The sequence below is a fragment of the Carica papaya genome, chromosome 5, assembly GCF_054855325.1.
Source record: "Carica papaya isolate Zhongbai chromosome 5, ASM5485532v1, whole genome shotgun sequence".
NCBI classification, from domain to species: Eukaryota; Viridiplantae; Streptophyta; class Magnoliopsida; order Brassicales; family Caricaceae; genus Carica; species Carica papaya.
The window spans coordinates 38313840-38374787 of record NC_142313.1 but is presented as its reverse complement, the minus strand read 5'-3'; the positions used below and the strand labels follow the sequence as shown (position 1 = coordinate 38374787).

General features: G+C 38.1%; 1 protein-coding gene across 5 annotated transcripts; it reads left to right on the top strand.

Annotated features, from left to right (window-relative positions):
• Nucleotides 1-9072: 9072 nt before the first annotated feature.
• LOC110808004 (pentatricopeptide repeat-containing protein At3g20730-like) lies at nt 9073-47179 on the top strand. 5 transcript variants are annotated; one of them, XM_088220760.1, is made up of 4 exons: nt 9073-9893; nt 24317-26062; nt 26212-26461; nt 47162-47179. In XM_088220760.1, exons 1-2 carry the CDS (start codon nt 9260-9262, stop codon nt 25408-25410), a joined length of 1728 nt encoding a protein of 575 aa, XP_088076886.1. In that variant the 5' UTR covers nt 9073-9259; the 3' UTR covers nt 25411-26062; nt 26212-26461; nt 47162-47179. The 5 variants fall into 5 exon arrangements, with proteins under 5 accessions (XP_088076886.1, XP_088076888.1, XP_088076885.1 ...); XM_088220762.1 differs by lacking the exon at nt 47162-47179 and having other exon boundaries at nt 9073-9359; nt 9451-9893; nt 26212-26597; XM_088220759.1 differs by lacking the exon at nt 47162-47179 and having other exon boundaries at nt 24317-25826; nt 25936-26062; nt 26212-26597.
• Nucleotides 47180-60948: the final 13769 nt, after the last annotated feature.

Below are 60948 nucleotides of genomic sequence, written 5' to 3'. Positions count from 1 at the left end.
AATTAATCCATTTTGATATTTGCAAGCCTTTAAATATCAAAACATGTCATGGTGCCATATATTTTCTCACTTTTATAGATGGTTATTCACGATATGGGTACGTGTATCTAATATCTCATCTCTATGAAGCACTACATATATTCAAACATTTTGTAGTAGAAGTGAAAAATCAAATGAATCAAAGAGTAAAGACTCTTCGAATCGATTGTGGTCGTAAATATCTTTCTAATATGTTCAAAGAATATTATGAGAAAAATGGTATACGTAGGCAACTCACAATTTCCCATACTCCATAACAAAACGATGTTGCAGAGCGAAGGAATCATATATTATTAGACATTGTTAGATTGATGATGGCACATGCAAAGCTCTCTAATAATTTTTAGGGAGATTTGTTGTTTACGACAACTTACATCCTTAACTGTGTACCAAGTAATTGTGTACCCGTCACTCCATATGAGTTATAGAATGGCAAAAAGTCCATTTTGGATCATTTACATCCTTATGGGTCAGCAGGCTATGTGCATAACCCAACCCACAAGCACAGAAAACTAGGTCTAAGAGTAACTAAGATGGTGTTCATTAGATATCCCGAACATTTAAAAGGATATGTAATGTTTAGAGAACACCTGAATAGTGGCATGATCGAAATTGACTCCTGCAATATTGATTTTCTTGAGGATGAGTTCCCAAGAATTGGTGAAATAAAAGAAAATTTCGTACTGTATGAGTTATAGGAGGATATGCAACTATTTATTAGTGAGAGGAAGGTATTAAGAACTTACCGAGTCACTAAAGATAGTGATAGTCTACCAAATAAAAGAGATAATGAGAGTTATTTTATTATCCTTTATGGTGGAAACTTACCTATAAATGATAATCCACTGGAAAATGGGGTTAGTCCTCAAGATCCGAGCTTGTAACGTAATGCTAGTCCTCAAGTTCCAACTCTCACACTAATAAAAGACAGTAGGGGAGACTTATTATATAGTCAGATAGATAATGAAGGTCCTAGAATTCGAATGAGCGAATGTGAAAAAATTCCCTAACGATATTTCCAAATCGAAGGAGAAATTTTCCTTTGCTCTTCTTTAAAAATTGAGGAACCCACCTCTTTTAAGGAGGCTATAAATTCACCCAACAGTAAAGAATGGATTGATTCCATGAGGAATGAGATGGACTCAATGATGAGAAATAAGGTTTGGGAACTAGTCGATCTCCCAACTCGACATATATTAATTAGAAACAAGTGGGTTTTCAAGATAAAATATAGAGCGGATGGATCAATTGAAAAGTTTAAGGCCTGACTAGCGGCGAAAGGTTTTACCCAAATTGAGGGTATAGACTACAAAAAATATTTTTTCTCATATGGTGAGATTTGCATCTATTCACCTCCTGCTAGCCCTGGTTGCCCATTTTGACTTGAAGTTATTTCAAATGTTTTTTAAAACTTCTTTATTGGATGGTACGCTTGAAGAAGAAATATATATGGATCAATTTGTTGATTTTGTCTCAAAAGATCAAGAAAACAAAGTTTGTCATTGTTGTGATGAAAACTCACCTAGCAAGTGCACTAGTTCGAACACATAATATAGGGGTAAATTCGGATATCGTCCTATGAGGACTAATAAAACAATTACTAGAATCACAACTAATTGATATTATTTGGCCAAGGATTAAGAGAATGGGTATAAGCTAAAACTTATCAACAAAAAAAAATAATGAATTAGGATTAATTAACAATCAAGATATAATAATGGTCAAGATCTTAGAATTCACTCTAAGTTCAACTATGAATTTTTTTAATTCAATCTACAACCAGAACTTTCCCACAATTTCGTTCAATCGTGTAGTAATCTTTTTTTCAAGATCAATTACCCTACTTACTTCCTAATAACATACATATCTCTATGGATTAGTATGAATTAGTGCATTAACATTCAATCATTAAATATATAAATAATGTAAAGTATCTCTACTCACATTCAATCTATTGTGTTAACTTGCTATTCTAATGAACAATCAATCTCTTAATTCAATCATTCATCATAAATTAATAAATAGGTGATCAATCTATTTATGCATTAAGCTACAAGATGACATATAAGAATTGGGGAAAAAGCCTTTCATAGATTGAATAAGAACATCACAAAATATCCCTTAGGGTTTCATCAAAGATCCCAATAAAAGAGTTTAGTTATACATCCTAAAGAAGATTACAAGAATGAAATCTAAAAGAAACATGAAAAGAATAATCGACTAGAAGAGGTTCTTGATGTTTGCCACCATATTCTCTTTTCTCCTCCCCTTGGTCTCCTTTTCTTTTTTAGATCCTCTCATTTTATATCATTTAAGACCTAATTTTTTGATTTGGCATGTCCCACGGCTGTGTCGTATTGACATACGAATGTGTCTTCCTTGAATTATGTCAATTTCCAACTTTTAGACACAACACAACCATGTCTCCCAAACACACAGTTGTGTCTCCCAAACACACGGCCGTGTCTCTTTCACTGAGCGAAACAGAAAAGCTACCTTCTTCACAAATGGCCGTGTCTTTCAATAACATGGCCGTGTCTCACTCCTCATCAGAAACAAAAACGTTGCCTTTTTAACACATGGTCGTGTGTTAACCCAGTATAGAACACATGACCGTGTCTTTCAGGAACATGACCGAGTCTCATTCCTCCTTAGAAATAGAAACGCTGGCTCCATAACATATGGCCGTGTGTTATGGCCATGTCTCCCACATCTTCATGTTTCAACCTTTTTTTCCCCAAATCTTGTTCCGTTTATACTTCATAAGGATCTTATGGACATTGTTGATAATATTGAATTTTTTAATAAATTATTTATCTCTTAAATCTATCAGATCGTTAAGTAGATCAAATGATTTTATAAGGCGATGCTCTTCGAAGGATCTTATTCAACCAAAATTTAATCATTGCTATATAATCCAATAAAGAGCCAAAGGGTGGATGATCGAGCAACGCCAATGTGAAACTAGACAATATGATTTAGTAAGTCTCTTTTAGTTTTTTAAATTTTAAACATTAGTTTTTTGGAGCATGCATCAAGAAATAGAAAATTTTTTATACAGTTACCCATAAACATTAACAACATTTACTATTACGACCCCAGAAATCTAAAAGGAAATATATAATAATTTAAGTGCGGAAACGAAATAAAATGTTAAAGTTTACATCCCTTACACAATAACTTAAAAGTACTGAACAACATTACGGAATGAATTCTCTGAAAGAAACACAAAAAATAAGAAAAATAATGGAAAATAGAAAGTATCTAGCATCTACTCACCATCTTCTTGCGAATCAGACTCTAGAACCAAGTCCTCTTGATCTGAAATGGTTAAATAAAGGATGAGCTACACTAGCCCAGTAAAGATATCATACTATATCACCGGCATAAAAGCAAAAGTTGGTATAAAATCAAAACAATTAATGGAGCATTAAATTTAGCAAATTTATTTATCAATTATAAAATCATTTACCGTTCAATTACCATTGTAGAATTTATGAAAATAACCTATAGAGACAATAATACCATACAGATCATAATTTCATGTATAATCAACAATCATAGCACACATTATAAATCTATGTCCATAATTAATAAATCCACAATAATTATCACTCTTTTTACCAGTCTACTAGTATCGATGGGGTTTATAGGGGTGTCCTCACTACACGTGAACCCTTTCTCTTAACAATCTCAATTACAGGACCGTCCTCATATCCCGTCCGATATGAGCGCCAAGATATTAAACCTCAATACCCCGTCTGTTATGAGGGTGAAGCAGACCATCCCCATACCTCGTCCGGTATGAGCGCCAATTTGCCAAATCTCCATACCCCGTCCGGTATGAGACAATGTTTACGGTAGAGTTCCCTATGTGCCTGGTCCGTCCATCATCTATCAGGATATCTAGTGAGACTGTCATTCTATCTGTTTATTTAATCACACCCTTTTTTTGTTTTTCCTTAGTCTCCATTACTAAATCAAACATAATCACATAAATAAATAAATATGCATCCGGTAATGCAATCATGTCTCAAATCCCAAAATCAAATAGTGGTTAGGTAAGATAGTAATACATGCATTTAAATAATAAAATAGATAAACCAGATTCCATCATACTTTTAGACTGTAAAATAAATCAACAAAAATCAACAGAGAATAATGTTCGGTTCGAGCTTTACTAGCAATCCGTAATTAATTATGCAAATCTATTTAATTTCTACAAAATACCGTATTATTATTTATTCAAACTTTAATTCTATGATAAGGAATAGAGTGAGGAATCCTTACTTGATTTGACGTCGAAAAACTAAATAGTTTACTGTGCCTACGAGCAGTCCCTTGGTTCCCTGAATTTTTCTTCGGGAACTAAAACGTGCTCATGATACCTACAAATGTCCCAAATAAACTCAAAATCAGTCTCAGGGCCTCCTCGACCAATTTTGAAAATCTGGCACGGTGGCTCCATTGTGCTCCGGCGACGACACCGCTGCCCGCGGTGGCCATTTTCGACCGAATTCGGTTAATTTTACATTGATTCCTGTGAGCACACACGCTAAAGGGCCTCGGTGGGCCAAAAAAATACCAAAAATTGAAATTCACTGGCGACGGGGCTCTCCGGTGCAGCGGCTCCTTCGGCTCACATTGCAGTTGGATGTTTCGCTTCGGTTAACTTGTAGAGAAGAAAATGGTGATCACAACGGTGAAAAAATTATACGAAACGAGAATCGAGAAGGGCCTCATCGGAGGCGGTTTGTTAAATTCTCTGCGGTAGCGGCGCCGGGCTTCATCGGTGTTTTTCGGTCAATTGGCCTGCTCTTTCACTCCGATTTGATCATGAGTGGGTTTAAAATTGAATTTCATACAAAAAATTTTTTTTTTACCTTTTTTGGCAGTCGAAAAGGGTTCCGGTGCAGCGGTAGATTGTGGCGATTGGCTCCCTAGCGGCTGGGTTGTCTTTTCTGACGAGGGGTTCTGGCGGCTAGGGTTAGGGTTTGGGTGCACATGAGGTTATTTATACCCATTCGCTTTTGATATGGACCGTCCATCGCTTTTGATCTGAACCATTCGATCGCAATTAAATAGGGAGTGAATCTGGACCGTTCATCGCGATCAAATCTGGGTCGTCCGTGCGCGATTCGCTCTAGGCCGTCCATTCGCGATTCACTCTGGGTCGTTCGTGCGCACGGGAACGGACCTTAGCCGTTCGGTCGCGTGCACGCAGATCGCCCACGTGGCCTCCCGTGTCAGCACCTCTGCCACTTAGTGCGTCTTGGTTGGTCGGGGCTGCTGACCGGGCGTCTGACATAGTACAATTTTTTTAAATTGTATTTTGACCTTCGATTTTCGATTTTTCTTTCAAAATACCCCTAGAACCCAAATTTTTACCCTTTTTTTTCAAAATTGTTTTCAATTTAATCCTTTATCAATTTACTCTATTTTTTTTTATTAAATTAAAATAAAACAAAATATAATAAAATAAATTAAATAATTAAAAAATTAAAAAAATTATATTTATTAATTAAAAAAAAAGTTTTAGGTGGGTGTTACATTTACCCGATGTGGGATTACTGTATTTTATTCATAAGGAATCTCAAGGATATTTTGATCAGTTATGGAGGTGATAAATTCAATACTCAATGAAATCTACCCTAACTAGCCTACTCCCAAGCCAAGGAATAATTCTATAGTGTCGTCGAGAGAAGGGAGTACTTTAAAGTATAAGAAGGTAAATAGCTAAGGAATAATAAAGAAATTGAGGAACAAGGGAGTACTCCAACGCGGAGGAAGTTTGGTATGTGAAGGAAGGTGGTGAATAAGAACAAAGGACTTATTCTTATATTGATTTCATAAAGTATAAAATTTGACCACTCCACAATTGATTGGAAAGATCCTTTCGATCTTATGAATTAAGTATTGTAGTTTTTCATCAGGTAAATATTGTTAAGGTTTTAGGGTAACCATGTATAAAGTTTTTATTTCTAGATTCATCTTCTAAAAAAGTAATGTTTAGTTCATAAAATCAAAAGAATTTATTGAATCATATATTTTTGTTTCACGATAACATCTTTCTATTTTCTATCTTTAGGTTCTTTTCATCGGATTGTGTAGTGGTGATTAGTTTTGGGTTTAATAACATCCTTCAAAGTGTATTGCCAGTAAAAAAATTTACCTTTATTAAGATTTATATTAAATTGTTTGATCTACAAGACCATCTGAGAGATTTAAGAGATGAAAACTATATTAACAAGTTTAATGTTATCAGCATTTGCCAGAAGATCCTTAAGAAGTATACATGAAATTGTGTACCTTCCAGCTATTACACACTTATTTTGTTTTTTGTGTTTAAGTTGATCTATCTGTAAGTTAATTTTCACACTGAGTACTCCATGATTTAAAAAAATCCAGTAAAAATATATATATATATATATATATATTGTGTAAACACCACCAAAGTGGGATCAAAAGGATAGATATTTTGTTCAGTTGATCTTCTTAAAAAAATCGAGACTACTGGTTCTGCCTTTGTTGAAACATTTTTTCCTTATATCACTAATCATTATGCTTCTGCCGCTCAATTCTAAAAAAACCATTGAAACGTTCACATTCCTGTATGACAAGAAACATTATGTAGCAATAAAAAGATACTTTGTAACAATGGGAGGCTATTATGCTTATATGCTTTAATAAATGGCAAATGAATGCAAAATATTACTTTGTAGGACAGATTGTTCTAATATTTTATTGTAGATGCTTATATAACCATCAAAGAGGAACGACAGTGTTGGATTAGAAATAACTAACAAAAATTAAAAGTAGAACTCTTCATAAATATTTATGATACTTTGATTATAGCGGATACTATAAAATTACAGTTGAAAAGTGTATTGTACTTTCCTCTTTCTTTATAGAGGGTCCATATTACATTATTCAAAAAGTACTAGGATGAAATGCCAATATTTCGTTTTTATGAGAGTCCACATTTATTTATTCCATTTATAACTAATTCAAAATGGCTAGAAACAAAGTATATATTTTCGTTAATAGATGGGCTTATAGTAAAAGATTGATAAGACACTATTACAAGAGTTTTTAAGATAAAGCTCCAACAACTATTAAAACTCATTATCAACTTATAACAGTTTGGCAAAATATGCGAATGTAAGTTTGACTGATACTACAGTTTTATCCAATTTTTAAAAATTATGTTTAACTGTAGTTTAAAAAATTAATAAAAAATTAAAATAAGTAAAAATAGAATAAAATAACAGATGAAATAGTAACTTGTATGAAAATTTAAATCTTATGTATTACAAGACAATTTTAGTTCAGGATATATCCTCTAACATTTTCTTTTCCTCAATAATAAATACTTACTATTCTTAGAAAAGCTTAACACTAAACAATATTAATATTTAAATTTACTAAATTAAGTATATTTATTTTTTAATTTATATTCTCAATATTTTATTTATACAATATTTTGATCATATATTTCCTTTTATAGTGATTTATACAATAAATTTACATAGATGAAGACTACAACAAGCCCACATATTGTTGTAGGTAGATCGAAGAAACGTTACCATTAGTACCATATAATTTTAGCTGAATTCCATAAACGAAAAGATTTGAATGCCTATAATGTTGTCGCTAAGTATACGCTTCATGGTCCATACAGAGTGCCAAAGATAAATGCATCAAGTATGAAAAGTAGAATGTGCACAAAAAATTCCAAAAGAACTTCCATATAAAGACCACAATTAATGAGAATGGACATCCAATATACAACAGTAGAGACAAAGGTATTTTAGTAATAAAGAGATTAGTCAAGTTGGCAATAGATATTTCATTCCTTACAATAGATATTTTTTTTGCAAAATTTTAAGTGCTCATGAATCTTAAATGGTGGAACAAATCAAAGGCAATAAAGTATATATTCAGATATGTGAATGAAGGACTAGATCAAAGAGTTTTACTAATTGAAAGTAATATTGTTATTGACAAGAACTTGATCGTAAAGAAAATATCAAATATAGAGGAGATAAAAATATTCTTATATTGTCGGTATTTATCATACCATGTGGGGTCTCATGGTGAATATAACAATTTGATAATTTGATATTCGCTACATCAACCATAAGTGATCCACCCTCTATTTCACTATCTTAAAGAGTGAAATGTTATCAACAGAAATATTAAAAGATTGAGTAAAATTATGAGGAAAGGAGTTCATGAAACAATATTTATGGAATGGACGAAGATAAACTCCATAAATCCAATTGCTTATGTATTAATGTATACTGAGTTTCCAACAAAGTTCACATGGATTAATAGAAAGAGATCTTGGGCCATGAGAAAGTCAAGGAAATCTATTGATACAATAGCTTATACTGCTCCAACAATTAGTGAGAGATATTATTTGTGATTACTGTTGACTATTATAAAAATTGTAAAAGAAATTTATCGATACCAGACAATCAACCATATAAATTTAAAGACACAGGCTCTGCAATAGAAATGCTAAATAATGAGAAGAAATAACATGATTATTTGAGAAAGCAAGTTTGTTGGCAAGTCATCACCAACTAATTTAATAAAAAAATTTTATCCTATTCTGATTAAAAAATCTTAACTTTCTATTGTTGCTTATATATTTTAATTTAAATATATAGTAATTATCTATATATTTTTAGTTAAAATAATAATATATATAGAATATTTAAAATATAATTAAGGTGATAATATTCATAATAGTTATTTTTAAAAATTTTTAAAATATAAAAAATAACAATCAACTTTTAGTGACTAAATATATATATATATATCTATCTATAAATTTTTAGTTGATTAAAAATTTTGAGATTATACTCTAAAAAGTTATTTGTTTCTTACATATCTTTTACCATGTTGATCTCCCCTAAAAAAAATAAGATAGGGTAATATTTTATATTTTATAAGAAATTATTTTTCAATTTAAATAAAATAATATTTATTTTATTTTTTATATAATTTTTTAAAATACTAGTACAAGCTGAACCGAAATTTATTATTATCACTATTAAACAAAACTAAACTGAGAACCTCCCCTGCTTCATCACCACCAAAGAGACCGTTAATCCCATGAAACAACACGAGCCGCGAATATCATGAACATTCTCTGTAGAAAAACGGAGATTTATTTCACCGACGTAATACTCAAATCTCACATACAATCACCATGCAACCAAGGGAGCTTGCACTGATCAAATCCCAATTACACCCTTCTCTTTACATGAAACTTTTGCAACTCTGCATTGATCAAAGTGCCCAAAAACCAGGTAATTTGATTCATACCCACGTTATAACTAGTGGGTTTGGTTCAGATGTCCATTTGAACACCAAACTGATAATCTTTTATTCGAAGGTTAGCGATGTGGTTTCAGCTCGCAAAGTGTTCGATAAAATGACTGAGAGAAGTGTTGTTTCATGGACTACAATGATTTCTGGGTACTCCCAAGTTGGATGTTGCGAGAATGCTTTATCTCTGTTTCTGGAGATGCGTAGGGTGGGTGTAAAGCCCAACCAGTTTACTTACGGGAGCGCATTGAGGGCGTGTACTGCATTGAGGTGTTTGCTGGGGGGTATGCAAATACAAGGGTGTGTGCAGAAAGGTAGATTTGTTGAGGACGTGTATGTTCAGACTGCATTACTTGATTTGCATGCCAAGTGCGGGAAGATGGAAGGAGCTCGAGTTTTGTTCGACACCATGTCAAAAAAGGACGTGGTTTCTTGGAACGGGATGATTGGAGGATACGTCTTTCACGGTTTTAAGGATGATGCATTTCAATTGTTTCGATTGATGATGAGGGAAGGTATTGTGCCATCAGTTTCTATCACTTTTCTGTTTGGCCTGGTTACTTTCTTTTTTCTTTTAATCAATGGAAAACCAGTTGTGTACTTTTTATTAGATTCTGAGTTGAACAAATGTTGGAAATATTTCATCCACAAATAATAAAGTAAAAGAAGAAGCAAGAATGTGCACAAAATTGGTTCAGTCCAATCTGACTCACCTTTGAAGTAATATTCACTATATTCTAATTATTCCAGGTAAGGTGAGAAGTTGTCTAAACGTCTAAAAATCTCTCACTATCCCTTGAACCCGGTACACAGAATGTCCATGGCTCACACAGTCCTTGTCTTCCCCTTCTCTCCTTGCCATTCACCATACCTTACCTCAACCACTCATGCACATTCCTTTTATAGGCTAAACGAAAGGGCAAAATGATTGGTTGGGGTGGAAAAATCAATGGGGCCATGAAATGGGTAACTGGAAAATCAACTACAAATCCAGCATGAAATTAAATGCCAAACGTGTAACGACCCCGGAAATATTAAAATGAAATGAGTATTTAAATATATCAAATGCGGAAGCGAGATCAAAATTTCAGTTAACATCCCTTACACGAAAAACAAAAAACGTATTTAAAATATAAAAAATTAAACTAACTAAGAGAGGAACTCGAAAATAAAACTATGAGTATGACTACAGAGTCTCTAGGCATCCCCTTCGTCGTCCTCCTGCGGAACGGGCTCGGGAACCATGTCTTCCTGATCTGAAATGGTTAAATAAGGAGTGAGCTACACTAGCCCAGTAAGAACATCACGATATCTCACCGTCACGGAGGTAAAGGTGGGTAGAAAAACACAAAAGACCAATGGAGCATAATTTACAACAAACTCGTTTATTAACATGAAAACCTTTACCATCCACTTATCTCGGTGGAATTTATGAAAACAATATAAGAAAAACAATAACATTATCATAATCATTGAATAATATAAGCTGTAAAACATAACACCTATCACGCCTCTTGTAATTCAATCATTGTACAACATATCTTTTTCTCATTTACCAGCCTACTAGTATCCGTGGGGGTCCATAGGGGTTCCGCTACCCGTTAACCTTTAACATTCATAATCAGTTTCCAGGGCCGTCCCCATACCCCGTCCGGTATGGGCGCCAAAACCATGAACCTCAATACCCCGTCCGGTATGAGGGTGAAACGGGCCGTCCCCATACCCCGTCCGGTATGGGCGCCAAAACCATAAACCTCAATACCCCGTCCGGTATGAGGGTGAAACGGGTCGTCCCCATACCCCGTCCGGTATGGGCGCCAAAACCATAAGATCTCCATACCCCGTCCGGCATGTGAGACCACAATCTCGGTAGGGTTCCCTACGGACCCGGTCCGTCCACCATCTCCCAGGATATCTAGTCAGGCTGACCCCCATAATACAATTATCAGTCTACACAATCTTTCATTTTCCTTTTCCTCAGTCAGCATCATCAATTCACATACAAACAAGCAAAACAGTAATTCATGCCAAACAGACAACATACAATATCAGTTTTTCAGTCATTCAACCCATGATTAATAAAAACGTAGTATATGCACACAAATCTGTAAAATGAACACATCAAACCTCATTTTGCATTTAAAGCTGTAAACAGGCCAAATAACAGTAAATCACCAATCATACTAGACTCGGGCTCCATTAGCCACCTTAAGCAATTTCACACATTCGTTAATTCAAGAAATACCGTTTTATCATTTTGAACTTTAATACCGTGATAGGAAATAGGGTGAGGGGTCCTTACTTGTTTTCGGGATCCGAATACGATTCACAGTGCGCCTGCAGGCCGTCCCTAATTTTCCCCTGAATTTTTCTCGGGGAACTGAAACACACTAACAGTACCTGCACGTGTTCCAAAAAAAATCCAAATTAGGCCCAGGGCCTCTTTCGGCCCAAATCGCAACTCCGGCACGGCGGCTTCGCCGTGCTCCGGCGACGGCGCCGCCGCTGGCGGCGGCTAGTCGCCTCGGGTTGGCTGTTTTCGGCCGAATTCGGCCACACTCGCATTGGTCCTTGTCAGAAAACAACTCTAGGGCCCTCGGGGGGGCAAAAAAATCACGGAAAAACGGAGTTTACCGGCGGCGGCGCTCTCGGGTGCGGCGGCTCTCCGGCGAGGTTCGTGTTTTGGTGATTCAGCTCCGGTCAACCTGTAGAGAAAAGAATGGTGATCACGGTGATATAAAAATTGCATCGAACGGAGGCCAGGAAGGGCCTCGTCGGAGGCAAAAACCGAGAGGGGGCGCGGCGGCGCCGCTGGGCTTCGGCCGCGTATTCCGGCCGTTTGGCCGGGATTTCGGCCTCGATTTGGCCATAGGAGGAATCAGCGGGAAAAAATGAGTCGGGGGTATGAAATTTACCTCGATCGGCGGTCGGAAATTTTCCCGGTGCGGCGGCGGGTGGCGGCGGTCGGCCTCTGGTTCGTCTTCTCCGGCGAGCGGCGGGCGGCTAGGGTTTGTGGTCTGGTGTGGGGGTTCTATTTATAACCCCTTGCCTTTTGATCTCAGCCGTTCATTTCGTTTTAATCTGGGCCGTTCGTTTTTGATTGAATCTGGGCCGTCCGTGCGATTGAATCTGGGCCGTCCGATCGCGCGATTGATCTGGGCCGTCGGATCGCACCCACGCGGATCGCCAACGTGGCTCCTTTCGGAGTGACGCGGTCTTGCCACGTGGCAGGCCCCGGTTGGCCGGGACTGCTGACCGGGCCTGCTGACGTGGCCCCCTCTTTTTTTTTTTTTTTTTTTTTTTTTTTTTTTCTCCTCCTTTCCGGGTGCTACAACTCTCCCCCCCATAAAGAAATTTGGTCCCCAAATTTGCCTCATTACTCTTGATCAAACAGATGACGATATTGGGCCCTAAATTCTGATTCCAGCTCCCAAGTCGCCTCCCTAGGCGTGTGGTTCTGCCACAAGACTTTTACAAATGATATTTCCCGGTTACGGAGTATCTGCTTTCTCGGTCCGTGATACTGACCGGTACTTCTTCATAAGACAAGTCCTCTCGGAGTGAAAGCGGTTCATGAGCCACGACATGAGAAAGGTCCGGATTGTACTTGCGCAGCATAGATACATGAAACACATTGTGAACCCGGGAGAGCTCAGGGGGCAGTGCAAGTCTGTAGGCAGTGGTACCAATCTTGTCTAAGATTTCAAAGGGTCCAATGTATCTGGGGTTTAATTTTCCCCTTCTGCCGAACCTACTAATTCTCTTGAAGGGGGTGACTTTAAGAAATACCCGGTCACCTTTCTCAAAGGCCAGGTCTCTCCTCCGGGTATCAGCATAGCTCTTCTGCCTACTCTGAGCTGTCTGGATGTTCTTCTTGATCTTAACTATCTTGGACGTGGTTTCTTCCACCAAATCCGGGCCAAACAATCTTCTATCGCCCACTTCCTCCCAACAAATCGGTGACCTGCACGGACGCCCGTATAGCGCCTCGTATGGGGCCATGCCGATGCTTGCTTGGTAACTGTTGTTGTAGGCAAACTCTATCAGGGGTAGATGGTCGTCCCAATGGCCTCCAGAGTCAAGGACACAAGCTCGGAGCATATCCTCCAGCGTACGGATTGTCCTCTCTGATTGTCCATCGGTTTGGGGGTGGAAGGCAGTACTAAGGGACAACTTTGTTCCCATAGCTTGTTGGAAACTATTCCAAAACCGAGAAGTGAATCTGGGATCCCTGTCGGATACCACTGTTACTGGGACCCCATGCAGTCTGACTATTTCCCGGACATACATTCTTGCCAACTTGTCCAACGAATCAGTCATTCTGATGGCCAGGAAGTGGGAAGACTTAGTGAGTCGGTCCACAATTACCCATATGACATCGTGTCTCGATCGTGCCTTGGGTAGTCCCGATACGAAGTCCATGGTGATGTGTTCCCACTTCCATTCTGGAATCGGTAAAGGCTGAAGCAACCCCCCTGGGCGTTGATGTTCTGCTTTGACCTGCTGACATACCAAGCACTTAGATACAAAGTCGGCTATATCTCTCTTCATCCCATTCCACCAGAATCGGGGTCGCATAGTTTGGTACATTTTTGTACTTCCTGGATGCATGGCGAACCTTGAACTATGGGACTCTGTCATGATGTCTCTTTTTAATTCATTGTCGTCTGGGACACACATTCTGTCCTTGAAACGAATCAATCCGTCGGCAGAGATCTGAAATTCTGAGTTCACTCCCTGTTCTGCATCCTTCTTGCGGTTTACTAGGGCGGGGTCGATTGACTGGGCTTCCTTTATTCTTTGGATTAACTCGGGTTGGACTGCTAGGTGGCTCAAACATGTGGCCCTCTTCAGATCTTGCAGTCGAACCTGCTGCGTAGCCCCAATGGACCTGCATTCCGAAACCATCAGATGGGCTAGGGTGCCTGCACTCTTCCTGCTGAGGGCATCGGCTACTACGTTGCCCTTACCTGGATGGTATAGGATGTCACAATCATAGTCATTGAGGAGTTCCATCCACCTTCTCTGACGCATGTTGAGATCCTTCTGAGTGAAGATGTGCTTCAAGCTCTTATGATCGGTGTAGATCTGAAATGTCTCTCCATACAAATAATGGCGCCAGATTTTCAAGGCGTGTATGATTGCGGCAAGCTCCAAGTCATGGGTAGGATAGTTCTTCTCATGATTCTTTAGCTGTCTAGACCCATATGCTATAACCTTTCCATGCTGCATCAGGACACAACCCAGGCCCAGATAGGAGGCATCACTATAAACTGTATACCCTCCTGATCCACTCGGTAGAGCCAGTACGGGTGCAGTAGTCAGTCGCTTCTTCAATTCTGAAAAACTCCTTTCGCAGTTCTCATTCCAATCAAACTTTGCATTCTTCTTTGTGAGTCGGGTTAGAGGGGCCGCTAGACTGGAGAACCCTTCGACAAACCGGCGGTAATAACCCGCCATCCCTAGGAAACTGCGAATTTCCTTAACTGTTGTCAGCCTTTCCCAACCAAGTACCGCTTCAACCTTTTCGGGGTTCACCGACACCCCTTCCTTCGATATAACATGTCCTAGGAAGGCGGTTTGCTCGAGCCAAAATCCACACTTGCTCAACTTTGCATACAACTTCTTTTCCCTGAGTACCTGGAGGACTTGGGCAAGATGATGAGCATGTTCTTCTCTACTTTTTGAGTAGACTAAGATATCATCGATGAACACGATGACAAATTTATCCAAAAACTCTCTGAAGATTCTGTTCATTAGATCCATAAAGATGGCCGGGGCGTTGGTTAGCCCAAACGGCATAACCAGGAACTCATAGTGTCCGTACCTGGTTCGGAATGCCGTCTTGGGGATGTTTTCTGCTCTCACTTTTACCTGATGGTAACCTGATCGTAGATCTATTTTAGAAAAGACCTGTGCACCCTGCAACTGATCGAAAAGGTCATCAATCCGGGGGAGAGGGTACTTGTTTTTAATTGTTACCTTGTTTATCCTTCTATAATCAATACACAGTCTCAACGTTCCATCTCCTTTCTTTGCAAAAGTAACCCCGGCACCCCATGGGGAAATGCTGTGTCTAATGAAGCCACTGTTTTGTAGTTCAGTGATTTGTTTCCTTAGCTCTTCCATCTCGATGCGGCTCATTCGGTAAGGAGCTACCGAGATGGGTTGGGTTCCTGGCTGTAAGTCTATGGTGAACTCGACCTCTCTGTCCCCTGGTAGACCGGGCAGTTCATCCGGAAATACGTCTGGAAAGTCTCGGACTACTGGAATCTCTTGGATACAAACTTCCTTCTTGGGTTTACCTAGTTAGGGAAAATACAATATCAACGCACTGGGAATTAAGAAGAAAAGAATTTGTCATTAGGGAGAATCAGTACCGAATAATTTTATTAACTTGTAAATGGCTCCTCGTTGGGAGGATTAAATACAATCTTTTTATTAAAGCAGTCTATGGTGGCGTGATACGCCGCCAGCCAATCCATTCCTAGGATTACATCAAAATCCCCTGTGTCTAACCCTATCAGGTCTACCCTCAATTTCCTATCTGCTATCTCCACGGCACATGCCCTGTAGACAACCTCTCCTAGTAATGTCTCCCCCCCAGCGGTAGATACAAACAATAATGAATCAAGTCTATCAGGTGATACACAAATTTTGGAAGCAAGAACATGTGAAATAAAAGAATGTGATGCACCAGTATCAAACAAAATATGAGCAATGTGGCCAGAGATAGTATACATACCATGTACCACGTCCGGGTCTGCATCGGCATCCTTCTGGGTAAGGTTGTAAACTCTGCCCTGGATTGGAGGCCTCCCTTGATTCTGGTTCCTAGGGCACTCCCTCGCATAGTGCTGGGCACTGCCGCATATGCGACAGGTGTTGTTGAGGCGGTAGCAGGGTCGGTCCCCATGATCCCTGCCGCAGTACTGGCAGATCTTCCCACGAGCTGCCCCCATAGCTTGAGGAGGGCCCTGAACGGCAGGCCTGGGTCTCTTATTGGGTTGGACAGGCATGGTAGGCGCTGGCCTGCGGAGCGGGGCTGAAGGTCGGGAACTTCCCGCTAGCTGAGGGCGGGTGTCGAAGCTCCTTTCTATGATCTGCGCCTTTGCCAGGACTGCCGAATATGTCTCGAGCTCCATCACCAACAAGTGCTGTCTGATCGCCGGGCGGAGACCCCACTGGAATTTCCTGGCCTTTCGGCCCTCATCCAACAATGTCTCCGGGGCATGTCGGCCCAGCTCCAGGAACTTGCGGGCATACTCCGACACTGTCATATTACCCTGGACCAACTGAGCAAATTCCATTTCCTTTAAATGTTGGATGTGTTTAGGGAGATACTCCGCATGGAAAGCCGCTAGGAACTGCTCCCAAGTAACTGGTACAGGCAGGGTGGCCCGCTTGAGCTCCCACCAGCGTACTGCTTCCCCTACCAGCATGTAGGAGGCAATGGCAGCCCTCTGCTCAGGAATTACTCCCAAGGTCTCAAAGGCTCTCTCAGTCTCTGCCAGCCAGTATTGGGCCTCTTCGAAAGAGGATCCCCCTGAAAAAGTAGAAGGGTTCAGTCTCCTGTACCTCTCTATGAAGCCGGGGTCGATCAAGGAGGGAGCGGGGTCCCGAGGTAGAGGGACTGGGGCCGGCTGAGGGTGAACTGGGGGACCCTGTGGTGGCGCCTGCTGATGGGGTGGGGGCACTGGAATGTGCTGTGGCGGCACCTGTTGGTACTGTGGCTGTGGTACCGGGTCGTACCGCGGCTGTGGTGCCGGGTGGTACTGTGGAGGAACAGGCTCCTGCCGGGGTGGCTCGGGATCAGCCTGCTGTAACGGGGGCTCAACCTGCGCTAGCGGAGGAGGTCCGGGTAACTCCCTTCTCTCCTCTTGCCTTCGCTGGGCAGCTACGAGAGCTTCCACCATCTCATATAATCTGTCCAAATCCTCCCGAAGCGAATTATCTTGGGCCGCTCGGTTTAGTGGGGGCCTTCCTCTCCTCATTTCTGTGTACCTGCATTTACAAGGAATGGTTGAGTAACGACCAATCGGTGAGTATTTCTTTAAAGGACTATAGTGTAAGGGATGGGTCCGAGGAAATGCGGCTCTGATACCAACTGTAACGACCCCGGAAATATTAAAATGAAATGAGTATTTAAATATATCAAATGCGGAAGCGAGATCAAAATTTCAGTTAACATCCCTTACACGAAAAACAAAAAACGTATTTAAAATATAAAAGATTAAACTAACTAAGAGAGGAACTCGAAAATAAAACTATGAGTATGACTACAGAGTCTCTAGGCATCCCCTTCGTCGTCCTCCTGCGGAACGGGCTCGGGAACCATGTCTTCCTGATCTGAAATGGTTAAATAAGGAGTGAGCTACACTAGCCCAGTAAGAACATCACGATATCTCACCGTCACGGAGGTAAAGGTGGGTAGAAAAACACAAAAGACCAATGAAGCATAATTTACAACAAACTCGTTTATTAACATGAAAACCTTTACCATCCACTTATCTCGGTGGAATTTATGAAAACAATATAAGAAAAACAATAACATTATCATAATCATTGAATAATATAAGCTGTAAAACATAACACCTATCACGCCTCTTGTAATTCAATCATTGTACAACATATCTTTTTCTCATTTACCAGCCTACTAGTATCCGTGGGGGTCCATAGGGGTTCCGCTACCCGTTAACCTTTAACATTCATAATCAGTTTCCAGGGCCGTCCCCATACCCCGTCCGGTATGGGCGCCAAAACCATGAACCTCAATACCCCGTCCGGTATGAGGGTGAAACGGGCCGTCCCCATACCCCGTCCGGTATGGGCGCCAAAACCATAAACCTCAATACCCCGTCCGGTATGAGGGTGAAACGGGTCGTCCCCATACCCCGTTCGGTATGGGTGCCAAAACCATAAGATCTCCATACCCCGTCCGGCATGTGAGACCACAATCCCGGTAGGGTTCCCTACGGACCCGGTCCGTCCACCATCTCCCAGGATATCTAGTCAGGCTGACCTCCATAATACAATTATCAGTCTACACAATCTTTCATTTTCCTTTTCCTCAGTCAGCATCATCAATTCACATACAAACAAGCAAAACAGTAATTCATGCCAAACAGACAACATACAGTATCAGTTTTTCAGTCATTCAACCCATGATTAATAAAAACGTAGTATATGCACACAAATCTGTAAAATGAACACATCAAACCTCATTTTGCATTTAAAGCTGTAAACAGGCCAAATAACAGTAAATCACCAATCACACTAGACTCGGGCTCCATTAGCCACCTTAAGCAATTTCACACATTCGTTAATTCAAGAAATACCGTTTTATCATTTTGAACTTTAATACCGTGATAGGAAATAGGGTGAGGGGTCCTTACTTGTTTTCGGGATCCGAATACGATTCACAGTGCGCCTGCAGGCCGTCCCTAATTTTCTCCTGAATTTTTCTCGGGGAACTGAAACACACTAACAGTACCTGCACTTGTTCCAAAAAAAACCCAAATTAGGCCCAGGGCCTCTTTCGGCCCAAATCGCAACTCCGGCACGGCGGCTCCGCCGTGCTCCGGTGACGGCGCCGCCGCTGGCGGCGGCTAGTCGCCTCGGGTTGGCTGTTTTCGGCCGAATTCGGCCACACTCGCATTGGTCCTTGTCAGAAAACAACTCTAGGGCCCTTGAGGGGCCAAAAAAATCACGGAAAAACGGAGTTTACCGGCGGCGGCGCTCTCGGGTGCGGCGGCTCTCCGGCGAGGTTCGTGTTTTGGTGATTCGGCTCCGGTCAACCTGTAGAGAAAAGAATGGTGATCACGGTGATATAAAAATTGCATCGAACGGAGGCCGGGAAGGGCCTCGTCGGAGGCAAAAACCGAGAGGGGGCGCGGCGGCGCCGCTGGGCTTCGGCCGCGTATTCCGGCCGTTTGGCCGGGATTTCGGCCTCGATTTGGCCATAGGAGGAATCAGCGGGGAAAAACGAGTCGGGGGTATGAAATTTACCTCGATCGGCGGTCGGAAATTTTCCCGGTGCGGCGGCGGGTGGCGGCGGTCGGCCTCTGGTTCGTCTTCTCTGGCGAGCGGCGGGCGGCTAGGGTTTGTGGTCTGGTGTGGGGGTTCTATTTATAACCCCTTGCCTTTTGATCTCAGCCGTTCATTTCGTTTTAATCTGGGCCGTTCGTTTTTGATTGAATCTGGGCCGTCCGATCGCGCGATTGATCTGGGCCGTCGGATCGCACCCACGCGGATCGCCAACGTGGCTCCTTTCGGAGTGACGCGGTCTTGCCATGTGGCAGGCCCCGGTTGGTCGGGACTGCTGACCGGGCCTGCTGACGTGGCTGCTGATGTGGCCCCCCCTTTTTTTTTTTTTTTTTTTTTTTCCGGGTGCTACAAAACGTATCTAAATCCAAACACTCATGTGATGGTAACTTTAAACAACAGCAAAAGAATATGCAGACACAAACACGAACATACACCAAATCCTAGCACAATTTGTTTGGTCCTTAGGTTATATCACTCCCATGTCACACATGCTAAACTTAGGATCATCATCTTGCTTGTTCATTCCCATGCCCTTCCCAAGGTTCTGCATGAAGCTTCTCAAGTCCTCTCTGAAATTAGGGCATCTACTCTGTATATGATCCTCTCCTCTGTAGTAGTAATACACTATGTCGCTTGCATCTCTTCACCTAGATTTTCCATGAGGGCCACCTCTTCCTTGTGAATGATTCTCCTCTTTTCTTGAGTTCTCCACAACTAATGCATGCCCCCTCACTGAACATTCTTTTTCCCCATAATTTTCTCACTCTCCCTTAGTTGGGTATGACATAATCAAGCTTTTATGCTGTTATGTTAACAAACATTGATTTCCACTACTAGTTTATAAGATTTGGGTGAGGAAGCTGTTACAGAATGTACATCACGGTAATTACCTAGGATTAAATTAGGTTAAAGGGTATGGTGGTAAAATATATATCTATGTAATTAATTGTCAGTTTCCTTTTTTATTCTCAAGAACTTTTATATATAGGGTTTTGATGTTCAATAAATTATATAACAAATCATTCTTAACATGGTATTAAAGTTTTAGGAAAAATATCCCTATCTCTTTTACAAATCCTAATCGGCATTCGTTGCCGAAATAAGAAGAATTACAAAAAACCTTAAGCTGGGCCAACCTTCATAGCTGGCCACCATCACCACCAGCACTGCTGGCCCTCATAGCCAATCACCAGCCTCATAAACCATCTTCACCTATTGCTCCCTGCAGCTGCAAGCCAAACCAGCAGCACAACCAACCAATGCGCCTGCGCACCAAATGCACCTACTCCAGTCGCGCCTCCACCAGAACCTTGCGAGCTACGGCAAGCTACGATTGCTGTCCACTGCACCAGCAGCCACCTGTCCTCATTAGCTCCTTATTCAGCCCGATTATTCTGGTTTTTCCCTTATAAAATTGGTCTTAATTGTCCTAAAAAATTTTGATCATGTCAGAGGTAACGTCCCAAACCACTGGCACAAGGCCTAAGGTGACATATTCACTGCAATCAACTGGAGAATTTTAGCTAATTCAGATTGCCTATCACTTGAATAAGAAAAATTATGTTAATTGGTCACAGTTGATTCCTACAATCCTCAAAAGGAAAAGTCATGCTTAGCCATTTTCTGGGACCGGAGCACAACCAAGAGACCTACAATTTGATGCCTAGGATAAAGAAAATTTGATGATAATAGTTTAGCTCTAGAATTCAATATCATCAGAGATAAGCAACACTTGTCTGTTCCGGCCCACTGCTAAAGAGGTTTGGCAAGTATTCAGATAAACTTATTACAGAGTAAAAGATGCAGTCCATATCTATAATTTGACAATCAAAACTTGGTCTTAAAAACAAGGAAGAAAATTAGCGCTAGACTATGTTAATCTATTGAAAATTTGGTTGCAGGAACTGGATCATTAGAGCTGCCTTACCATAAGAAAGCACTTTATAAGCTCAAATAATCACCTAGAGTATAGTTTGATAATTTGCAAACGTGAGGTTAGACATGAGATACAAACAGAGTCAAGAAGACAATACCCTATTTATTAAACACTGTTTCAGGGAGAGTTACAATCTTCTTAGTGTATGTTGATAATATCATTATACTAGGTGATGATGAAAAAGAAAAGCAGATACTGAAATAGTGCCTGTCCAAGAAGTTTGAGATTAAGGAATTAAAAGCTGAAGTATTTAACTGGAAATGAAGTTGCTCAAACGAAATCAAGAATCTTTATCTCGCAACAAAAATATATCAGTGATATGCTAAAGGATTTAGGTAAGCTGGCATGTAAACCTGTTAACACTCCTATTGATTCCAACCGTAAATTGGGAGTGGCAAAAGAAGATACAAGATAAACAACTTAATATACTAGAGACTAGTTGGAAGACTGATAAACTTGTCACACTCAACAGCAAACATTGCCTATGTAGTAAGCGTGATAAGTCAATTAAAGAGTTATATTTACACGTAGTATATAAAATACTACATTACTTGAAGGGGGCACCTAGGAAAGGTATTATGTTTAAAAGAAATAACAAGTTACTTACGGAAATCTATATCGAGTAGATTATGCAGGATCAATAGTGGATAAAATATCTATTACAGGTACTGTTCCTTAAAAGTAATTTGGTCATGTGGAGAAGTAAAAAATAAAATATAGTCACAATATCTAGTGCGGAGTTAGCATTTTGAGTAACGATATGAGGATTATGTGAGTTGTTATAGTTAAAAATGACTTTAGAAAATCTAAAGATCAAATGGGATGGACTCATACGTCTCTATTGTGGCAACAAGTCAGCTATAAGTACTACTCGTAATCCAGTATAACATGACATGAAAAACATATTGAATTGGACATGCACTTTATTAAAGAGAAACTACATAGTGACCTGATATGCACACCGTGCATGTCTACTAACTTTCAACTTGTAGACGTATTGATCAAGGACTTGAGTAACTAGGCATTCTAGATAATTATTACCAAGGTGGGAATGGGTAATGTCTATTCTCCAACTTTAGAGGGAGTGTTAGAAAATTAGGTTATAGGGTATAGTAGTAAAATTAGGTTTAATTAACTGGTTTTAGATTAGGTTATAAGGTATAGTAGTAAAATATACCCCTATGCAATTAATTGTCGCTTTCCTTTCTTATTCGTAACCGGAGCCAACAATAGTAGTGTTTGCTCCTCACCTTTCAATTGTCTTGTTCATCTCTTCCTAACAATTGGTACACTAACTAAATAATAAATATGGTTATAAAATTACCTCCTTTTGCCATATTTAGGGAGTAAATGTTCATCTTCATGCACAACTGGTTAGCAGCATAAATGCATAACTCCTCTATAACTTGTTCAATAATGCCTTTGGTCTTGTATCCTCCAGCAAGCTAGCTTGAGCCTAATTGTTCTAACAAATTTTATTGCATATAGTCTTCATTTTCAGGATTTTCATTTTCGAAAGCCATCTCAAGAGTTTGTCGGACAAGCAAGTTTTTAACATACAATATCACATGGTAAAATCAAATTTTTTATTGAAGGCTAGGGCATTAAAGTTTGTGCAGTTGGCTATCATAATAACCCACACAATAATTTGGAAGGTGGTTGATGGCGGTGGCAATGACCACTGGCAAAACTCTCCTTTCTTTCTTTTTGTGCATCGACTCACCTTTGATCCCCTTTTCAACAAGCACAAGAACTTGACAACCTCGCTTTTATATTAGTTGTTGGGAATATTTTCACACCAGAAATAATAAAATAAAAGGAGAGAACAAAAGCGCACACAAAATTAATTTGGTTTGATCCATATAACCTACATCAATGGGAACACTGACAATATTCGAATCTACAACAAAAAGATGTGTAAACACTGCCAAAATCTCTTATTATCTCTTGAAACTAGATTGGAAAGAATAGGGAAAAAGATCAATCTTATATGAATCTCAATGACTCACTCTTCAACCCCTCGTCTCTTTCTGCCGTTCACTACAAACTATTTCTCACAGAGTCAGACTGCTTTTATAGGAGAAAAGAATGGGAAAGAAGGTTGTTGGGGATGAAGAATAAATGGGGCAATGAAGTGGGGTAGTTGGAAAATCAACCATCATCTGCACAAGAGTTAAAAGTCAACGATGAATATGTTAATCCTCAGGTGAAGTTGTAACTTTCTAATTTGTTTGAGGTTCTATGTTTGTCATGGGCTCATAGTTATTATGTTAAAGGATACAAACAAACATTTCTTTCAGAAAAAAACAAACAAACAAAAGATTGACCACCTAAGAAGAAAAATTAAACAAAGACTGACATGAACAATATTTAATTTCTTTTATTTTTGGTACAAAGTTAAGAAGTACTTTCGATGTCAAGTTCTTATGCTAATTATTGTATTTGGTTGTTCAGTTTGTTATTATGAGAGGCTTCAAAAATTCTTCCCATATTGTAACGGGTGTTTAAAGCATTTGTTTGATAAATATAAATATGTCAGTCCCTTGTTTGATACTTTAATATAAAAAATACTTAAAACTTTTGGATAATAGCCGTCTATATTGACAATTATGAGAATCAACTATTGGCTTGATGCTGCCAACTGACAAACATTGCTTAGAAGACTATGAACTTGCCCATCTATGTATTTTTCACTCAATCTTATTACTTCTCCTGAAAGTATTTCAACATTAGGATAAATTTGAAAAAATTTATGATACTAATTCAATCCTGTTCCAGATTTGGTTTAAAATTAAGCCTCTCTCTTTTAATTCTGCTTTCCCCCTTTTTAAGGGGGTGATTGGTTGGGAAATGATTCTCTGCATGAAACTCTATTTGTATTTCTACCTTCCTTAACACACAAATATGGTTTATTAATGTTTCATATGCCATTATTGAAATGCTTTGTTTCAACAGGGGAGTCTCTGGATTCCTTCACTTTGAGTAGTGCTTTGAGGGCCTCTATTGGAGGTAGTGGTCTCACGAAGGTTAGTCAAGTACATGGATTGATCATCAAACTAGGTTTTGGAGCACATAGCATGCTAGCTGGATCCCTCATTGATGCTTACGCAAAATGTGGAAGCATCAAGAGCGCTTATCAATTATACAAGATAATGATAGAAAAGGATATAATTTCTTGCACTGCTTTGATAGCTGCATTTGCACGTTTTGGCAGATACACAAAGGATGCATTTGATCTTTTCAAAGAAGTAAAGTTAATGCAGATGAGATTAGATGATGTTATATTATGCTCCATGCTTAATATATGTGCCAATGCTGCATCTTTAAGTGTTGGGAGACAAATACATGCTTTTACTTTAAAATGTCAACCTAGTTATGATGTGGCAACGGGAAATGCTCTCATTGATATGTATGCCAAATCTGGAGAAGTTGAAGATGCTACCCTTGCTTTTAATGAGATGGGAGAGAGAAATGTGATTTCTTGGACATCATTGATTGCAGGATATGGGAAGCATGGATATGCTGATAAAGCAATTGCACTATATAAGAAGATGGAATGTCACGGCGTGAAACCAAATAACGTCACATTCTTATCCCTCCTTTTTGGTTGTAGCCATACTGGATTGATTGGCGAAGGATGGAAGATATTCAATACCATGGTTAGCAAATACAATATTTCACCTAGAGCTGAGCATTGTTCTTGCATTGTAGATCTCTTTGCACGTGGTGGGCAGTTAGAACTAGCTTATTCTTTGATAAGTGAAATGAATATAAAGCCTAGCCCATCACTTTGGGGTTCTCTTCTTGGAGCATGTAGAATCTATGGAAACATGGCTCTTGGAGAAGTAGTAGGTATGCATCTTCTAAATATAGAACCAGAGAAGTCGGCTACTTATGTTGTGCTAGCAAGCATTTATGCAGCAGTTGGTTCCTGGGACAATGCTTGGAAAACACGGAGCCTTATGGAAGAAAAAGGGTCAAGAAAGGATCCAGGATACAGTCTTTTGTCTTGTACAGAGAAGAAAATGGTGCTTTTGCCGCCATACTGAAAAAGCAGCATATAACTATTTTAGTTCCTTTTTTATTGAACTTGGATTTGGTAGATTACTTTTGTAAAATATATCTTCTCATAGATTCTGACCAGGGTGTGGAAGAGCACAAGAGAGAGCCTTCCAGAGTTCTAGAAATTCCTGAAGTAAGGCAGGCAAGGGTGACTACTAAATTTTGGCATGACCCTTGGGCTGGCTTCTTTTCTCCTTAAAGACCATTTTTCTTTTCTGTTTGGTCTTTCCAGGGGCAAGACATGTTGGTTACATATTCTTGTTGGCAAAACCAAGATTAGGTAGTTGGGGATATTAACTCTTATTTGCACTTTAATGATTGGGACTTAGATAAGGTCGCCTGTATTCTGCAAGAAGTCATAGCTCTTGTGCCCTACTGGAAGAGAACGATGGATGTAGATAAGGTATTGTATTATCATATACTGATGCTAGAAGATGGATTGAGAATATATATACCAGATTGCTGATTTAAGCAATGATGAATTTAAGAAAAAGTATGTCGGTTCTTTGCAGAAAGTTATACAACAATCAAATGGTCCTGTGATGAAGAGTTTATTGAAGATATTGTAAATTTTTCCTGAGAGTGTTGATTAAAGACAAAAAGGAGCTGTAACCCTTGTAAAACATCAGGGTTCTTGTGGTACGATTTGATTATCTTAATTTAATGTTGTGCGGTTATATATTAATTAGCATATGTTATATATAAAATTGATTAACCACTTTTTATTTAATTAATGTCGTTTACTTTTATCATAATAAAATGTATTAACTTTTATTAAAATAATGCAGGTAGTTGTTAGACATTCTCAACTGTTATAATTGTGGGGAGAATAAATAAGAACAAAACTGTAAAAGACGCAATCAGGGGTGCAAAGGAGGTTATGACTAAAAATGATATTAACTTGAGAGAAAAGTACCCATATAAAGCAGAGCAGGGCCCTAGTCAAGCCAACCAAGTTTGCATGCATGTGTGCAACTACAGGTGAAGAAGAAACTTAATACCGCAAGCCGATCTACTGCATCCGAGATTCGGGGAAGGGTAAGATTGGTTTTATCCCTTAATCCTCCCTTAGAGTGCATGTCTTTAGATTTGATTTCTCATACTGCTTTATAGATTTGTTTAGTTTTATGGATTTACATTTGTTAATGCATCTAAGTATAAATTAATTTGTAAAGAGACGTGTAAAGGCATCAGTGTAGAATGCATGCCGGCGACAATGATAGCAGGTTAGGGTTTTAGATATGTGACGTTGGGCCAATGGCCCAAATATAAAATCTTTAGGAGAGGGCTAAATAAAAACTTATCTAATAACACTGAGCCAATGAACAGAGAAAGAATTAATGTTGACAATAAGAATAGGGGAAAGATACATTAGGCCTGGTGTGCAAATCAAAATGAGACGTAAAGCTGCTGTTTAATTCAAGAAGTAAATTATGAACATGCAAGTGGTACAATAGTTGAGGATCTATATCAAACTGCGATATCGATTAGAGTTTATGATTAATTCGAAAATAAATTTATAGATACTTTGGGGTTTAGGAATATCGACAATAAGAAGACTAGGCGAAAAAATACAATAGGCACGGTATGCAAATCAAAATGAGACGTAAAGCTGCTGTTCAATTCAAGAAGTAAATTATGAACATGCAAGTGGTACAATAGTTGAGCATCTATATCAAACTGCAATATTGATTAGAGTTTATGATTAATTTGAAAATAAATTTATATGTCTATAGATACTTGGGGTTTAGGAATTAATTTCCTACATGGGACAAGTCCAATTTCAGAAATGGGCTGAACCCAGAAGTAGAGAAGGTCATTTCCAGAACCATTAAATGGGCCAAGGCCAAAACCCATTACTGAGCCCAACCAGCTTTCGATAACTGGCAGAACTCATAATTTGAAATCCTTAATGGGTCAAAGCCAGTGTCCTCAATAGACCAAACCCAGAATCCAATTTACTTTGAATGGATGAAAGATGACAATGAATTAATCAACTTATCTGAAAGGACTAAAATGGGCCAGTATGAAAATTAACAGAGTTGGGCTTCGGCCCAGAACAAGGGAAGAGGCATGCAAATAATTAATTAAGTTAAGAAATTTTGTAATGGGCGAAGTGGGCCACACGGGAATATATAGAGACCCAAAACAAATAGAAAAAGAGGAACAAGATTTTATAGATATAATGAATTAAAGTTAAAAAGTATTCTAAATTTTAAAGTGTGTTAATGAGCCAGGCTTCAAATACGTTGGAAAATATCCCGAATAGTAGGGCTTTATAAGTGCCTAATAATCATATCATTTCAAGAAACAAATAACACGATTAACTAGTAGATAAAGGGTAATCTAAGGCGTGAGAAATTTTAATGAAATGATGAATACAATTTTTTTTTTTTTTTTTGTAAAGCTAAGGGTAAAATGATATGCATGAGAATTAAATACGGATTAAGTAAATTAAAATGTAATTCGTTGAGTATACAAATGGGTGTGAATACAAATATAATTTGTCCTGATGAAATATAAGAGTAATAAGGTGCATCTTAAAATTAATATATGATAATAAATTTTTTATGAAGTACTAAAAATAAAATGAAAAGAAAACAGGTGAGTCTAGAATATAAATTTAAAAAGCAATGAGTTGGTATAATGTGTGAAAACATTTAAAACTTGTTTGATTTTATATAAATGAGGGATATCTGTGTGTATGTAGACGAGATTCGGTTAGTGTACTTGTATAAAAGAATAAGATTGTTTACCATTCTATTAAAAAAAATTAAAAGGTTGAGAGTGGATTCTTTTCTTCAATGCATTCTACCAAGGCGACTAGGGTACTTTTTTATAAGATACGCTCATTCGAGCTCAAGCTAACTTTTTTCAATTCAATCAGAAGATAAGAGTCCAATCTATCAATCCATTCAAGATTTTTTTTTTTCAAAGAAGAAGTGTAAGATATATATTAATTAGGTGCCAAAAGGGCGCCACCTAAGTACACAGAATTTACAGCTCGGTAAGAGTATCTACAAGGAGTCCAAAATCATCAAAACTGTCAAGATTGTGTCCTAACATAATAGAACCAAAAAAGTGTAACCATTTGCCCTCGATATTAACAAAATTCCTCTCAATACCTTTAAAAATTCTTTTATTTCTTTCTTTTGAAACAATCCAGAATATAGTGAATGGAATTAGTCGGAAGCATTTGTTCTTGAAAGTGAGACCCTCCCAAGCGAGATGTTCAACCTTGATGGAGTATATTATAAACCAGTGAATACGCATTAAACTGTAGAGGTTAGTCCATAGACTATAGTGAATGGGCACCATAACAGAAGGTATCTGTAGCTTTCCAAGTTGGATTTGCATAAGGGGCATCTGTAAACCAGTTGGAAACCTCTCTTCATGAGATTGTCAATGGTCAAGATGCATTCTTTTGCCGCCTCCCAAGTGAAGAAGGAGATTCTAGGTGGAGCTTGCGACTTCCATATGATTTTATTGAGAAAAACATACTCATTTCAATTTGTGGAATCTGTCAGGTGCTTATAAAGAGAAGTAACTGAGAGAGTGCCATTTTTGTTTAAATTCTATATGAGTTTGTCATCGTTGAGATTCAATTATATATTAGCAGTAATTGCAGTTAATTCCATGTATTCCACAATTTTCTAATCTTGGAGATTACGATTATTTGTCATCATTGAGATTCAACTATATATTAGCAGTAATTGCAGTTAATTCCATGTATTCCATAATTTTCCTATCTTGGAGATTATGGTTGACAACCACAGCACTCGGAAGAGAAGTGTTACCCTGAAATAATTCTTCAACTAGGATATCCTTGTCACAGGCGATAGCAAATATTTGGGAGAAATGAGATTGAAGGTTGTTGTTTCCCAGCCATACATTCTGCCAAAAACGAATTTTGTTATCCTTACCGATGACCCAAGTGGAGCAGTTTTGAATAATGTGATTATGTTGCATGAAACTCTTCCATAAGCTTTTTCCATAGTTGTTTCAGTTTAATATGGTCATATTATGCAGACCTTTGCTGAACCATTTGTATTCAATGATATTTTTCCAAAGGCAATTTTTGCTGTTCTAGAATTTTCAGACCTATTTACAGTGCAATGCTTTGTTAAGTGTCATTAGGGACCTTAACCCCAGTCCACCTTTATATTTAGGCTGTTTGATATCTTCCCAGCTGACCAAGTGAAGCTTGCGGTTGTTCTCACAATCACAAAGAAAACGACATTAATACTTTCCAATTTTTTGGCAACACTTGCTGGAATGGTAAGAACCAAGAGGTAATAGATTGGTAGGTTAGATAAAGTGCTCTTTATGAATGTGAGCCTACCACCTTTTGACAAGAATTTTTTTTTCCAGTTGGCTAGTCTACTTTGGAAAATGTTGATTATAGACTCTCAACAACTACTGTCTTTGTGTTTAGAACCAAGAAGGATGCCCAAATATTTGATGGTTAGATTTGTGGCTTTGTATCCCATAGTCTTAGCAAAAGAGGGCTCAGGACAGTTAGTGCCAAATTTTACTAATTCAGATTTGCTGTAATTAATCTTTAAACCCAAGACAGCTTGAAAGCATAATAGAATGTACCTCAAGTTTAAAATTGAATTTATATCCGGCTGGCAAAAGAATAGGGTGTCATCGATAAAAAATAAATGTGAAATCTCCATTTGTTTATCTTAGTTGCCCACCACGATATCTTTTTCAAGCTGTAGGTTTTTAGGTTTGTCAACCATTTTGTGAAGAGCTTCCATGACAATAATAAAGAGTAAAGGGGAGAGAGGATCACTTTGTCGCAAGCCTCTAGATGCATTGACGAATTTAGACGGACCACCATTTACAAGGACTGCAAAACTGGTGGAAGAGATGCACGTGTAGATCCAATTCCTCCATTTTCGTCCAAAACCCAATCGTTCAAGCATGTAATCAATAAAGTTCCAAGAAATGTGATCAAAAGTCTTTTTCATGTCTAGCTTACAGAGTATACCTTGACCTTTCTTCCTATAGACCTCAACCACAATTTCGTTGGCCATAAGGATAACGTCTGTGATATGTCTCCCATAGTCAAAAGCTTGCTGAGAATCCCCGATGATGGAGTGTAACACTTTAGATAAGTAGTTTGCTAGAACTTTTGATAATATTTTGTAGATACTATCTATAAGGCTTATTGGTCTAAAGTCTTTAATTTGCTCAGCATCCTTCTGTTTAGGGATAAAGACAAGAAATGTGGAGTTGATTGATTTCACGAAGGAGGAATTTTTGTGAAAGCTATTGAAGAACTCTAAGAAATCTTACTTCACCATATTCCAATATTCCTGAAAAAACTTGAGGTTGAAACTGTTGGGTCTCGGGGCCTTATCCCCATCGCAAGCATAGATGCTAGCAAAAATTTCCTCTTCGCTAAAATTAGCTTCTAAATCTAGAATAGCTTGGTCGTCGATTTTGGCAAATTTTAGCTTGTTCAGTTTTAGTCTTGCACAATATTCCTCATAATACAGGTCAAGAAAATAGTCTTTGGCATCTTCTCTCATAGCGGTGTTCCCCTCAAATCTTTTATTGTCAATAAGGAGCTCTTCCACATAGTTATTTCTTCTCTTGTGATTGGCCAAACAAAGGAAATGTTTTGTGTTTCTATCACCATCCTTAAGCCATTTCTCTTAGGATTTTTGCTTATAAGAGATAGTTTCCATGTTCAATTTATTGGCAAGGTTGAGTTTCAGAAGTGTCCTACTCTCTCTGTCAGCATCAGTGAAACCCAAATTCCCTTCAACATTGTCCATAATTTTAATATATGACATAGTACTTCTGATTTCTAGTTTTTTCCCCAGTCGAAAGTGATAACCCATTTTTTGATCTCTTCCTTCAGATATTTGAGCTTACTGACAAGTTTGAAACTGGTAGTGCCTCTAAAATTCTTAGAAGACCAAGTCGATTCGACCAAGGCTTTGAAACCATATGTTTTGAGCCATTTGCTATCAAGTCTGAAAGGGATAAGTCCCCACTGGATTCCTTCTGGATCAAGACAAATAGGGAAGTAGTTAAATAAAGTTCTAGGGACTACCTTTTGTGAGTAAGATGGTAATTCTAGCAGTAGTTCTGAAGAGACAAGAAATCTATCAATTCTGAAAAATGAGGGCTTCTCTCTCTAGATACTCCAATTCCACTGTCCTCATTTCAATGGCAAATCATCTAAATCTAGTCTCTCAATTTGTTCTTGAAACTCAATAGCGTTGGAATTAGAGAACTGGTCACTAGACCTCTAGCTGCGCTTAATGATGATGTTGAAATTGCCACCAATTATTCCTTTGTTTCCCCATTTATTGAGACAGGAGGAGATTTCAATCCATAATAAATGTCATTCAATCACATTTCCCCTATAGTATACTCCAAAAAAGAACCAAACTTTTTGATTAGTAATATTGGTAAAGAGGTAAAAGAGCATTACCTCACCGATGAAGAAGCCTCTGATTTCAACAACTTATTTCCTTCAGACAATTAAAATGCCCCCAACAGATCCCTTAGCAGGAAATTTAGCTAGCTTGTGTCGTCAATATTCCATATGCTATTGATAGTATTGTCAGTAATCATCTCTATCTTCATCTCTTGGAAACAAACAATGGCTGGTTTTCATCTATTGAGACAACCTTTCAAAGTATTCCTTTTTCAAACGTTGTTGAGGCCCCTAACATTTCAAGATATAATTTTTAGAACCATTAAATTTGCATACTTCTCTCCCTGTCAGAGCTCTTTTTTTGTCTACCCTCGTAGTTCACTGAACATTCGAGAAGTTTTAACTCTTTGGCACCATCATCAGCTTGCTTTTGTTTCACTGTTGGTGTTTTCTCAATAATAATTTTCTTCTCCATCGTTCTCATTTCCAATTCCTCGAACAGTGCCATGGTTTGTGCTTCATGGTCTTAGTAGGTTAACCCTATCATTTTGTTAATATTGCCTATGTTTTGCAAGACCCATGAAGAGTATAACTGATCATTCGATTCTGACTTTCCTGGTTGCCTCGCGAAAACAATAGGAACTTCCTCCAAGTCGCTTTGAACAATATCCAGCTCGCGACATATGTTAAGAGATAAAGATGAAGATTGTGAAACAAGATTTTCTTTAGATAGGGTTTTGTTGATATTATCGTCAATAGAGAATCTAGATTCAACATACCTTTCATCACAGTAAATGATGGCAATGCCTGAATTTTCACATTCTTTAGGTTTCCCCCAATTTGATTGAGTGAGAGTATTAATTATTCCGAGGGTAATCTTATCTTTTGGGTCGGTTGAGTCGTTGCGGTTTTTATCTTGGGCCTCCACATCCATAAAACTTTTGGACTTCTTTATTTTAGCTTCAGGATCTTAGTAACTTCTTTGCTAGGCCCAATATGGTCCACCCATTTTTTTTCCTCCCGAGTATATTCAGGTTTACTCTGTCCCGGGCCTTGAGCAGACTTATTTGTCTAGTTGCGATTATGCTTGAGACGTTTGTTTCCTTCTTTTTTAGTACAGCTGACATTGTTTCCATTTTGAGCAATTAGCGACTGGTTATTGTTTGTTGGGGTGGAGAGAGCAGATGATTGACTTTTGAATTTTGAAGTTAGCTAGTTCGGGTCGAATATCTTCTTTTACCCCCGAATGGGTGGAACACTACTCGTACGTACAGCTTCAACAAAGGTTTTTTTGCCCATGTCTTCCACCGTCACACGAAAACCATAGCTATAGGCTGGACAATAAAGAATCATTTGATAATGTTGGGAACGGGCTGTGGCCGGATTCCCAATGTTCGACATCGTATTTGAAATTTCCATTGCTTATATCATTACTTGGAAACCTTGTTTGCAGTTGGGGCAATATAGTGTCAATTGACAGTGTTTGTTCGTTGCATTTAGTTTCCCAATATTTGGTGTCGTAGACAGCGTCACCGTACCGCAAGTAGGGGCATTCTTTAAGGTTGGTGGGTTTTCTTTGAAAGGGTTCACCAGAGGAGTATCAGATAGTTCAAAGTAGCTCTTAGTATTTGCCACCAGCTACCTGCCTCAAAGTCGTGGGGAATGAAGATTCTTTTTACTGTGTTGACTGTTTCCTCTGTTAGCACGAGACACCTGCCTCTTCTATTCTTAATTAACACGAAGAAAAGATGGGGATGATGATTTTTCTTGTTTGTTCCCCAACAATCACCACCTTGTTTCCAATAGAAGTCGTATAAGGCATCAGTAAACCATTTGACATCTTCCTTATTTCATGTAATAGATGCTCTATTTCCCCTTCTGTTTTTCACTTATACAGAGTCCATCAAGCTTCTTTCCAATATAGTCAAAGTTGAAAGATTTATTACCAATGGGGACAAATCTTTTAATGTTCACATGCCTCATATTGGTAGACAAGAGTTCACTTGTCGGCCTTACAGCAGACCCTGGGATAATCAAACTTCACGGTGATCCTGATTTGAATCGATAACTGTGATAGATTTGGCGGAGGAGGAGATTGAAATGGTTGGAAAGTTACGTGAAGATTTTTTGGGGAGGGAGAAAGAGAGAGATAATTTCACTTGATTGTGAAATTTAGGTACAACCAACAATTTAGTATTTGACTTTTATCAATCCATTTAAGTTATTAAGGCATTCCTACAATGGTTAAGTGCCTAGTCGGGAAACTAGTTTCATCTGTTATGCTTTATGCGCCTGGTTTCTAGCCAATCCTGTTGGATGGCGGTAGTGTTGAAAGATGTAGATTTTGGCCTTTTCGATTTTCTTTACAATCGTCCAATATTAAATTTTTTTATCCTATGGGTGCTTCTAGCATGTGAGCTTCTAGTGAGATTCTTTTGATTGACGTACCTTAGGGATAAAGTCTCGTATGAGGCAGAAAAGTACATGAGTTAGTAAGTTAAGCTTGGCACGCTATACATATCCTGTTGCCAGCATCTTCACCACTTATTTCCCTATGCTCTGGTCAAGTCTTCCCGCTTACTGAGAATGATTCCTTTTAGAACTCACTAACGCACTCCTAAAAGCCTTGCTCTTGATCTCATAGCTCTTAAATCCTACAAAATAGGTCTCTAGGCTTTATCTTCTTATTGAATCTATAGAACTCAATCGAGTAAGCTTAAGAAGAAAAGGGAATTTAAGGTACTATAAGAGAAGGATTTGTTAGGTAACGATGAATTCTATCTCGTGGACAATCTATCATATGGTAACCATGATTGTATCCATCGTGGACATATTGTATCATTCTATAGTTATTGTGATCGAGGTCATGTTAATAGTAGGGATCCCTATTCTAACTCGAAAAATCGAATGGCGATCTTTGGGATAATTTGGAAAATTTTAGTAGAAATAAAATATTTAAATATATATAAAAGAAAAGAAAGGATCAAAATGCAAAGATTTTGAAAAAATTGAAGATGGGCAACATGGAAATAGAGAAGGGGCTAAGTTGTAAGGTTCTTTTAAAAGTAGGAAAATCTAGGAAATTAAAAGTGTTGGGATTTTTCTCAGGGAAGAAAATCTTAACTTCTATTGACTTTACTCTCTCCTACATTTAACAACTTAAAGTGTCTTTAAATAGATTTATATCGAATTCAAATTTCTTAAAAATAATCTACCATAATTTAAAAGATAAACTTCAACTAATAACATGATTTTTAAAAAATAAATATATTCTAAATATAACTAAAGATAAATCCTATTTAAATTCAAACTAATAAATAAAATAAATTATAATTTTTACATTTATATTCAACACTCTCCCATAATATAGAAATTGTAATCACTAAATTTATTTTGTTGGAGCACATCTCTCCAATATTTCTTGTTTGATCTTTATATTCTGAAGCACTTCTTTTTAATTGTTGATGCACTTCTCACCAACATTCGATTATTGATGTACTTGTCATCAATCTTCAATTATTTGATGCACTTCTCATCAAAACCCTTAGAGCACTTCTCTCCAAATTTTAAAAAAAAGGAGTTTCTTCTTCTTCTTCAACAACATTTATTTGTTCATTCTTCAACATGCAATTTTTTTCTTGTATATGCTCAAATATTTTACAATAAAAATATTATGATTTACCTTTATGCCAACAATCTTTTTCATCATGATTATTTTTCTTGCATACTTTGCATGGTGAAAAATTTTCCTTTTTGATGTTGATGCAGACTTCTTTGACATCTTAGTAATGAAGACTCCCTCCATGTTTTTTTTTCTTCTTTTCCTCGTTGCTCTTCTCTCTATATTATTTTTTTATATACTCATAGGTAGTAAAGGCTCTGATACCACTTGTTGGGATTTTTCTCAGAATGAAAAAAATCTAAATTTTCATTGACTTCATTCACTCCACATTTAACAACTTAAAGTGCCTTTAAATAGACTTACATTGAATTCAAATTTCTTAAAAATAATTTATCATAATCTAAAAGATAAATATAAATCAAATCTTCTAAAAGATAAACTTCAACTAATAAGATAATTTTTGAAAATTAAATATATTTTAAATCTAAGTAAAGATAAATTCTATTTAAATTCAAACTAATAAATAAAATAAATTATAATTTCTACATTTATCTTCGACAAAAAGATGTAAGGGAACCAACAGTCCAGATTTGTCCTGGACATGGGACGACTCCTGCAAACCATATAAAAGCCTCTATTTCTCAGCTGCCCTAGTAGAAAGAAAACCCTAGCAGAAGGGAGAGGCGGCATGAGAGAGGCGAACAACGAGGTAGGAGGGCGAAAGGGAAATCTGCCGTCGAAGGGAGAAAGAGAGAAGGTACTCATGGCTCGGTGTGAGGTAAAACCCAGTCCCAAACCGAAATGAAAATCTTGAGATTCTTTTACCATTTCATAATAATTTTTTAGAAGTTGATGCAAAGCATCATATATTAGTAGTTAACAGAGATTTGAGGAAAAAAAAAGATAAAATTAGAAGGAAAAAAAAGGATGTGGAATGCTAACATTACACTAGCATGCATTATGTTTAGATTTGCAGTAAGCTAAACTTAAGTGAAAGCCAAAATTCTAACCCCAATTTTAAAATAAATTGTGGCCATGTTTAGGTAAGTATTGGGCTAGTTTCTTTGAAGACCCATTATCTTTTTAAGATTTTATATTTTTATTGAAAATAATCTCTTCTGAAAATGTTTACAAATCATTACCAACTTTTTGGGTTGCATTCTGTAATATACATAAATCAGATTTATCATATGTGTGAGCATCTGGGTGTGATTGAAGATTCATGTAAAATTTGTTAGGCTTGTACTTTTGTGTGTGTGTGTATATATATATATGCAAGTATACGGGTGTGTGTAGGTCCTACTCTGTGTGTGTGTGTATATATAGATATATATAAGGTAGGCATGGTGATGTATATACATTATAGATACTATATTTGATCGAAATACATAAATTGTAAATATAAGTTATAAGCTGTGTAATGCATGCTACATGCGAAGATAATATTAATTAAATGTACAAATGTGTCTATACATTATAGATAATAATGTATGGGAGCGTATGTCTATAAATTGTGTATGTGTTAGTATATCTATATCGGTGATGATGTGGATGAGAGTATGTAGAAATGTGCATGAATATGGGTGTGTATGCGATGTATAATATATGTATTTATTATGAGTTTGTACATGTATGAATGATGTTCAAGTATATATGTATAATATAAAATTTTGGTTAAAATAGCAATGAAAGTGATATAAATTTGGAGGTGATAAAAAAAATTATGAATGGTATATGTAGACATATTTTAGAAAAACATGTAAGGGGAATATGTGAGAAGTAAGAAAATAGTTAACTTGTCAAAGGAATAATGAATAGGGTAAATTAGTAAATTTGATTGATCAAACAAGAATTTAGTATAAGAAAATTCTATTTGAGGTAAAGAATTGAATTATTATAGGAATAATATGAAATTGAGTGATAAGAGAAGGTGAAGAAGGATAATAAATGAAAGAAAGAAAAAGGAATTTAATAAGTAAAAGTAAGTTAGGTGTAAATTTAAAAGATGTGAGTCGGTGTCAATCCTTTAAAACTTTTTGATCATGTATCAAGGATGGGTCTTAATTTTTTATGTTTGCTATTATTCTCTCAATCTTAATGAAGTTCCATGATTTGATCTTGATGTGTTTTGTTATGTCATGACTACCTATGATGATAATTATAACATCGAATCTATATGTAATGTGACAAGATTGTTTGTGGAAATAGTTTAGCAATGAAAGGATTTGACCTTATTTAGTTTATTTAAGTTTAAGAGTTTAGTATCTTCTACATCTTTTGAGTCGTGACATTTGTTATTTTGTCTAAATTGAATATTTTTTTACATGAGAAAGACGCTTTTTGGTATATAATTAGATACATATATATGCAAAATGAAAAAAAAAATAATAAGCACCAAAATAAAATACTCCACTGATCACGTGGGAATGATAGTATTGTATAGTAAGTGACTAAGAGTAGAGATAATAGCCATTCAGAAATGTGACCAACTGAGTAATCGAGTGCTGACATCACAAATGTTTGCATTTGTGCAAAAAAGTTGACTGACATTTCGAACAAGCTAAAAATGTGCTAAATAAATGAATAAATAAATACCATATAGTAATAAGCACCAAAATAAAATACTCTGCTAATCACATGGGAATGATAATACCATATAGTAAGTGATCAAGAGTAGAGTTAATAGCCATTCGGAAGTGTGCCCAACTGAGTAACCCAGTGCCGGCATCACAAATGTTTGCATTTGCCTAAAGAGGTTGACTAACATTTCGAAAAAGTTAAAAAGGTGCTAAATAAATAAATAAATAAAAATAAACTTACAGTATATCTATTCTTTTGCCAATTGAGCTTGATTTTGTTTTGGGTTGTAAAGTTTGAATATATATGAATGATTGAATAACTTAGAATATTTTAGATACTTAATTTCTAAGAATAAGACGAGATTAATTGAGGCTTATATTTAGAAGTTGCTAAATTGTTTTCCAAAGATGATTGTGTTTTTATACATATTATTTTGTGTTATCTTGAGGTAATATAGTCTTGATGAGGGTGATTTCATTAATGGTTTTGCTGTGGAATGGATTTAAGACTGCTTGAGGACAAGTAAAATCTTAAGTGTGGGGTAGCTGATATAATTAAATTTGATAGATATTTTTCTATTTTATTTAAGTTGATTTTGATTGATTTTTGCCACATATATTGTTGAATTATTCTTAACACTTTTTAGGAATGATTTTGGAATTTGGAAGCAAATTGTAGTTGATTGGAGCAAGATTTTGGCAAAAAATGATTGAAATATGAAGATATCGGAGACATGGGCATAACACACGGCCATGTGTTAAGAAGCTAACATTTATCCTTTTAAGGAGGAATAAGACACGACCATGTGATTGAAGACACGGCTAGAAGTGCACGACCGTGTGTTATTAGCAAAGAGACAAGCCATCAACTAAGGAGCCATCAAAGATGGAGTTTAAACCGTTGATCAATAAAATTGGGTGAAAATTTCTTGTTATAGATTGAGCTAAAGAAATTTATAGTTGAACCTAGAGTGGATTATGAGATCTTAACAGTTATTAACAAATAGTAAAGGAGAATTGAACAAACAAATTAATGATAAAGCATAGAAGGGAGCTAAAAGAAATAAAATGCAAAGATAAACTGAAAAATAAAAAAAGAAAAAATGCATAAGTGAAACTAACTATTTGAATGTGGGTATGATGGGTTATATGCTGAACGTATGCCATCATATAATGTTCCATTCGCCTTTGACATTCTTCAATTTTTTCTTATCCCAAACTAAGCTGCTCTAATCTCTCCTCTATGGTGGAACTTGAACTAGAACCTGCTCTTACATCGGCTTGGGGAGAACTAAGCTCACCCTTATCCATAGATTCATCAACTATTATTCCCATCATTTAAAACCCAAGTATTTCCTCTCTTCTTAACCATCCCATTATTTGAGGATGTGCTATATTCACAGGTTTCACATCACAAACGTTTGTTAAGTTATGTGTTGCTTCATAAAAAACTCCTAAATTCTCCGCTAGTTTTGTGACATATGACCCAAACATCAATTTTTTTATATGCAATGCTCTTTATTTGTTGAGCAAACCATGCACCCAAGTTTATCTTTTCATTCCTCATCATGCACTATAAATAGAGAAAGTCAGTTTTAGTAACTACCCTTGTACTCTCTTTTACATGAAACACTATATGTAATGTACCTATGGAGATATTTGAAGGTATAACTATGAAGAAGAGTGTTCTTGGAGCTACTCGGGTTATAATGAAGATCTACATGACGAATCTCAATCCAAAAGTGAGTTGGTATGAATGAACTAGAAAATTTAATATAACTATTTCTATATGCAACACTATTTATATATTCAAAAGTATAAAAGCCACAATGCACTGCAAATGCATAAATAGGCATGCTAAAGTCCTTATTCATGAGATGAAATTGGATTACATCCTCGTTTTCTAAACCATCATCAGAAAGTACAAAAGTGATTAAGAATTCATAGGTTAATTCCCTGTAGGATGGCCCACGGATGTCCACAAGACGTTCCCATCCTACATTGGTAATTAACACTATAATTTCATCCCGTAAATATTACTGTGGGGTTCAATTTTGTGTTTTTTTATATATTGAAATATTTCTTGATGTTTTTCATAACTGAATGTAAACATTCGAACAATCATCGCCTCAGATGGTGTAGCAATACTCCTTTGGGTGGATGTCTTTAATCGCTTTCTGCTAGTAGACATTGTCTTACACTTGAAAGAAAATTGTTCAAAGTGGGGTACAATAGAATAATGAGACAAAGTATACCCATAGTAATTATGTTATTGTTTCTTAAAACAAATAAAAATTAGACTAACATTAGGTATTTTGCATATAAGAACAATTCCTAAAGCACTTAATTGAATTAATCTAATTTTATTAATTAGTTCTATAATTTTAACATAATTAACAATGGTGAAAAACATCACGAAAGACATACATTATGTACAACAATACTCAATTGGGGTTCAAAAGCAATTATACAATTTAGAACACCAGAATTGAAATTCATGGCATAATTAGGACAAAATCAAAAAGTAAATCACATATCGAAACAAAACCCATATCAATTCAACCAATAATTCACATCAAAATTACCTAAAACCCATGAGAATTCAAAATTGAAAAGTAAACCTAGACTAAAAGAATAAACATGAGAAAGGACAAAAAGCTTACCTTATGATGTGAATTGTTCAATAAAGTGTAAGGAATTTGAGTGAGCTTTGAAAAAAAGAGATTTTTAGTATGATAAAGTGAAGAAAATTTAGAGAGAGATTGGGGTTGGAAAAGTGGAATGGTGGAAATGAGGAAGAAGGGGGGGGGGGGAGGGGAAGTTTAAACACGGGTTCAAAAGAGCCCGTGTTTTATTTTGTTAAATATGAGTAATACGTCCATATCATAGTCCCACAGTCGTGTTGCATTAAATGAATTCGTAAAATGCCCCTTTTTGCTCAATATGACACGATTGTGTGTCAAAACAACACAACCATGTCTTTGACCCAAGAATTACAAAAACAACTATGGCTTAAGCCACGACCGTTTCTTGCTCGTGCAATAAAAGCACGGGCTCGTGCACTTAACACATGACCATGTTGAAGGTGCAATGAGTTTCATAAGCGGTTGTGGCATAAGCCATGTTGTTTTCTCTGCTTGATGCAATACTACATGTTTTGAAACTCTGTATGTCCTATCCTAAGCGAATTAAACCTACTAGCTACCACTACTTCCTAATTTCCTAAAATTTAAAGAAAAAGAATATCTGGGTTGCTCCCAGCACTTATTTTTCGTCCTTAGCTTGACGTAACAAATGTTTTCAAGAGTTAAAAAGATGGATAGTAATGGTCATGAACTCATCTTTCGCATTGTATGGCTTTAATTGTTGATCGTTAACCTTAAAAGACCTTTCTCCGGGTGAGTCACTTCAATTGCTCCACTTGGCCATATCTAAGTAATTGTGAATGGTCCCAACCACCTTGATTTCAACTTGCCAGAAATAATCAAAGTTGAGAGTTGAATAGTAGCAAATGTTATCCAACCTTGAAGTTTTGTTGCAATATGTGTTGATCATGTCACTTTTTTATTCGTTCCTTGTAGATAAACTTTGTGTTCTTATATGTATTGAGACGCAACACCTCTGGCTCATTGAGTTGAAGGGTCCGATGTTTATCTACAATTTTTAAATTAAAGTTTAGAAATTTTAATGCCCAATCTGCTTTATGCTCTAACTTTATGGGTAAGTGACATAGCTTCCCAAAGACAATCCTATATGGAGACATACCAATAAGAGTTTTAAATGCAGTCTTATATGCCCATAAAACATCATCAAGTTTTAATACCCAATCCTTTTTAATGTGTGCAACAGTTTTCTCAAGGATTCTTTTTAACTCTCTGTTTTAGATTTCCACTTGACCACTAGTTTGAGGATGATAAGGTGTAGCTAATTTATGCTTCACACCCTATTTAGTTAGAAGCTTTTCTAATTGTGTGTTGCAAAAATGTGTATCCCTATCATTAATTAAAGCTCTTGGTGTACTAAACCTAGTGAAATTTTTTTTCAAGAACTTGCAAACTATCTTAGCATCATTAGTAGAAGCAGAAGCTTTAACCCATTTAGACACATAATCTATACTAGGATATACTTATTACCATAAGAACTGAGAAAGGGTCTCATGAAATTTATTTTCCATACATTAAAAATCTCACAAACAAGAATGTTATTCAAAGGTAACTCATGTTTTCTAGAAATATTACTTGTTCTTTGGCATTCATCACATGATTTAACATATATGTGGGCATCTTCAAACACATTAGGCCAATAGAAACTTTATTGAAGCACCTTTGTTGCAGTTTTTGTGGCTTTAAAATATCCTTCAGCTTCTTTAGTGTGATAGAATTTAAAGATCTCTTCAATGTTATGGTCAGGATGCATCTCCTTATCACTTCATCTGCACGTATCTTATACAAGAAGGGATCCTCCCAAAAGTAATTCTTAATATCAGAAAAGAATTTCTTCTTTTGTTGATAAGAAAAATCACTTGGGATAATTAGCAGCAGAGTAATTAGCAAAATCTGCATACCAAGGAAAATTACTTATCTCAACCATGTATAGTTGTTTATCTAAAAAATTATCGTTGAATGCATCTTCATCAGTTGTTTTGTTTTCTAGATTTTCCAACCGAGAGAGATGGTTAGCTGCCAAGTTTTCAACTCCCTTCTTATCCTTGATCTCCAAATTAAATTCTTGAAGAAGTAGGATCCATCTAATCAATCTCAGTTTCATATTTTACTTAGCTAGGAGATGTCTCAATGCTAAATATTGCATGGTCTAAAAAACTCCTCATTGCTTTGAGTGAAACCAGCAGCAACAGCTTCTCTATTGCCTCTATCTTTGCCTTGTCCACCTCAATCCTCTTGTGTGATACCTTGTGGACCAAGATCATTCATTCCCTTACCATGAAATGACATTTCTCCCAATTAAGCACCAAATTGGTCTCCTCACATCTCTTTAATACCTACTTCAGATTGCTCAAACATGCATCAAATGAGGTACCAAAAATAAAAAAAATCATCCATGGATACCTCCATAGTTTTCTTCACCATATTGGCGAAGATTACCATCATGCATCTCTAAAAAGTTACTGCAACATTGCATAAGGAAAATGATATCCTTCTATAGGCAAAAATGCCACAAGGACACATGAATGCTGTCTTATCTTAATCCTTCTTTGTAATGGGAATATGAAAATAACCTGAGTATTGGTAGAGAAAATAATAGTAAGCATAACCCGAAAGTCTATCCGACATTTGATCAATGAAGGGAAGTGGAAAGTGATCTTTTTTTATAGCATCATCACGCTTTTGATAGTCAATGCATACCCTCTAGTCTGTAACCGTTCTAGTGGGAACCAACTTTTCTCATTAAGAACTACCATCATTCCTCCTTTATTTTGTACCACTTGAACTAGGCTCACCCAAGAGCAGTCTGAGATTGGATAGATGATTCCAGCATCAAGAAGCTTGATCACCTCTACTTTTACCACCTCTTTCATCTTGGGATTCAACTTCCTTTGGGGCTGCACACAAGTCTTGTGTCCATCCTTCATTAGAATTTTATGAGTGCAAAAAGATGGGCTTATCCTTTTTATGTCAGCAATCTTCCATGCTATGGCAACTTTGTGATCTCTTAATACCCTCAATAGTTTCTCCTTTTCCAAGTTTGATAAATTTGAAGAAATAATCATTGGTAACCTGGAATTCTCCTCTAAGAATGCATACTCTAAGTGTGAGGGCAGCGGTTTCAACTCCAACTTTGGTGGCTCCTTAGTTGATGATTTGTCTTTTTCTTCACTAAAGCTACGAATCTCCTCAAATCTAAAGTTTTTTGGTGCATTAAATTGAGGTCTCGCTTCTAGCAAAACTACTTGCTCCTTAACTTCTTCATTCTTCATGTTACTCCTTTCTCTATTCATGATACCTTGTTCCAATGCATCTTTAAAGTAATTTTTCTGGAAAACACCTTGCATAACCGGATCAAGTGTATCAATCATGAAATAAGTATCATATGAAGTATGTGCATATTTTATGGATTCATATATATAAAAAGTAATTTCCTCATCAAATACCTTAAGAGTCATTTTACCATTATGAACATCAATTAAAGCAGTTGCTAAAAATGGTATTCCTAGGATAATTGTATCTCAGAGTCCTCTTTCATATCTAAGATCACAAGGTCTACTGTAAATATAAACTTATCAACCTTAACTAACACATTTTCTATTATTATAACTAAAATTTTGATAAACCTATATGTTAGTTGCAAAGTAATCCTAATAGGCTTAGGTTTTCCCAATCCTACCTTCTTGTAAATATCATATGGCATCAAATTAATGCTAGCTCCTAAATCATATAATGCGTTTTCAATTAAAAGATCACCTAACATGGACTAATAAACTTACATGGATCTTTCAACTTTTATGGCATCTTATTTTGTATGATAATTGAGCATTCTTCATTAAGCATCACCATGGCCATGTCTTCCAACTTCCTCTTGTTGGAGAGAATCTCCTTTAGGAACTTTTCATAACTAAGCATCTGTTTTAAAGATTCAACCAAAGAAATGTTAATATGCAATTATTTAAAAATATCAAAAAATTTACCAAATTGCTTATCCAATTATTGTTGCTTCAATCTCCCCGGATATGGAATGTTAGAGTGTTCTCCTCCTCGATTGGGCAGCTCATTCTCTTGATCTCTTTCCTTTTTTTGTTTTATCTTTTTCCTTATTTAGGTTGCTCTCATCTGCTTGTGTTCTATTCCTTGGTTCCACTTCCACTAATTGTTTTCAACTCCTCAATGTTATAGCATTCACATGCTTTCTTAGGCAGGTCTTTATGTTGCTTGGCAAAGTTCCTTAGGCATGCTCAAAAATCAACTTTGCTAATTGCCCAATTTGGTTCTCTAGACTCTTGATGGAGGCTTCATTTCTTTGTAGCCTAGTGTCCGCTGCTGTCATGAATTTGGTGAGCATATTTTCCATGTTTAGCCTTCGTTCATTGGGTGGCTGAGCTGGTAGAGTAACTTGTCTTTGATTATTTTGGTTGCCCCATGAAAAATTAGGGTGATTCCTCCATCAAGGATTGTAAGTATTAGAATAAGGATTCTCTTGTTGTCTTAGAGCATTTCCAACATATTCCACTTGTTCAATTTATTGAGACAGACCCCTTTATTAAACTTTAGAATTCTGATCTTGCACTACTTATGCTGTTGTCATTCCACTTGCTCAGTTTTTTGATACAGACACCCTTATTGAACTTTAGAATTCTGAACTTGTACTATTTGTGTTGTTGCCATAATCATGTTGTTTGTCTTCTTTGTTAAGGCCTCAATTTGCACAGATAGAGGTATATAGTTGTCCACACTATGCAAGCTCTTATTCTTTCTTAATGAAGATCTCTCATTCTCTCATTAGTAACTATTATTCAATATTTCCTCAATCAACTTGTAGGCCACCTCAGGTGTTTTGTTATTCAATGTTCTTCCAACTATTGCATTAATCATGATCTTGATGTTGGTGGTGAGACCATTATAGAATGTTTATACTTGAAGCCACATAGTTAGACCATGGTGAAGAACTCTCCTTAGTAGATCGCTATAACGATCTCAGGACTCATACAATGATTTTTTATCTATTTGTGCAAAGGTGGTGATGTCATTCCTTAACCTAGCTATCTTTGAAGGTGGAAAGTATTTGGCTAGAAAGTGTTGAGTCATGTCCTCCCAAGTAGTGATGGAACCAACCGAATGAATTTAACTAAATCTTAGCTCTATCCTTTAATGAGAAAGAGAAGAACCTCAACCTGATTGCATCATTGCTCACTCCATTGTGCTTGAAAGTGTCACAAATCTTCATAAAATTAGCAATGTTCTCATTAGGATCTACATTTGGGAACCTAAAAAATTGTACACTCTATTGAGTCATTTGGATAATGGCTGACTTAATCTCAAAGTTGTTAGCTGCTATAACTGCCCTTGTACACTCTATTGAGTCATTGGATCATTTACAGGCGTGAACGGTGATACGGAGAATAATTTTTGAAGCTAGACTATGAGATTAAGGTTATTATTTCATATTTTTATTTTGTAATGTAAGAAAAAAATTTAGAGTCTTAAACATGTGTTTATGTTTTACATTTAAGGGATGTAACACTTCTGCGACTCTGTTATAATTAATAAAGTTAAGCTATTATACTTAACTTGAGTCCATGTGATTTAAGTAAGTATGTTCCAGTCATTGCCCTATAAGACGAGGTATGGTCTGTGACATTACAAGGATGTGTAAAGAATATGATTGATATAAAACTAATTATAGAAGACTTTCATAAAACCCTTAGGGAAAGTAATTAGCTTAGTAGGAAAATAAATCATAAATAAAAAATATAAAATAAATTAATATAATCAAATAACAAATCAATCAACAATTAATTAATAAAATTAAAGAAATATAACAAAATTACAAACAAATGTAAAAAAAAAAAAGAAATACAAAGAAATTGTCGAAATAAAACATTTAATATTTGTCAAAATAGTATGGTTGAAATTCAGTGGTTGGTGAACCCTACTTATGGTTGGATGAAAGCTCATCCAGACATGGTTAGTATATGTGTGATGTGGGTCACCTGGCGAAATACTGCTGTAGTCAATTCGTTTGCATGTGTATATGTGTTCCTGCCCATGTGGTAGTGGGAATTCTGATCCCGAAGTGGTACTAGTTTTATTAGTAACACTACACTTGGGAGTGTTATGTGATGATCAAAAACTAATAAGATAGAAAAAAATTGTAATAACTATTAAATAAAATGATATAGAACTTAAACTTTAAAATTTATAATTTGTGATAAGTTTGTAAGATGTATGTGGAGATGAAATTAAAAATTGTGATGTGAATTCTAGCCTAAAGAATAGGACCAAGTAAACTAGAATAAGAGAAAAGGAAAAGAGTAACATCCAGTTTTATTTAAATTCATAATTTTTCAAAAATGTAAGAAAAGTTTTATACATATGACTGAGTGTTGCATGCCTAGGGCATATACTAGATTATATATTTATTTGCGCACGTGAAAAGCTCACCCAATTTAATTATAATTTTTTCAGATCAAGGGGATTCGGAGTCAGAACCATATCAGTAAAGGACTTTTATTTATGCCCAAATAAGAATTTCTAGCATTCTATCCAAAAAGGGTATTGTTACTTTTGTTTTAACTCAACATTTTAAACCTCATGTTATTGTAAGTATTATTACAATATGATCAATGAATGAATAGTTAATCCTCTTTGTGTTGTGAATGACTAATTTTCTAAATTAGTTAGAAGTTGATGATTGTAATTCTTCAGTGAGGGAACATGGGCATAGCAGTATAAGAGCCTAAAAGGGTTTTGGTATACTACTTTCAATCTTGAAAATTAAGTTACTAACTTATTCTTACTGGGTATATGTAGCTCATACATCTCTATTTTTCAGAGCAGAAGAACTAAGAACAAGCTCAAGACCAGTCGGAACAGTGAAGAGACCCATAAATAACATGGGATTTGTATTAACTTATGTTAGTATCGATTTAGTTTCCGAACTTTGAACATTTATCTAGTCTTTTGGGATTTGTGACATTTCCCATTATTGTTAACTATTTCTAATTCCACAAATATGGCAAGGGGTGAGATTGTAGACACTTTAATTTTCTGCATTGTTACATTAATTTGATAGTATTTATCAATGTTTGGTATGCATGGATACTCGTGACTCCACCTAGAGAACAGGTCGTTACAGTTAATTTTCTTTTAAATTATCCAAAGAGAGTATAATTTCTTATTAAAGATTAATTTAATTGCAATACATTTTTTCTAATATTACAAAAAATAATTAAATATTTAATGAAATATTTTGTAACGACCATGGAAATATCCAAAGAAAGTAAATGATAATTAAAGTGCAGAAGCGAAATAAATGTTCAAGGTTTACATTCCTTACACAATAACTTAAAGTACTAATTAATGTTCCGAAATTCACCTTTTTTAAAGAAATACAAAGAAATAAGAAAATGAACGGAAAATAAGAAAAACTATAATTCTATTCGCAACCCTCTTGCGGATCAAGCTTTGGATCTTGGTCATCTTGATATGAAATAGTTAAATAAGGTATGAGCTACACTAACCCAATAAGAATATCACACTATATCACTGACACATAAATGAAGGTTGGTAGAAAATCGGCTAATGGAGCACTTAATTTAAACCAATACATTTATTAAAAATAAAACCATTTACCATCCACTTACCACAACAAGATTTATAAAAGCAACCTATAGAGACAATAATATAGTACTTATTATGATTCTATATGTAATTGGTAATAGACACACATTATAAATCCATATTCAATAAATCAAACAACAATCTTTCCTTTTATCAGCCTACTGGTATCTATAGGGGTTTATAGGGATGTCCTCACTACACTTGAACCATTTTCTTCAACATTCTCAATTAAAGGGCCGTCCCCATACCTCGTCCGGTATGAGCGCCAAACCACTAAACCTTAATACCCCATCCGGTATGAGGGTGAAACGGGCCATCTCAATACCCCGTCCGGTATGAGCGCCAAATTACCAAGTCTCGATACCCCGCCCGGTATGAGACAACGTTCATGGTAGGGTTCCCTATTATACCCGGTCTATCCATCATCTCCTAGGATATCCAGTAAGGCTGCCGTTTCTTTCATTCACTTAATCACATAATTTTTTCGTTTTTCTTTACTCTTCATTTTCAAATCAATCGTAATCACATAAACAAATAAACATGCATCAGGGAATACAATCATATCTCGGTTTTCTAATTTAATAGTAGTCATGTAAGGTAGCAATACATGCATTCAAACCATAAATCGATAAATTAGATACTATCATGCATTTAAACTGTAAAATAAATCCATAAAAACCAACAGAAAATAATTTTCGATTCTAGCTCCATTAGTAACCCGTAATTAATTATAGATATTTTTTAAGTTTTACGAAATACAATATTATTCAAAATTAAACTTCAATTCTATAATGGAGGATAGGATGAGGGATTCTTACGCAATTTGGTGCCCGGAAAGCCAAGCTGTTCACTGCCCCTACAGGCGGTTCTCGGGTTCCCTAAATTTTCCTTTGGAAATTAAAACGCGCTATAAGTACCTACAAATATCCCAAACAAACCCAAAATCAGTCTCAGGGCCCCTTTTTGCCAATTTTAGAATTCTGACACGGTGGCGGTTTGCCTCGGGTCAGTTATTCACGGTCGTTTTCGGTCGAATTTGGCTGACTTTGCATCAATTCCTGTGAGAAAACATGTTAAGGGACCTCGGTTGGCCAAAAAAATACAAAAAATTGAAATTCACCAGTAGAGCGGCTCTCCGGTGCGGCGGCTCCTCCAGCTCACGTTGCGGTTGGGTGTTTTATTCTACTTAAACTGTAGAAAAGGAAACGGTGATCACAACAGTGAAAAAATCACGCAAAACAGAAATCGAGAAGGGCCTCATCGGAGGCATTTTGTAGAATTCTTTGCGGCGACGTCGCCGCTTTGCTCATATTTTTCAACTAATCGGCTGGTCTTTTTGCTCCAATTTAACCATGAGTGTGTTTAAAATTAAATTCTAAGCAAAATGGGAAATTTTTACCTTTTTTTCGGGTCAGAAAGAGCTCCGGTGCGGCGGCGGGTGGCGGCAGTCTCCTTCCCGGCGGCCGGGTCTTCTTCTCCAGCGAGGGGGTCTGGCGGCTAGGGTTAGGGTTTGGTGTGGATGGGGGTTATTTATATCTGTATGCTTTTGATCAAGATTGTCCATCGCGTTTGATCTGGACCGTCTGATCGCAATTAAATAAGGAGTGAATCTGGACTATTCATCGCGATCTAATCTGGGCCATCCATCGCGATCTAACCTGGGCCGTCCGATCACATTCAAATCTGATCGTCCGATCATGTTTGGGGAGGGAACGCATCGTGGCCGTTCGTGCGTACGGGAACAGATATGAACTGTTTGATCACGGGCATGCGGATCGCCTGCGTGGCACCACGTCAGTGTTCGCTGCCATCCGGCGCGTCCTAAATCATCGAGCCTGCTAACCGAGTGTCTGATGTGGCGAAACTTTTCTAAATTATATTTTGACCCCTGATTTTTGATTTTTCTTTTAAAAAAACTCATAGAACCCAAATTTTCACTCATTTTCTCCAAAATTATTTTTAATTTAATCCTCCATCAATTTTACTTTATTTTTACTATAAATTAAAATTAAAAAAATTAAAAAATTAAGAAATTATATTTATAATAAGATCCTAAATTATAAAAAATTAATTTAGAGTGTTACAACTCTCCCCCCTTAAAAGAAATTTGGTCCCTCAAATTTGTCTCTCTTACTCTCAATCAAACAGCTGGGGATATTTGCCTCTGAAGTCTGATTCTAGCTTTCATGTTGCCTCTTTCGATGTATGATTCTACCATAGGACTTTAACAAAGGAAATTTTTTAGTTGCGGAGTAATAGGCTCTCTCGGTCCACATTACCGACCGGTACTTCTTCATATGACAAATCCTTCTAGAGTGAAAGAGCCTCGTGGGCCAAGACGTGTGAATGGTCCAGCTTGTATTGCATAGCATGGGCACATGAAACACATTATGGACCCTGAAAAGTTCTGGAGGCAGTGCTAGTCTATAGGCGGCAGTACCAATTTTGTTTAATATTTTGAATGGTATAATAAATCGGGGATTCAGTTTTCCCTTCTTGCTGAACCTACTGATTCCCTTGAAAAGATTGACCTTAAGGAACACTCGATCGCCTTTCTTAAATTCTAAATCTCTCATCCAGGTGTCTACATAACTTTTCTGTCTGCTCTGAGCCATCTGAATATTCTTCTTGATCTTAACTATTTTGGATGTAGTCTCCTCTACCAGATCTGGGCTAAATAGTTTTCTATCATCCACTTCCTCCCAACAAATCAGCGATCTGCATGGGCGCTCATATAACGCCTCATACGGAGCCATGCCAATACTTGTTTGGTAGCTGTTGTTGTAGGCAAACTCTATCAGGGGTAGATGGTCATCCCAATGGCCCCGAAATCAAGAACATAAGCTCGGAGCATATCCTCAAGTGTGTGGATTGTCCTTTCTGACTGCCCGTCGGTCTGAGGGTGAAATGCAGTACTAAGGAACAATTTCGTTCCTATGGCTTGCTGAAGGCTAGACCAAAACCGAGAAGTGAACTTGGGGTCCCTGTCGAACACTACTGTCACTGACACTCCATGTGATCTGACAAATTCTCGACTATACATTCTTGCCAACTTGTCCAAGGAATCGGTCATCTTGATGGCCAAGAATTGGAAAGACTTGGTAAGTCAGTCAACAATTACCAAGATGGCATCATATCCTAAGCGTGCCTTAGGTAATCTTGTCACGAAATCCATAGTGATATGTTCCCACTTCCACTCCGGGATTGGTAATGACTGAAGTAGCCCACCTGGGCATTGATGTTCTGTCTTGATCTACTGACATACCAAACACTTAGAAACAAAGTCAGCTATATCTTTTTTCATCCTGTTTTACCAAAATCGTGGTCACATATTTTGGTACATCTTAGCACTTTCGGGATGTATGATAAATTTTGAGCTATGGGCCCATGTCATAATGTCCCTTTTTAACTCACTGTCGCTTGAAACACACACTTTGTCCTGAAATCTGAGCAACCCATTGGTAGAGACTCAAAATTTTAGGTTAACTCCATGTTCTACATCTTTCTTGAGGGTCGCTAAGGTAGAGTCGGCAGACTGAGCTTTCTTTATTCTTTGGATTAACTCAGACTGAACAGTCAGGTGGCCTAAACATGTGACTCTCTTCAGGTCCTGAAGTCATACCTGCTGTGCGGCCCCTATCTGCCTACATTCTGAAACCACCAAATGGGCTAATGTACCTGTACTTTTTATGTTCAGCGCGTCGGCTACCACGTTGCTTTTACTCGAGTCATACAAGATGTCGCAATTATAGTCCTTGAGAAGTTCTATTCACCTTTTCTTATGCATGTTGAGATCCTTTTGAGTGAATATGTGTTTCAAAGTCTTGTGATCGATATAGATCTAAAAGGTCTTCCCATACAAATAATGGCGCCAAGTCTTTAAGGCGTGAATAATTGCGGAAAGCTCTAAGTCATAGGTGGGATAGGTTTCTCATGACTCTTCAACTGTCTGAACCCATAGACTATGACCTTCCCATACTGCATTAAAACACAACCCAAACCTCGGTAGGAGGCATCACTGTAAATTGTATATCGATCCGATCCACTCGGCAAGGCCAACACAGGTGCAGTAGTCAGCCACTTCTTTAGTTCTGAAAAATTTCTTTCACAGTTCTCATTCCACTCAAACTTGACATTCTTCTTTGTGAGTTGAGCCAGGGGACTAGCTAGACTAGAAAATCTTTCTACAAACCTGCGGTAATAACTTGTCATCCCTAGAAGGCTACTGATCTCCTTACCTGATGTCAATTTTTCCCAGCCAAACACGGCTTCCACTTTTTTGGGGTTCACTGACACTCCATCCTTTGATATGATGTGTTCTAGGAAGGTAGTCTGCTCAAGCCAGAACCCACACTTACTCAACTTTGCATACAACTTCTTTTCTCTGAGAACTTATAAAACTTGAGTAAGATGGTGAGCGTGTTCCTCTCTGCTTTTTGAATAAACCAAGATGTCATCAATGAATACAATAACAAACTGATCTAAGAATTGTCTGAATTCATCAAGTCCATGAAGATGGCTGGTGTAACACTCCAACTCTTTCTTTTTTCATTAATTTTATTTATTTATTTTTATTTATTTTGTAATTATTATATGAATATAATGATTAATTATGTAATAATATATTGAATTTAAATTAGTTTAATTTATTTTAATGGAAATAATAATAAAAAGGGGTAAAAATTATTTAGGGATTTAATTGAAAATAATTTTGGGAAAAATGGGTGAAAATTTGGGTTCTGCGATATTTTTGAAAGAAAAAATTAAAAATCGGGGGTCAAAACGTAATTTAAAAAAATTACGCCATGTCAGCTACTCAGTCAGTAGCCCCAGCTAACCAGGACGCGCCGCGTGGTAGAAACGCTGACGCGGGAGACCACGCGAAAGGGTGACACGTGGGTGATCTGCGTGCGCGCAATCGAACGACTGAGATCCGTTCCCACGCGCACGGATGGGCAAGATCAAAAACGCGCACGGACGATCCAGATTTCACACGCATGGACGGCCCAAATTGCATCGCGATGAACGATCCACATTTATTTCCTATTTAATCGCGATCGGACGGTCCAGATTGAATCGGGATGGACGGCTTAGATTAAAAGCGGATGGTTATAAATAATATCATCCTCACCCAAACCCTAACCCTAGCCGCTAGAGCCCCTCGCCGGAGAAGACCGCCGCCACCCGCTGCCGCACCGGAGCAATTTTCGACCGCCAAATGAGATAAAAATTCTCTCCTTGGCTCAGAATTCGATTCTAAACCTATCTATGGCCAAATCGGAGCAAAAACACCGGCCAATTAGCCGAAAAATGCCACCGAAGCCCAGCTGCACTGTTGTAGGTTGTCTCAATTTTTGCCTCCTGTGAGGCCCTTCCTGATTCCCGTTCGATGTAATTTTTCCACCATTGTGACCACCATTCCCTCCTCTACAGTTTGGCTGGAGCAAAACACCAAACTGCGATGCAAGCCGGAGGAGCCGCCCCACTGCCGGTAAGTTTTAGTTTTTTGTATTTTTTCGGCCCACCGAGGGCCCTAGGGGTGTTTTCTCACAGGAACCAATGCATGTTTGGCTGAATTTGGCCAAAACTTACCGAAAATAGCCAACTTGAGGCGGATCGCCACCGGAGCACGGCGGCTGGAATTCTGAAATTGGCTGAGTAGGCCCTGGGTATGATTTTTGGGTTATTTGGGACATGTGTAGGTACCATAAGCGCGTTTTAGTTTTCAAAAAAAAAAATTCAGGGAATCTAGGGACCGCTTGTGGGCGCAGTGAAAATCTAGTTTCCGGCGTTAGATCAGGTAAGGACCCCTCACCCTATTTCCTATCATGGGATTGAAGTATGAATAAATGACAAAACTGTATTTTGTACAAATTGAGTCGATATGCATAATTAATTACGGTTGCTAATAGAGCCCGAATCGGACATATTTCTCTGTCAGTTCTTGTTTGATTTATTTTACATTTTAAATGCATTATGGTATCTGGTTTATTTATTATATAGTTTTGAATGCATGAATCACTGTTTACTTCACTACTACTTGATTTTTTGAATCTAAGATATGCTTGCCTTGTTGGATGCACGTTGCTTGTTTAAGTATTCATGTTTGAATGGGTAACGGAGACTAAGAAAAAAATGAGAAAGGGGTGTGAATTGATAGTTGGATATGATGACAGCCTCACTAGATATCCTAGGAGATGGTGGACGGACCGGGTCCATAGGAAACCCTACCGAAAATGTTGTCTCATACCGGACGGGGTATGGAGACTTTAAATGTTTCGACGCTCATACCAAACGGGGTATGGGGACGGTCCGCTTCACCTTCATACCGGACGGGGTATTGAGGTTTATTGTTTGGTGCCCATACCAGACGGGGTATGGGGACGGCCCTGGAAATTAAGTTTATTAAGGGAATGGTTCATGTGTAGCGGGGACCCCTATAGATCCCCATGGATACTAGTAGGTTGATGAAAAGGGGACAACTGTTGTTTGATGATTGAAATATAAAAGTATGACATGTGCTATGTTACAGATTATGTATGAATTCATGATATCTATGATGTTATTGTTTCTATGGGTCGTTTTTTATAAATCTCACTGAGGTAAGTGGACGGTAAATGGTTTGATTATTAATAAATGAATTTATTTAAAATTTGAGCTCCATTGGTTGTTTTTGGTTTTCTACTAACCTTTACTTCTGTGACAGTGATATAGTGTGACGTCCTTACTGGGCTAGTGTATCTCGCTCCTTACTTAACCATTTCAGATCAGGAGGACTTGGTTTCCGAGCCCGATCCACAAAAAGATAGCGAGCAGATGCCTAGATGTCTTATAGTTTTCACTATAGTCTTTCATTTCTAGTATTTCCTTTAGAGGACTTATTCTTTGATATTGTTTAGTATTTTAAAGTTATTGTGAAAAGGATATTAACCTAAATCTTTTATTTTGCTTCCGCACTTAGATTATTATATATATTTTCTTTTGAATTTTCGGGGCCGTTATAGTTGGTATAAGAGCCGTGTTACTCGGACTTGTCCCTTACACAATGATATTTAGAGAAACACCAAACCAATGAATCATTACTCAACTTTCCTTATGAAATGCAGGTTCAGAGAGATGATAAGAGGAAAACTCCCACTAAACCGAGCAGTCCGAGATGGTTTGCTTCAGGAAGACGTTGACAGGATATTTGAGATGCTGGAGAGACTCATTACTGCCCAGTAGGGTCGAGAGGAGAGAAAGGAGCTACCTAACCCTCCCCCGCTGCCACAGGTTGAGCCACCACTACAATGAGAGGATCCTGAGCCACCTCGGTACGAGCATGCTCCTCCACAGTTCCACCCGGTGCCATCGCTGCAGTATAATCCAGTGCCCCTGCCACAGTACTGCCCGGCACCGCCACAGTATAATCCAATGCCCCCACCATATCAGCCAGTACCACCACAGGGCCCCCCAGTCTATCCTGAGCCTGGCCCAGTCCCTCTTCCACAGGACCCATCTCCTTCCATGATTGACCCAGGCTACGTAGAGAAGTAAAGGAGACTGAACCCATCTACTTTTGCAGGAGAATCCTCTTTTGAAGATGCCCAGTACTGGTTGGCGGAGACGGAGAAGGCCTTCAAGACCCTAGGAGTGACTCCCGAGCAGAGGGTCACCCTTGCTACCTACATGCTGGTGGGAGAAGCAGACCGCTGGTGGGAACTCAAGCAGACCACCCTGCCTGTTCCAGTTACTTGGGAACAGTTCTTAGTAGCCTTTTATGCAGAGTACCTCCTAGAGCACATCCGACATCTGAAGGAGATGGAGTTTGTCCAGTTGGTCCAGGGAAATATGACGGTGTCAAAATATGCTCGTAAGTTCCTAGAGTTGCGCCGATACTCTCGTGAGACGTTGATGGATGAGGACAGGAAGGCTAGGAGATTCCAGTAGGGCCTTCGCCCAGAGATCAAGTAGCATTTGTTTGTACTGGAGCTCAGGAAATACTCGGCCATTCTGGCCAAGGCACAGTTAGTGGAGAGGAGCCTCCACACCCTCCCTCAGTCAGTAGGGAACCACAGACCCTCAGCTCCATCCCGTAGACTAGCACCTACTGCATATGTCCAACAGAATAAGAGGCCCAGATCGGTGATCCAGGCTCCCCCTCAGTGTCTAGTGGCAGGACGTGGTAAGATCTGTCAGCATTGCTGCAGGGATCATGGGGACCGACCATGCTACCGCCTCAACAACACCTGTCACATATGTGGTAGTGCCCAACACTATACAAGAGAGTGCCCAAGGAACCAGAATCAGGGAAGACCTCCTATCCAGGGCAGGGCTTACAACCTCACCCAGCAAGATGCCGATGCCGACCCGGACGTGGTACAGGGTATGTACACTATCTGTAACCATCTTGCTCATGTTTTGTTTGACATTGGTGCATCGAATTTATTTGTTTCACCTATTTTTACATCCAAATTTAATGTATTACTTGATAAACTTGATTCAATGCTATTTGTATCTACTGCTGGAAGAAGTGGTCTACAGGGCTTGTGCCGTAGAGATAGCAAATAGGAAACTGAGTGTAGACCTAATAGAATTAGGCACAGAGGATTTTGATGTAATTTTAGGGATGGATTGGCTAGTGGCGTATCACGCCACCATAGATTGCTTTAGCAAGAAGATTATGTTTAATCCTCCTAATGAGGAGCCATTTACAAATTAATAAAATCATTTAGTATTTATTCCATGATAGTAAGTTTTCTTATTTGTCGAGTACCTTAACCTTGCTATTTTCTCTAATTAGGCAAACCCAAGAAAGAGAATTATATTCAAGAATTTCGATAGTCTGAGACTTCCCAGATGTGTTTCCAGATGAACTACCGGGACTCCCAGTGGACAGAAAAGTCGAGTTCACCATAGATCTACGGCCAGACACCCAGCCTATTTCAGTTGCTCCTTACCGCATAAGCCACGTTGAGATGGAGGAGATGAGGAAACAGATCACTGAATTGCAAGACAATGATTTTATCAGACACAATGTGTCCCCTTGGGGTGCTGGAGTCACTTTTACCAAGAAGGGAGATGGAACATTGAGACTATGTATGGATTACAGAGGATTGAACAGGGTCACAATCAAAAACAAGTATCTCCTTCCCAAGATTGATGACCTCTTCGACAGTTGCAGGGTGCGCAGGTCTTCTCCAAAATAGACCTGCGATTAGGCTACCATCAGGTGAAAATAAAGACAGAAGACATCCCCAAGACGGCCTTTCGAACCAGGTATGGACATTATGAGTTCCTGGTCATGCTATTTGGGCTAACCAACGCCCCAGCTATCTTCATGGATCTGATGAATAAGGTCTTCAGACAATTCTTAGATCAATTTGTTATCGTATTCATCGATGACATCCTGGTCTACTCAAAGAGCAGAGAGGAACATGCTCACCATCTAGCCTAGGTTTTGCAGGTTCTCCAAAAAAAGAAGTTGTATGCAAAGTTGAGTAAGTGTGAATTCTGGCTTGAGCAGACCGCCTTCCTAGGGCACATCATATCAAAGGATGGAGTATCAGTGAATCCAGAAAAGGTTGAAGTGGTGCTCCGCTGGGAGAAATTGACATCAGTTAAAGAAATTCGTAGCTTCTTAGGAATGGCGGGCTATTACCGCAGGTTCATTGAAGAATTTTCTAGTCTAGAGGCTCCCCTAACCCGACTCACAAAGAAGAATGCCAAGTTTGAGTGGAATGGGGACTATGAAAGAAGTTTTTCAGAACTAAAAAAGTAGCTGACTACTGCACCTGTGCTGGCCTTACCGAGTGGATCGGGGGGATATACAGTTTACAGTGATGCCTCCTATTTAGGCCTGGGTTGTGTTCTAATGCAGCATGGGAATGTCATAGCCTATGGGTCCAGACAGTTAAAGAGTCATAAAAAAATTATCCCACCCATGACTTAGAGCTTGCCGCAATCATACATGCCTTTAAGACTTGGCGCCATTATTTATATGGAAAGACCTTTCAGATCTATACCGATCACAAAAGTTTGAAACACATATTCACTTAGAAGGATCTCAACATACGTCAGAGAAGGTGGATAGAACTTCTTGAGGACTATGATTGTGATATCTTGTACCATCCGGGTAAGGGTAATGTGGTAGCTGATGCACTCAGCAGAAAAGTACAGGTATCTTAGCCCATTTGATAGTCTCAGGATGCAAGCAAATTGGGGCTACACAACAGGTTCGACTTCAAGACTTGAGGAGAGCCACATGTTTGGGCCATTTGACCGTCCAGCCTGAGTTAATCCAGAGAATAAGGGAAACTCAGTTAGCTGATCCCGCCCTAGTAGCCCTCAAGAACAATGCAGAACAGAGAGTTAGTTCAAAATTCTGAGTCTCTGCCGATGGGTTACTCCAATTTCAGGACAGGGTGTGTGTTCCAAATGACAGTGAGTTGAAGAGAGATATTATGACAGAGGCCCATAGCTCAAAGTTTGCCATGCATCCCCGAAGCACCAAAATGTACAAAAGCATGCGACCTCGGTTTTGGTGGAATGGGATAAAAAGGGACATAGCTGACTTTGTGTCTAGATGCTTGATATGTCAGCAGGTCAAGACAGAGCATCAGCGCCCAGGCGGGCTACTTCAGCCTTTACCGATTCCGGAATGGAAGTGGGAACATATCACCATAGACTTCGTGACAGGGCTACCTAAGGCACGCTCAGGACATGATGCCATCTGGGTAATTATTGATCGGCTCACCAAGTCTTCCCACTTCTTCGCCATCAGGATGACCGATCCCTTGGACAAGTTGACAAGAATGTATATATGAGAAATAGTCAGATTGTATGGAGTCTCAGTAACAGTGGTGTCTGACAGGAACCCTAGGTTCACTTCTTGATTTTGGAGTAGCTTTCAACAAGCCATGAGAACGAAGTTGTCCCTCAGTACTGCCTTCCACCCTCAGACTGATGGACAATCAGAAAGGACAATTCGTACACTTGAGGATATGCTTCGAGCTTGTGTCCTTGACTCTGGGGGCCATTGGAACGACCATCTGCCCCTGATAGAATTTGCCTACAACAACAGCTACTAAGTGAGCATTGGTATGGCTTCTTATGAGGCGTTATATGGGCGTCCATGCAGATCACCGATTTGTTGGGAAGAAGTGGGTGATAGAAAATTATTCAGCCCGGAGCTGGTAGAGGAGACCACATCCAAAATAGTTAAGATCAGGAGAAACATTCAGACGACTTAGAGCAGGTAGAAGAGTTACGCGGACACTCAGAGGATAGATTTAGCGTTTGAGAAAGGCGACCGGGTGTTCCTTAAGGTCACTCATTTCAAGGGAATTAGTAGGTTTGACAGGAGGAGAAAACTGAACCCCCAATTTATTGGACCATTTGAAGTCTTAGACAGGATTGATACCGCATCCTACAAACTAGCACTACCTCCAGAGCTTTCCAAGATCTACAATGTGTTCCATGTGTCCATGCTACGCAAGTATAACCTGGACCCCTCTCATGTCTTGGCCCACGAACCTCTCCCATTCCAGGAAGACTTATCCTACGAGGAAGTACCAGTCGACATTACGGATCGAAAGAGTAGATTACTCCCCAACTGGAAAATATCTTTTGTAAAGGTCGTATGGCAGAACCACACACCAAAGGAGGCTACATGAGAGCTAGAATAAGACTTTAGAGCCCAGTACCCCCATTTGTTCGATCAAGAGTAAGAGGCAAATTTGAGGGGACCAAATTTCTTTAGGGGGAGAGTTGTAACACCCCAACCCTTTCTTTTTTCCTTAATTTTATTTATTTATTTTGTAATTATTATATGAATATTAAATTTAAATTAGTTTAATGGAAATAATAATAATAATAATAAGGGGTAAAAATTATTTAGGAATTTAATTGAAAATAATTTTAAGAAAAATAGGTGAAAATTTGGGTTCTAGGGTATTTTTAAAAGAAAAAATTGAAAACCAACGGTCAAAATACAATTTAGAAAAATTATGCCACGTCAGCTGCCCAGTCAGCAGCCCCTGGCCAACCAGGATGTGCCGCGTGGCAGAGACGCTGACGCGGGAGGCCACGCGGAAGGATGACACGTGGGCGATCTATGTGCGTGCGATCGAACAGCTGAGATCCGTTCCTGTGCGCACAGACGACCCAGATAAAAAATGCACACGGACAGCCCAGACTGCATGCGCACAGACGGCCCAGATTGCATCGTGATGAACAACCCAGATTCATTTCCTATTTAATCGCGATCGGACGGTCGAGATTGAATCGCGATGGACGGCTCAGATTAAAAGCGGATGGTTATAAATAATCTCATTCGCACCCAAACCCTAACCCTAGAAGCTAGAGCCCCTTGCCGGAGAAGACAGCCCAGCTGCCGAGGAGCCGACCACCGCCACCTGCCGCCGTACCAGAGCAATTTTTGGCCACCAAACGAGGTAAAAATTCTCTCCTTGGCTCAGAATTCGATTCTAAACCCACCCATGGCCAAATCAGAGCAAAAGCACCGGCCAATTGGTCAGAAAACATCGCTGAAGCCCAGCGGCCGCCGCAGGTTGTCTCAATTTTTGCCTCCGATGAGGCCCTTCCCGATTCCCATTTGATGTAATTTTTTCACCATTGTGACCACCGTTCCC

Excerpts from the sequence above, each read along its gene's own strand:
- LOC110808004 (XM_088220760.1), top strand. The coding sequence starts at position 9,260 with ATGCAACCAAGGGAGCTTGCACTGATCAAATCCCAATTACACCCTTCT. Across the intron at positions 9,894-24,316 it reads TCGATTGATGATGAGGGAAG|GGGAGTCTCTGGATTCCTTC; the intron begins GTATTGTGCCAT and ends TTGTTTCAACAG.